This window comes from Pristis pectinata, chromosome 20 (genome assembly GCF_009764475.1).
Source record: "Pristis pectinata isolate sPriPec2 chromosome 20, sPriPec2.1.pri, whole genome shotgun sequence".
Taxonomy (NCBI): domain Eukaryota; kingdom Metazoa; phylum Chordata; class Chondrichthyes; order Rhinopristiformes; family Pristidae; genus Pristis; species Pristis pectinata.
In genome coordinates, this window is record NC_067424.1 from 40443796 (window position 1) to 40515884 (window position 72089).

Here is a 72089-nt window from a genome sequence, read left to right on the forward strand (position 1 = left end):
GCCGTTACGGTATGGGAGGAATAAACCATCACTGCCTGTTGCAGGGTTATATTGGAGGCTGCTGTTACTAGGGAATAAATGGCTGGAAGCACTTGTGAGCATGGTGGAAGTCCCCTTGCAACTGGGTCCAGCCGAGTGGAGTAGTATGCCACCGGTCTTTTCCTATCCCCATGGGTCCTAGGTAATTTCGAGAGGGGGGTGGTGGTGGTGGTGGTGCACAAGGGGGCCCGTACACTGGGGGTCTTAAATCATTGGGGTACAGTGGGTATCCTTTACCGGACCAGTCAACCCCTTCTGGAATGCAAAATCGCCACTCCATTTGATAGCCTGTATTGTCGGAATAGGCAGTTTAGGGCCGAGGGGGTCTCTGCACCATTTCCTGTTTTACCTTTGTGGCTTTCGTATCGCTCCCGTTACTCCAGAAGTGGACTAGCGCCCTCCTCATGGCTTGTTGTGTGTGGTCAGGCCAGTTCATGTCATTAGTGCAGATAGCTGAGGCCACTCCCACAGGGATGCATTGTAGTAGGAGGGCGTTAAACTGGGGAGAGGCATTGCCTCTGTTGTAGGCATCGTCCCCCGCATAGGTACCGTAAAGTGAACAGAAACGGTCCCAGAAGTCTGGGATCTGTAGGGTCACCATAATCAGTGGTAGAATCAGAGTCGGTGTCCGTCTGAGAATCTATTGAAGGACCGTCCCTTGCCAAAAAGCTTCGTTGTTTGTCTGTGGCCTTAGAGCCACCTGTCTATGGGCTTTCGCTTCTACTAAGCCGCATCCTGGTTCAGAACGCAATAGGGCCATGGACTTGTCCTGTGGGTGGGACTTGGCTAGCAGTCGCTGGTGGTAAGGGCAGGACGGCTGGCGGGCTAGCCGCATTATATGGGGGCGGCAATGAAACCAGGGGGTAGGTAGGGGCTGTGGGTCGGACCATCCAATCCTCCTCCTCTTCGTCCGTATCATTACTTTGGAACAACAGGGTCACACCAGACATGTCGGGAGGTACCTCCACTTTATCCTTACTACTTTTATTTTCATTTCTGCTCTTCTCCTTATACACCTCATTTACCTCTTCTCTCTCTCTTCTGCTCTTTTCAGCATCGTGGTCTCTGCACTGAGACTTCAGGACTTCCCAACTCTTAGGATTTCCCTGTTCATCACACACGCTAATTCCCCTTCTGCACGTATTATGTTCCCAGCTAGCCTGCTTAGATTTATTTGTTAGGTCTTCGGCCGTTTTTCTCCAAGTGGACATTAATAATTTCCATTTTTCCCCTGTATTCCGCTCCCAAATTGCCTTTTCTGCCTTTAGGCATTTATCTATGTCCCAAGTTCCCCCCAATGGCCATATTTCATTTCCCAATTTCTTATTGAGGCATGCTGATAATTTACGGAAGTTACTCTCGTTCTTCGGATCGTCTTTACATAACTTAGATAGTGGGGTATCGGACCCAGACTTATCGAGAGTTTGTCCCATTTTTGTATTCTACCCAATCGGACGGTACGAATCGCTGCGATTACCTATAAAATCGGTCTCTTTCCTTCACCCACTTCAGGTTCCTGACCTTCCCGTGGAGGATTTCCCCTCTTAAGAACCGGTCTAAGGCAGGGTGGTAGTACCGGAGAACCGATCTCAGAACTTAGAGCTCAAAACCTTGAAATTCACAACTTAAAATCCCAAACCCAAAACTGGGGACTCGAACCCCGAACAGAACTTAACTTAACTGGGGACTCGAACTCCAAACAGAAATTAACTTAACTGGGGACTCAAACCCCGAACCGAAATTAATTTAACTGGGGACTCGAACCCTGAACAGAAATTAACTTAACTGGGGACTCGAACCCCTCCTTACCTGTGCCACTCAGACAGGTTTGCGAGGAGTCCGTCAGAGGATTGTCGGTAAACAAAGGGATCGATCAGGTGTCCGACTGCCTGAGAGGGATCAAGGTGAATCGTACCTTGAGGTCCCCTCCGTCTCAGGTGGCCGTTATCCCCGTCGGTCGCTCACGCCGCTTCCTAAACCTCGTCTTGGACTCCTGGCTGGCTCGCCAAATTGTCGTCCCGAAATCAATTTTCCCTTTCCGTCCACTGTAAATAACACAGTGCCACGAGGTCGATTCGAACAAATACCTTTATTAGCAGTGCACCGCTAGGAGAATTCTCTTCAGCACACATTAAGAGTTGCTTCCCGAGTTCTGTCCGAACAAAAGGCAGACAGACATTTATACAGGAATTGTCACGCACATCCCATGCAAACGGCGCCACAAGTTTCGGTCAATCTATAGAGATCCCGAGACAGCTATCACACCTTTTGTCTTAGTATAATTGAGTAATAATCAAGGCTTTCAAAGGCAGGTATCACCCTTCATTGTTCAGACCAAGTCTTCACCTCGATGTTAATTACACTCAGTATCGCCACCGTCTGACATATCAGAATGGTTCGTTACCCGAAACAAAGGCAACATTCCAACCTAACTAGTGGATCAGCAGCTTGCTAGTCCTTGCTAAAGAAATATAAATGCATATATATATATATTTCGTTTGCCAGTTATAGGTATGGTTGCAATCCTTAACCCTTCACTTCCTCACCATCCCCGTTGACAACGAGGAATTAAAGATCCTAACCAACGGTTCAGCAATCTCCTCCCTCGCCTCATGAAGCAGCCTGGGGAATATTCTGTCAGGGCCCGGGGACTTATCTGTCCTAATATTTTCTAACAACTCCAACACATCCTCTCTCTTAATATCTACATACTCTAGAACATTCCCCTCAACTACACTGTTCTCAGCATCATCAAGACCCCTCTCCTTGGTGAATACTGAAGAGAAGTATTCATTGAGAACCCCACCCACTGCCACAGCTTCCAGGCACATCCTCCCACCTTTGTCTTTAATCGGACCTACATTTACCCTAGCCATCCTTCTGCTCTTTACGTACAAGAAAAATGTCTTGGGATTCTCCTTAACCCTATTTGCCAAAACCTTTTCATGTCCCCTTCTCACTTTCCTCAGCCCTTAAGCTCCTTCCTTGCTACTCTATATTCCTCACAAACCCTGGCCGATCCTTGCTGCTTACACCTTATGTATGCTGCCCTCTTCTTCCTAATTAGTTGTTCCACCTCCCTCATCACCCACGGTTCCTTCAGCCTACCATTCCTTCTCTGCCTCACCGGGACAAATTTATTTCTAACATCCTGCAAAAGATCCCTGAACATCGACCACATCTCCATGGTACATTTCCCTTCAAAAATGTCACCCCAATTTACACTCCCAAGTTCTCGCCTTATAGTCTCATGCTAGTTCTAACAACTCCAACACATCCTCTCTCTTTGTTTAAGGAGATTCTGATTAAGTAGGGCAGCAAAAAGGCCCTTCACGAAGAATCCCATCCCCAATCACATCTCTATGTGGAACTACATCTAAACTATCTATTGTCTCTAACTGGCTTGCTACAAAATTTTAGCAGTGATGGTAATAAAACAACGTTCCAGACCTTTGACCACAGGTTCCCCTTGGATACATTTATCCTCTCAATGATTTCAACCAGTCTTTAAAATGATGTCTTTGTCATTCATGACACTTTGCTTGCTGCCTCCTTCCCTGCTGGCCCATTGCGGTACACATTTACCCATTCAGTCTCTGATAACTGAAACTATCGGACATAACTGTCAATGGTTACGGTGTGGGCAAGGGGCAGCAGCTGGACAACTTAAGTTGTCTCAGGATCACAGGCAACAGTTCACGTTCTATGCCATGACAGAAGATTGTCAGAATAGTCACATGTCTCTCAGTCCCGTAGATCTGTCTACAGGAGGGTTTAGGTGGTCCAAGAACCTTAGCCCAATGGCTCCCCCTCCTGCTGTGTCCCTTCGCTGGCCCCACCACTGAAACCGGCTCATCTGTGTGCACTCCCACCCAAGCTGGAGTGACTGCCACCAGATGCTCTGTGCAGATTTCTTCTGTCTCTCTCGACTTGCCTCTGCCTGGCCTTTGAGCTCATAGAACTTGTTGTCTTTGCCTTTAACTCGGATCCCTTTCTGTCGCTTTTCCCAACACCTTTCAACTCTGATCTATAGAACTAATTATCTACCTCTCAGAACCAGCCTTCATGACAAAGTACAATTACCGTTGTTCTTCAACGCTTTAATCCGAGTTTGCTGACACGTGCTCTCTGTCTTCTGCATTAACGTTCCCGTTCCCTTTCATCCATGGGTCTGCTTCCACCAGGAGCAGTCAGATGCGAAGAGGCAGGCTGGCGTTCATCGTTTAAATTCTCTGTAACGACATTGTTAACGGGTGCACTTGGTCCCTTGGTCTGCTTGTGCAGAGGAGAAGGTGGGCAGTCACAATAGCGTAGCAGTTAGTGTAACGTAATTACAGTGCCATCGACCCGGGTTCAACTCCCGCCGCTGTCTGTAAGGAGTTTGTACGTTCTCCCCGTGTCGGCGTGGGTTTCCTCCGGGTGCTCCGGTTTCCTCCCACATTCCAAAGACATACAAGTTAGGAAGTTGTGGGCATGCTATGTTGGCGCCAGAAGCATGGCAACACTTGCGGGCTGCCCCAGAATGCTCTATGCAAAAGATACCTTTCACTGTGTGTTTCCATGTACATGTGACTAATAAAGATATCTTAAAAAAATACTGTTTGACTTGAGTCCAGTGTTTCCACTGGCTGCCTCGCCAGGTCGGCACACAGACACCGTTGTCATTTGTCAGTAGCACCACCCGTGGCCCTATCCACCTGGGAGCGAACCCTGCCTTTACTGGCAGCTCCCTCACCATCACTTGGTCACCCGGCTGTGGGAGGGGACCCTCTGGCTCTCTGATCAGCAATGTGTTTTGCTCTGTTCTTCAGCACTTTAACCTGGTCACAACGGCCGTTCACATCTCCATATAATTTTACTAAATTGGCTTCAGTTCTTTCTTTCTCAACATTTGCAATGTCTCTGGTCCATTCTGCTGCTCTTTTTGCCATGAGATCTGCCCACTCATTCCCTTTCTGCTCCTTACCTTCCCCTTTCTGGTGAGCCTCTACTTTCATTGCTGCTGCCTCTTCAGGCAGCTCCAGTGCCAATCCTTCTTGTCTGTGTTTGGGTCCTTCCCCGGCACCTCCTGATATGATCCACACAAGTTGTCTCGACTCCTGTCCCTGCCTGGGGCTGCTGTCTCTCTTTAGCTTATGTTGTCAGTTCTGTGGATCATATATGATTGCTGACCATGTCATCCCTTCCTTCCCTGAGTCTATGACAGCACCTGCCTTACTTGGTGTGTCTGTCCCCAGGACAGTACCCTCATTGCTTGGGCATATCCAGATATTGACTGGAAGCTCTATTCCTTCCACCTCAAGCACCCGAGGTTTGCTTTTATCTGCCCTTGTTTCCTCCCCTCCTGCATCGTAAACAGAAATAACCTCTATAGTTATGGGCAAGGGTAGGTCAGTTATCGATACTGATGATGATCGGGAATAAGGTTGATGAACTAAAAGCTTGGATAAGTACTTGGAACTATGATATTGTGGCTCATGCAGAGACTTGGCTGTGATCAGGGCAGGAATGGATACTGAATATTCCTGGATTTCAGTGTTTTAAAAGGGATGGGGTGTGGGCTGAAGAGGAGGAGGGGTGACGATACTGGTCAGAGACATTGTTACAGCTGCAGAAAGGGTGGATAATGCAGAAGGATCCTCTATAGAGTCAGTATGGGTGGAAGTTAGGAACAAGAAAGGAGCAGTTACTCTACTGGGAGTATTCTATAGGCCCCCGGTAGCAGCAGGGATACTGAGGAGCAAGTTGGAAGACAGATTTTGGAAAGATGCAAAAATAACATGGTTGTTATCATGGGAGACTTCAGCTTCCCAAATATAGATTGGTGCCTGCTTAGTACCAAAGGTTTAGACAGGGTAGATTTTGTCAAGTGTGTTCAGGGCGGATTCCTGTCACACTATGTTGATAGGCCGACTGGAGGGTTTGCCATATTAGAACTTGTATTGAGTGATGAACCGGGCCAGGTGACGGATCTCTCAGTGGGTGAGCATTTGGCAAAAAGTGACTAACGCTCCCTAACCTTTAGTATTGTCATGGACAAGGACAGGAGCAAAGAGGACAGGAAGGCATTTAATTGGGGAAGGGCAAATTATGAGGCTATAAGGTTAGAACATGCAAGTGTGAATTGGGATGACGTTTTTGAAGGGAAATGTACTATGAAGATGTGGTCGATGTTCAGGGATCTCTTGCAGGACATTAGGAATAAATTTGTCCTGGTGAGGCAGAGAAGGAATGGTAGGGTGAAGGAACCAGGGATGATGAGAGAGGTGGAACAACTAGTTAGGAAGAAGAAGGCAGCATATATAAGGTTTAGGAAGCAAGGATCAGATAAGGGCTCTTGAGGAATATAGGGTAGCAAGGAAGGAACAAGAAGGGGCTGAGGAGAGCAAGAAGGGGACATGAAAAGGCTTTGCCGAGTACGGTTAAGGAAAATCCCAAGGCTTGAAGAGCAGAAGGATGATGAGAGTAAAGATAGGTCCGATTAGGGATAAAGGTGGGAAGATGTGCCTGGAAGCTGTGGAAGTTGGTGAGGTTCTAAATGAATACTTCTCTTCAGTATTCACCAAGGAGAGAGGCCTTGATGACGTTGAGGACAGCATTGGTAAGGTTCATGTCCTGGTGCATGTAGATATAAAGAGGGACGATGTGTTGGAGCTGTTGGAAAATATTAGAACAGATAAGTCCTCTGGGCTTAACGAATATTCCCAAGGCTGCTCCGTGAGGCGAGGGAGGAAACTGCTGAACGTTTGGCGAGGATCTTTGAGTCCTCGTTGTCCACGGGAATGTTACCAGAGGATTGGAGGGTGGCAAATGTTGTCCCCTTATTCAAAAAGGGATAGTCCAGGGAATTATAGACCAGCGAGCCTTACCTCTGTGGTGGGTAAGCTGTTGGAAAAGATTCTTAGAGATAGGATCTATGGGCATTTAGAGAATCATGGTCCGATCAGGGACAGCCAGCATGGCGTTGTGAAGGACAGATCATGTCTCACGAGGCTGATAGGGTTCTTTGAGGAGGTGATGAGGAAGATTGATCGAGCGAGAGAGAGAGAGAGAGCGAGAGAGAGAGAGAGGGAGGGAGGGAGGGAGGGAACCAAATGGACAATAAGAAACAAAAAGAGAACCGTGGAGACAAACACAGGCGAGTACCGGAGAGGCGCAGACACGGGACAGCGATTGTTCAAAATCGGGAGAGCGCATTTCTCTGGCAAGCAGAGCCCGCAGGCTGTGAATCGTGTAAGGGGATAACGTTGATTCCTGAGATGGTTTCAGCGTGTGAGTGTGAATCTCCACGATGAGCCCTTGGCGGAGCGGGTACCACTGACTCTGGGGCAGCGACAGTGAGAATACGAGACGTGGATGAGTTCTGTTGCTGCGGTTTATTCCGGTCCCGTTACCTTCCGATTCATTTTACAAAGAGAATGCGGGGAACTCTCAGCACAAGCTTCAGCTGCTGCCGGAACTTAGTCTGGGCACGGCATAAATCAGAGTGTTCGTGCAACAACTCAGGAGCTGGAACCAGAATCCCATTTGTTGTATCCAATAAGGAGGATACACAGAGAACCAAAGCCAATATAATTGCCACCACAGATTGTACACGATGTGCATCAACCATAAGAGGATGAAATTAGCGGAGATAAGCAGCAGTAAAATCATGGATTTCCTGCGGTTCTGCACCTCCGGGTCTCTGACACCCTCCTCACTGCAGAGACCCCGGAATCTCCTGCGGGCTCTGCTGGCCAGTGAAATGTGTCTGATGGTTAAACCACTGAGCAGCAAAACCAGGACATATGGGACCACAGGGGTGAGGATATAGTGGAGGAGCTCAATCGTTTGCCAGATCTCTGAATATAAGTTGTTTTCCGAGACATAACAGATCCTTCGGTCGTCAACTAAATTATATTCATCCGGGAGCAGAAAATACCAGGTGATGTCCATGAAACAGCTCAGCATAGTTACTGTCCCCAGAACCACAGCCGCCGTCAATATTTTGTTTTCAGTTTCTGGCAACAAATGGCCACAAACCGATCAAAGGTGAACTCGATGGTGAACCAGACAGAACAGTCCGTGGATACATTCAGCAGGAAGGCGTGGGTCTGACACCCCGGGATGTAAAGCAGGAATAAAAACTGTTCCGAAAAAGCAGTTGGGATGTGCCACAGTATCACGTCGAAGACAATGTCTAGCAGGTCCGTCACTGCCATGCCCACCAGGTAGCGAGTGACACACTTGGAGAAACTGCACTTCTCACGCGACAGGATCACAATGGTCACGGTATTGACCGAGAAGAGAAATACAAATTGGCTATGTACAACAACATGAATCACAGTTACTATTTTCCATTTGTTCTAGGATATGAAATGGTCGTCTAGAGGCGGGACTTTCAATGGCAGAAGATTTTTCAATTGCGTTATCATTTTCCAATGTAAAACACAATCGAACTCGTATCATCGGAGACATCCCAACGGTATCGCTGCAACAGCCAGAGCTATTGTAACATTACCGTCACACAGGGTCTGTCAGAACCCAGGGACGGGGAACTCTGCAAACCCCCTGGATACCTCACACACACTCTCCAGTCACACGGTCAAATTCACAGTGGAGAGACAAAGGGCATATGAATAATTTTAGGCTGATGGAGATTATTTCTGGCAAGGGTCGGAAAAGAACAGACAGAAAGAACAACGCAGCGATATTCTATCTGACAGACAACATCAGTGTTTGTAATGTGAGAACATCGGGAGAAATATTAATCCAAACTCTAGGTGGAGGAACGTGATCCGTGCGGTCGGACCAGGAGACTGAGTGAAATATTTTGATATTTCTCTGAACTCTACATAACCAAACGAGTGCCTCACTGTCGGATGTCTCCCAGCGTCGAGCCGAAACGGAATTGTGGGCTCGCTTTTACTTTGGAAGAGTAACCTATTCCCTTCAAATACAAAAAAATAGAACGGCGTGTGAAGGAAGGGGCGAGATTTTGGGGTTGGAATTCATTCAGTTCAGAGCAGAATGAGGAATCCATATTATTCACATCAAGGTAAGTGAAAGCATCGTCCCGCAAAAAGCAGGAGGTGATTGTGTCAGGCGGATGCACGGACTCTGAATTAAATGAACAAAAACAGTGCGTGACTGCGTCTGATTACATTTGAGAATGTTTGTTTGTTTGTGTGTGAGTGAGGGGGGGGGGAGACAGAGCGAGAGCAAGAGAGAGAGAGAGAGAGAGAGAGAGAGAGAGGATGTGAGGGTGAGTGCCAGTGTGTTTTGAATCTGCCGATTCTCCGGGTTCCAGAGAGACCCTCTCACTGATGTCCGATGATGCAACCGCCACACTGGGGCATTTCCCCCGTTTTGAGCGGAATTTTCGTTACCCAGTTACTTCAATGAAGCGATCGCTTATCTTCACCTCAGTGGAAATTAAGTGAGGTGCAGGAAACCCAGTGCCTGAAATTTACTGAACTTAGAACTATTTGAAACATCTGCAATAATAAAACAGTAAGTTAAAAGTACGCCATGCCGAGTGTGGGATGTGGGTCTGATATCCACATCCACTGAGAGCGAATTCAATGAACGGTGATAAAACAAGTCATGTTCTGCAGATTTAGTACTCCAATTGGAAGTGCATACCTGGAACAGCGATTAAAGCGAGCACGGTGAAGTATATTCTCTCAAAATAATCAAGGTAAAAATAGACATGAAGCCACATCGTTTCATCGATAACAATTCCCCGTGTTTGGAGCTCGATGATTCTCCTGGTTCAAGTGGGGACGCTCCCGCTGACGCGCTGTGAGGACACTTTGGACGGACGCCGATATTAATAACAGAGCAAACATCTCCGGATAGAATTTGTGTCACTGATTAGTCACACACACTGAACAGATGTATTCACGCCTTTCTGTCCAGCTCTATTTGAGTATCTGTTACGTGTCGTGAAACAGAAGAGAAGCAAAGCCCTCGGAATGCGAATGGAAAGTCTCGATCTCCGGAGAAACGGGAGCTGAGAGTGGGAGACGGCCTCAGCATTTACCGCTCGACACACAGAGGCTTTTCGGAGCTTCAGACTGACTGAACTGGGGATAAATATTGCAGCTAAACTTGTACATGGGAACGTACCGTTCGTAATGTGTGTTGGTGATGTTTTCTGCCGTTCTGTGCAATGTGTGGATCAGTGAAGAGAACTACAAATTGAAATGAATGAGATTAAGTCCAACAACCGAGCGTTTGTTGGGGGATGAGAAGCTGTGTAGACAGCGCTGGATAAGGTTAGAGATTGAGGCCAGGTCACCGCTCCCGACGTGGCTTTCACTGTTCTTGATTTGATTGTTATATTTTCAATCTATCCCTGGTTCAGGAATTTATCTCCGTGCAAGCAAATTTCATGAGGCGGTTTCCCATTGAGAGTAACGTTGATATTCAGTGCGGAGCAGCTTTGAGCGGCCGTGTGGCTCACTGAGGCTCCCATGTTCTTACGTTCTCATGTTTCTCATGTTCCCTCAACAAGTGATAAGGGGGGAGTGGGGGGTCTGTGGGTGTGCAGTAAGCAAGGGAAGAGACTTTCGGGAGTGAGGGAGGGGGGAATTTATCTCAGTTGCCATTTTCTTTTCTTCTTCAATCTTTTTATTAAATTTCAAATTAAATTTCAAATTAGTATACATAGCAATAGTGATTACACACGGTGCGAAGAGATCGGGATTACAGTAATAACAGTTGACACATACACACACAGGGAGTAAAATATATAATCTGAACCTTCCAATCTCTTACTTAGTGAACATGATACAAAAGAATTTGAAAAGAAATTTAATTATATGAAGAGAGAAACCCAAAATTAAACAAAAATAATAATAAACAAAAGCAAACCGAAAACTTCAAAAAAAGCTGGACTGTTATTGCTTCTGTTAAAAAAAAACATTATTATGTCGTTAGCTCCGCTCCTCTATATTCAAATAAGAGGCTATTGAAAGGGATTGAAAAAAGGTCTGCTTACATCATATGGAAATATTGAATAAATGGACTCCAAACTCCCTCAAATTTAAGCGAAGGATCAACAGCGCTACTCTGAATTTCTTCTGTTTAAACATGAGAAAACCATTGAAATGTGGTAGGAGGTATAGGGTTCTTCCATTTAAATAGAATGGATCTCTTGACCATTAATGTAACAAATGCAATCATACGACAAGCTGAAGCGGATAAATGTCCAGAATCCTTCATTGGTAACCCAAAAATTGCAGTGATAAGATGAGGTTGTAAATCAATATTCAATACAACCGAAATAATATTAAAAATGTCACAGTTGCGAATATGACTTCCTTGTAGAAAGATAACAGAGGCTTTCAGTTTTTTTTTAAAGGTAGGCAAAAATCTTACTTCGCTTCAAAGGACGATTTAAGCCTTTCACATTGAAACTAAGCAAGTTAGTAACTCGATCCATTATAATATTATTTAAATGTCTCTGCTGGCCGTTGATGGAGTAACAGCTATTTGCTGCTGCTGCTCTCACTATATCTAACCTTTTCAACCCGACTTGATATCCTTCCTTTTCACCCTTGGTAGTAAATTTAAACGTGATTTTATCTCCTTGTGAATACAAGAGGGGCTAAGGCTATGAAAACTACTAAGGAAGATGTTCCTCCTGCAACTCTGGAAGCTACTTTCAAGCAGCTTCAACAACTTAATGCCAAATTCAATTCTTTTCAAAGAAGACTGGAAGATCATGAAGGACAAATTGAAGTGAAAGAATCCTCTCTTTTGGTTTTGGAGGGGAAAATTGAAGACTTACAGAACTTTTGTATAAAGCAAGCCAAAGACAACGAAAAATTAAAGCTGAAGATTATTGATTAGAAAACAGGAGCAGAAGATCCAATCTTCGTATTCTAGGATTACCATAAAAGACTGACGGTAATCAACCTACGGAATTCTTTGCAAAGTTTTTGGCTCAATTATTCCCTGGTATTCTGGAATCTTTGCCTAAGATTGATCGAGCACGCAGAATACCTTTTTCAAACCTCCTACGCAAGTTAAACCCAGATCAATCAACTAAGGAGCTTCTAATTCGGGAGGCACGTCTGAGAGGTATGATTAATTACCAAGATTGTCAAATTAGAACTGTTGAAGATTACTCACCAGAGGTTATGAAGGAACAGGTTAAATTCAAAAAGGTTGTGTCAGATCTGTATCAGAAAGTGTATAAGCCGTCACTTCGATTCCCAGCAAGACTCAGGATCATATTTAAAAACGGCTTGTAAAAGTATTTTCGATCCTCGGAAGAAGCCCAGATTTTCTGGAAACTCCTTCTGAATGATTTCATATTCCTCGTTATGAACACTTCCTGTTTTCTATTTTTTTTCTTTAGTTTTTTTTCCTAGTAATCACTTACTAATACTTAGGATGACTATGTTTTTTGATTCTTTTTTTGTTTTATTCTTTATTTTAATCGTTTTTTTTCAATATAGCTTGAAATAAGAAAAAAAAACATTTAAAGTTGTGTAGAACTAAGAACACTTGTTTTTTTTTTCCATTTGTAACTGTGGTTTCTTTTTCTATCTCATTCTTATGTCTGGGTTGGAATTTTACTAACCTTGAAGTTATTGAGGAGAGATAACTGGGGTTATGCTGTCTTTAGCTAGGCGCCAGCCACTTCTTAGCTGGTTTATTTTCTTTGGGTGTTGAGAGGGGTGTGGGGGGGGGGGGGGGGTTCCCTGCAAGCTGTTCTGGGCTGTAAGCCAAATCTGCTGCTTGGTTACCTTATCTGTAATTCTACTGTAGTACTTTTCACTGGTACTTTTCAATGGTTTACTCATTTTTATTTTTTTAACCTACACTTAAATAATATTATAATGGATCGAGTTATTAATTTGCTTAGTTTCAATGTGAAAGGCTTAAATCATCCTTTGAAGCAAAATAAGATTTTTGCCTATATTAAAAAAGTTAAAGCCTCTATTATCTTTCTACAAGAAGTTCATATTCGCAAGTATATTTTACGTTTATTTAATCTATGGAATGGGTTCCAATTTCATTCTTCTTTTCAAGCTAAATAGAGGGGTTTCAATTCTTAAAGATAAGACAGTTTCATTTAATCAACATATGATGAGCATTTGTTGGCTCTTGGACTGTACTCACTGGAGCACAGAAGAATGAGAGGGGACCTCATAGAGGTATTTAAAATGTTGAAAGGACTGGACAGAGTAGATGTGGCTAGGCTGTTTCCCTTGGTCGGTGAGTCCAGGAAAAGAGGGCACAATCTTAGTATTAGAGGGTACAGGTTTAAAACAGAGATGAGGAGAAATTTCTTTAGCCAGAGGGTGGTGAATTTGTGGAATTCCTTGCCACGTACAACAGTGGAGGCCAGATCATTGGAGGCGTTTAAGGAAGAGATAGACATATATCTAAGTAGTCGGGGTATCAAGGAATATGGGGATAAGGCCGGAAATTGGGGTGAGAATAGTGTGTTTTTTTCACCTGCCCGCCCCCCCCCCCCCCAATTTCTCATTTCTTTTTCTTTTTTCCCTTTTCCTTGGAGCAGACTCGATGGGCCTAATGGCCTACTTCTGTTCCCTTGTCTTGTGACGTGATAAGGTCATAACTGATAATAATTGTCGTTTTGTTATAGTATCAGGAAAAACAAATGATAGACCAATGCTATTGGTTAATATTTATGCTCCAAATACATATGACCCAGGCTTTTTTGAACGATTTTTGTCATTCCTACCAGATTTGAACTTTTACTCTTTGGTGTTGGGAGAAGATTTTAATCTCTGGTTAGATCCCAAATTAGGTAGGTCATCCACTAAATTAGCTGCTCGTAATAAATCAGCTTTATTTCTTCAATAGTTTTTAATGAAAACTGGTGTTATTGACGCCTGGCTTTTTTTGCATCCAGAGGATAAGGAATATTCTTTTTTTCTCTCATGTTCACCATACATATTCCAGGATTGATTAGTTTTTGTTGATAATCAAATGATTTCATCAGTTCGATCCTGTGACTATAAAGTGATTGCTCTTTAAGATCATGCTCCTGTGCTTCTACCTTTAAATTACCCTGGGCCCCCTCTGAGAAATAGAGTTTGACATTTTAACCTAACCTTGTCATCTGATAATTTTAAAAAAATTATGCAGAAACAAATTACTTTTTTTAAAGAGAATTCATTGGAAGAGATTTCTAGTCTTACTGTTCGGAATACTTTCAAAGCCTTTATTAGAGGTCAAATTATTTCTTCTACGGCAAACATTAGGGAAAAAGCTAACAGAGAAAGAGCCAATCTGGTTGATCAGCTGAAACTATGAGATCAAAAATATGCTTTGGATCCAGATCTGGCTTTATATAAAAGGCGAGTTGAAATTAAAACTAAATATGATCTTCTTTTAACATATCCAATTGAAAGTCAACTTTTAAAAGATAAAGGTCAATTTTGTATTCATGGAGATAAAACAGGTAAATTATTGGATAACCAATTAAAAAGCTCCAGAGCTAGACGGCAAATTAAAGAAATTTCGAAAGCCAATGGCGAGAGGACAACTGATCTTTTAGAAATAAACGATACTTTTAGAGAATTCTATTCTAAACTTTACAGTTCTAATCCTCCTAAAGATAATACTGTAATGGATAATTTATTTTACCAATTAAGCGTTCCTTTACTTTCCACGGAAAACCAAAAACAGTTGGATCAATCTATTACATCCGAGGAAATCACCGAGGTTGTGCAATCTTTGCAGTCTGGAAAGAATCCGGGTCCTGATGGATTTCCTGGAGAACTCTATAAGGCCTTTTCCTCTTTGTTTATACCTCATTTATGTGATGTTTTTTTCGGATTCTTTTAAATTGGGTAGACTACCACAATCTTTTTATGAAGCCTCGATTTCACTTATTCTTAAGAAAAATAACAACCCAACAAAATGTGCTTCGTACAGACTAATTTCGCCACTTAGTGGATGTTAAAATTTTATCTAAAGTTCTAGCTCGTAGATTGGAAAATATTTTAACTTTAATTATATCCAATGATCAGACTGGTTTTATTAAAAATAGATATTCTTATTTTAATATTGGTGGTTTACTGAATATTATCTATTTTCCATCTAAGGAAATATTGTAATGCGTGATAGCTCTAGATACTGAGAAGGCCTTTGATCGGATTGAATGGAATTACTTATTTTAAAACCTTAGAGAAATTTAATTTGGGCCCGATTTTATCCAATGGATTAAAGTACTTTATTTATCCCCTTCTGCTCGAGTTCTTACTAATTTTCAAAATTCAAAATCTTTTAAATTTCAATGTGGAACCAGACAGGGATGTCCTTTGAGCCCTTTGCTCTTTGATTTAGCCTCAGAACCTTTGGCTATTTCTCTGCAAGAATCTAGATATATCTTTGGTATCTCCATAAAAAGTATTAACCACGAAGTTTCTTTATATGCTGATGATTTATTACCTTTTATAACTAATGTTGAAGCCTCATTACCTCCTGTTCTTTCTTTGCTTTCTCGCTTTAGTCATTTTTCGGGCTACAAATTGAACTTATACAAGAGTGAACTTTTTCCTCTGAATAACCTGGTACCATTTGATATTAACATTCCTTTTAAAATTGTAAGAAATCATTTTACCTATCTGGGTGTGTCAATTACTAAAAATTATAAGCATCTATTGAAAGAAATTTTTTTCACCTTACTGCACTATGTGAAGAGTTTTATCTCGTTCGTCTCCCCTTTCTATATCATTGACTGGCCGAACTAATGTTATTAAAATGAATATTTTACCTAAATTTATATATCTATTTCAGACTTTACCTGTTTTTATTCCTAAGACTTTCTTTGACCCTCTTGAGTCAATTATATCTTCCTACATATGGAATAATAAACATCCTAGGTTAAATAAAGTTCACCTTCAGAAGGTTAAAAAGAACGGCGGTTTAGCTTTACCTAATTTTAGATTTTATTACTGGGCAGTCAATATAAGAAATCTTACGTTTTGGTTACATTACATTAATCAAGAGGCTTGTCCAGTATGGGTTTCTTCGGAAATTAACTCTGTTAAGAAGATTTCTGTTATCTCTCTGCTTGGTCCTTCACTTCCAATATCATTAAATAAACTAACAGATAATTTAGTAGTTAAACATGCTCTGAGGATTTGGTTACAATTTAGAAAATATTTTGGTTTATTGAGTTTTTCTTTGTCCATTCCCATTTTCTCTAATTACTTCTTTAAACTTCTATGACTGATGCAGTTTTTAAAGAGTGGGACAAATTAGGTATTACTTGTTTTCAAGCTATGCTTGTTGGAGGAAACCTTTCTTCATTTGAACAATTGTCTCATGAGTATAGTTTACTAAAAAATCATTTTTCCAATATTTACAAATTAGAGATTTCCTTCGATCTCAATTACGTTGTTTTCCTTTGAGTCCTGTTAAGAATTTATTGGATGTAATTTTTAATTTGGAACCCTTTCGGGATGGCTCAATATCTAATATTTATTATAGATTACTAGGAATGAGTAAGGTGCCACGAGATAAAATTAAAAACGCTTGGGAACAAGATTTGCAGATGTCAATTTCTGAGGAAACTTGGAATGATATTTTCAAGGTGGGTAATACTTCGTCATTACGTGGCCATCATTCTCTCCTTCAATTTAAACTGGTCCATAGAGCTCACTTGTCTAAAGATAAATTATCCCGTTTTTATTCTGATATATCTGCTTACTGTGACAAATGTGATCACATGTTTTAAACGTGTCAGAGTCTAAAAAAATTGGACAGAGTTCATCCATACTTTTTCTGTACTTTTCAAAATAAATTTTAAAAATAATCCTTTGACTGCACTATTTGGGATCGTTGGAGAAAAAGATATACCTTTGAAGGCTTCTGATGTACATATTCTGGTCTTTATCTCTCTTATAGCCAGGAGAGTTGTATTGCTTAAATGGAAGGAAGTTACTCCGCCTATGCATGTTCAATGGTTACGGGATGTTATGACATACCTGAATCTAGAGAAGATTCGCTGTTCAGTTTTCGAATCTAACCTCGACTTTCAAACCCTGTGGGGACCTTTTTTGAACTATTTTCAAAATCTCTGATTTGGGGACTAAGACGCAGATATTGGTTGACACTGTTACGTTTTTAAACGTCTTTCCTTGTTGTTTTTTTCCATCAAACAGCTTCGGGTTTTGGTAGTGGGAGTAGATTTTTTCATAATAAAATATTTCACTTTTTTTCTTCTTTTATTAACTAATTATTGTATGTGATTATTAATTTAGAATATTGTAATCTCAAGTATGATTTAATACGTATTCAGTTGTACTTTAATCTCTTTTTTTGATGCATGTACTCTGTTTTTTTTCATGGATTCAATATAAATATTGTAAAGAGAAAAATGTCTTTCTAATATTTTTCCAAAAGAGGGCAGTATCAAAGCATATGTGTCAGGTAAGCCACCTCCGAATTACATCTGTCACATATAGGATTTATAAGGTGATGAAAATGGGCTAGCTTATCTTTAGACATATGGGTCCTGTGAACCACCTTAAACTATATCAAAGGATGTCTAGCACACATTGAAGATGTATTAACTAATTGGAGAATTTTCTTCTATGTCTCTATAGGTAAAAGTATCTGGCGTTCTCTTTCTCTTCATTATTAATTTTATCAAGTGTCTCTAGACTATTTTCACAATTAGACCATAAATTATTGCTGTCATGCCCTTCTGATAAGGATTAAAGCCTATTTTTTTTCTGTAAATTTCAATTTTATGCAGTATCAGAAAAGTAGGTAAAATAACTTTTGAAAAATTTTTGATCTGTAAATACCGAAAAAAATGTGATCTAGGCAAATTGTGTTTATAAGAGGACTGTTCAAAAGACAAAAGATAATTATCAATGAATAGATCACGAAAGCATGTCCTTCCCTTCACTTTCCATAAAGAAAAAGCTAAATCAACTCTGGAAGGGTGAAAGAAAAAATTGGTTTGGATAGGACTTGATAAAGTGAATTTATTCAATCCAAAAAATTTATGAAATTGAAACCATATTCGTATTGTTTGTTTATTTATTGGGTTAATCATTTGCTTACTCAATTTAGTAAGTGCAAAAGTGAGTGAGTCTCCTAACATAGAAACTAATGAAAACCCTTGCAAAGACTCATACTCAAGATACACTCATCGGGGACATTGAATTATATCTAAATCTTGTGTCCAAATAATTAAATATCTGATATTAATTGCCCAATAGTAAAATCTAAAATTAGGCAAAGCCATACCTCCATCCTTTTTTAATTTCTGTGAATATTTCTTACTTCATCTTGGGTTTTTATTTTGCCATATATATGAAAGAATTTTAGAGCCAATAGTATCGAAAAAGGATTTCGAGATGAAGGTTGGAACCGCCTGGAATAAATACAAAAAATTTGGTAAAATATTCATCTTAACCGCATTAATTTGACCAATCAATTGTAGAGAAAATGCGGACCGTTTAGTAAACAATTGCTTAACATGACTAATTAAAGGTAAAAAGTTAACTTTGAATAAGTGCTTATGCTTCTTGGTAATTTTAACACACAAAATCAGTCACTAATCTAAATGGTAATTGTCTATAAATTGGGACTTGCATATTTAATGAGAAGACCTCACTCTTATTAATCTATAACCAGAGAAAACACTAAACTGAGCAAGCAGTGTTAATGTTGCAGGGATAGATTTCTCCGGGTTAGAGATATAAAGTAACAGGTCATCTGCATATAGTGATATCTTTTGTGTCCCCTTTCCACGAATGATATTAACTATGTTAAAATAGTCCCAAAAGGCAATTGCCAAGGGTTCCAAGACAATAGCAAATAATAAAGGACTCAAAGGGCAGTCCTGCCTAGTGCCTCGAAAAAACCTGTAAAAGTGGGATCTCTGATTATTAATAAGTATTGACACCATAGGTGTATGGTAAATCAATTTAATCGTGGATATAAAATGTGGGCTAAAATTAAATTTCTCAAGTGTGTTAAATAAATATTCCCATTCGACTCTATTAAACGCCTTCTTGGCATCTAGCAAGATAACACATTCTGGAATTATAGATGAAGGGGTATATACAATATTCATTAACCTCCTAATATTAAAATGCAAATACCGATTTTAAATAAATCCTGTCTGGTCATCAGAAATAATTTGTGGAAGTACCTTTTCCAGTCTAGAGACCAACATTTTGGAAAAAAAATGGAGTCCACATTCAATAAAGATATAGGTTTGTAAGATGCACATTTAGTAGGATCTTTATCCTTTTTAAGAATTAAGGAGATAGTTGCTCAATAAAAAGGATTGTGGTAATTTACCTGCTGATAGTGCTTCTTTAAAATTTTTACCTAACCAGCGAGAGAGAAGATCAGAAAAGGATTTTAAAAATTCAACTCTACACCCATCAGGACCAGGTGTTTTACCCGAATTCATTAAAGAAATTGCTTTCTTTATTTCTTCCTCCGAATTGGGTGCATCTAATATTAAATGTTCATTATGTGATAATTTTGGAGCCTCCAAATTCCTTAAAAGTTCATGCATTGATGTAGGATCCTCAGGAAATTCTGATTGATAAAAAGTATAAAATTCTTGAAAAGATTTATTAATTTGATCATAGTCCACTGTCTAATTACCATCTCATTTACGAAATTTAATAATCTGTCGTTCAGTCGAAGCAACTTTCAGTTGGTTGGCCAATAACTTATCAAATTTATCACCATGTATATAAAACTGACTCCTTGTTTTGAGAAGTTGATTTTCAATGGGAGATGTTAATAATAAACTGTGTTGCCATTGAAGTTCAATTCTCTTTTTGAGAAAGCTCCAAATTGGGAGAATCAGAGTACTTGTTATCAATTTCTTTAATCTTATCAGCCAATATACGTAAATCATTTTTTGTTCATTTTTTCAATCCAGCAGAGTATGAAATAATTTGACCACGGATATAAGCTTCAAAGGTATCCCATAATAACCCACTGGCAACTTCTTCCGTAGAATTAGTTGAGAAGAAAAAGGAAATCTGTTCTTTAATAAAATGAACAAAGTCTAAATCCTGAAGTGAAGGAGAATTGAATCGCCATTGTCTGGCACCAGAGGCCACGTCCACTAATTTGATTGATAGTTTCAATGGCGCATGATCAGAAACGGAAATTGCATCGTATTTACAGTCAATAACAGATAGAGATAATCGAGAGTCGATAAAGAAGTAATCAATTCTAGAGTAGTTGTGATAGACATGAGAAAGGAATGAAAACTCTTTATCGTATGGGTTTAGAAATCTCTAAACTTCTAAAATTCCAGAATCAACTAAAAAGGAATTAATAAAGACAGCAGATTTGTCCAGAAGTACTTGATTCGACGCAGCCCTATCCATCCAAGGGTTTAAACAACAATTGTTTACAACAATCTCCACCCATAATCAACGTTTAAATCAGGAAAAAATGCAAATAAACGTTTAAAATACTCCGGATGATCAACGTTAGGTGCATAAACATTAACCATAACAACTGTTTTGTTATGAAGTAAGCCAGTAATTAATAAATATCTACCATTCGGGTCTGAGATTGTTTCATGATGAACAAATGCAATTGGGGAGTCTATAAAAATAGAGACTCCTTTCACCTTTGCTTTTGAATTAGAATGAAACTGTTGACCCCTCCAAAATCGAAAGAAGCACTGATTATCCTCTCTCCTAATATGAGTCTCTTGCCCAAAAATAATCTGAGCATTCAGTCTATCAAAAATTTTAAAGATCTTCTTCTGCTTAATTGGATTATTTAAATTGTTGGTATTCCATGAAACAAAATTAATCATATTATCCATTTTAACAGACTAAAAACATATGGTGTGTAATGGTTAACATTGCTGCACAGGAGACTCATTAATAGGAAGAGGAAAAATAGTTCAAAGAGGAGCCGGATATAACGACAATTCAGACATATTTGTAGTTTTAATTCAGTCCAGAAGAAGAAAAACTAAACTAAAAACAGCGCACCCCCCCCACTCAAAAAAGCCCGAAAACTGGCCAATAGACAGCCAAAATCACTAAATCCCTTAACCCCACCCTTTTTGGTGGCAAATCTCCAAGTTAAAAGGGATGAAAAACACCACCATTAGTCAAAACATGAAGATACAAGTACCCAAACAACATTTCAGAATTATAAACATTGAAAGAAAATGGCTGGCTGAGAAAATTATACGCAGTCAAAAATACTGACAGTCGACATTTAAAAAATACAACCTTACTATTATTTCAAAAGAAAAAAAACAATCACCCAGTCAGATTCTTAATTACAAAAATAAACCATTAAAAATATTAAAGTAGAGTAATACAAGGGAAAAAGAAGAATTGTAAAATAGAAACATGATAAGTATCCATGTTCCAGAACCAAACACGAAAGTGTTATGAAAGGGCAGAAAATATCTCCAGACTTAAAACGTTCAAATCTGTGAGTTAGTTATTACCTTGTAGACCAAATAGGTATAAAAATCAAACAATAGCACATTTATTAACAATATGAAGTCAAAAGTTAACCTTTGAGAAATTCTTGAAATGATATGAAACCATTTGCGTGATTTGTCAGGGAGTACAATCCTCAGGTGAGCTGGGAACAGCAATGCAGGTTGATACTTCCCTTGATAAAATCATGACATAATCGGTTTTTTATGCAGTCTCTCTTTCATAACTTCTGGGCTGTGGTCTTCAAGCAGACAAAACTTCCAATCTTTATATTGGATCATTCCTCGACGATGAACGATTCAAATCAAATGCTCTTTAGTACTCACATAGTGAAATCTCAATATTACTGACCGTGTTTTTTTGCTCTGCCGGAGTTTTAGTCTTAACGCTCGGTGAGCAGGATCAAGTATGGGACGTTCAGGGAAAACTTCAGAACCAAACACATCCATCAGAAGTTTGGAAAATAATTCAATAGGATTACAAGATTCAGCATCTTCGCAAAGGCCAATAATCCACAAATTGTTCCTCCGACTTCGACTTTCTAAATCAGTAATCTTCTTTCTTTGCTTTTCCGGTATTTGGGTGGTCGCAGTTAAATCCTTTTCCAGTGAGCTCCGTCTACGATCTCATCTCTTTGCCAGCTTCATTCAGTTCAACAATTAATTTCTGTTGTTTAACATTTTCCTGTTAAGTGTTGTTAGTCTGGCTTCAATCTCCTTTAACAGCGTTTCCAAAATGGAAAATTTCTCATCAAGATTTTTATCCAGGAGTTTAGAAATAGCTTCCAAAGTAGTTGAGGATCTCCATTCCCCTTGCTTTCAGCTGCACCTTTAGCTCTGGTGTTCATTTCTAGCAGTTAAAAATAAAAATCCAATCTTATAAAAGTATTACAAAAGTCTTATTAGTGGGTAGTGTACAAAAAATTAAAAAGTGAGTGGAGCAGTGCCAAGGTGCGACTTACTCCATCTCGCGCCACCAAAAGAGTCCTCAGTTGCCATTTTCCATCGAGACAAGGGCGCACCGTTAACTCCACGCCTGCCTCAATGTTTATAAATCAGAAGTCCGCCTGTCGACTGCCGTCCCCTGTCTACTTTCGCTTCAGTGTGGTGTGCTTGAATGTTCGGCGGTTGTGCCCAGGTCGGTCACTGGATTAAATAAACGGGAACAATTCCTCATCGTCTGGGGATTTGCCTTTTTTTTTTGTGGTTGAGACGTTACAGGGGCCTGAATGGTTCTGAGGTAAGGACACGGAGGATACCAATCGAAGCTGAACATTCGATGCCGCGGTTTATTTGGATCACAACGCCTTTGAACGCATAATAAGGGAAGAGTGGTGAGATACCTCAGCCCGTGTTTCAGGATCTGGAACACAAATCCCACTAGTTGTATCCAGGATTATATTGATTCTCACAACAGATTCCAAGACATCTGTCACCATTAATTACATCCGATATGCATCAGGTATCAGAGAATGAAATCAGCAGAGATAAGAAACAGTAAAATGATAGCAACTTTCCATCATTCCCCAGACCTGTGACCCAAGAGCACTTGTTCAGTCAAAACATCGTCGGTCGTGTCCTGTACTCTGTGAAACCAGTGATAAAAATAGCAGGTGATGACCTTGCAACAGTTCACCACAATCATTGATTTGCATCAATGATTTGGTTTCCGTTTCTGGTGACAAAGTGTCAACAAGTCGATGACATCTCAAGATTACGGAGAAGCCAACAAATCTGTCCGTGGTTGCATTCAACGGGAAGGCATGGGGCTGAGATGCCGGGAGGCAATGGAGGAATAAGCGGTCCGAAAGTGCCTCGGGATCACGTCGAGGACAGTCATCAGCACGTCCGTCGCCGCCACGGATACGATATGTCACATTCGAAAGAGCCATCAGTGCAAACCTGGCTCATGGCGCTGTCGCGCGGTCTGATTCATAACTAATTTAATGAAACTTAAGTATGCATAAAAAGTGCAGAGCATCAAAGCCAGGGTTATTTTCAGAATTAAATGGTGATTCGGTATCCCTGAATTCGGTATCCGATTTCTTGATGTTAAACTTCATTGAAAACAAACCTCTGTAAATACTGCTCTAATTCTATTTCCCTTATTATTGCAATTTAATTATTATTTTATTGTGTTCATTAGATTTTAAATGCTTATTATGGCGCTGTTTGTACTACACCAAATTATCTTTTTTTTATTTATGCCAGACTCGCCCTCTGTTTATGTTGCAACAACAACTCCCTCCTGTTACCTCTTCCCTTGGCCGATCATCTTATGTTAGTGCCTGTCTGCACATGTAACTGAGAAACAGAGAGCGCACCAGGTTAACATTTCATCTGCAAGACACGGACCCTATCGGGACATAGACCTGCAGTACCGGCGCTGAGGCATCAGCAATGGATTCTGTGGTCCCAACGCTGGAATTGGAACCCAAGGTAACCCACCGAGCTGTGACTGACTCCATCCATCTCCACCTGGCATTTCTTGCACATGCCAGAGTCAGTTCAATAATGACTTCCTATTTCTATTGCAGCGGGTCCTAATTGTGTTATTTGACATCAGTCGTTAGACAAACCATCAATATTGACCTGTCTTCAACCCACCTGTCCTCTCTAACCTATTATAGGTTCAGTCCTTGTTGATATTAAAACAAGCGCTTTCTCGATTTACAGGCCTCCTGCTTGTTTATATTACATCAGGACCTGCACATTTTGGGACAAAGCTGACGGAATGGATATTTCAGCTGATATATCTCAACTTCCAAATGTGCTCTTGGAACATATGGGTGAAACCGTTCCCCTTCTCTAATCCTAAATATTTATAACATTCCAGTGGGAGTGAGGGTGAGGAGCCAGATACTGAAATTTTTCGTAGTTTGATCAGCTTCATCACGGAACGCTCATTCAGAAAGTCAGGAGGCATGACATCCAGGGAAGCTTGCCAGTGTGGATTTAGAATTGGCTCGCCCATAGAAGACAGAGGGTGGTGATAGATGGAACGTATTCTCCCTGGAGGTCAGTGACCAGTGGTGATCCACAGGGATCTGTACTGGGACCCTTGGTCTTTGTGATTTTTATAAATGACTTGGATGAGGATGTGGAAGGGTGGGTTAGTAAGTTTGCAGATGACACGAAGGTTGGTGGTGTTCTGGATAGTGTAGAAGGTTGCTGTAGATTACAGCAGGACATTGATAGGATGCAGAGCTGGGCTGAAAGTGGCAGATGGAGTTCAACTCAGAAAAGTGTGAAGTGATGCACTTTGGAAGATCAAATTTGAAGGCAGAACACAATGTTAATGGCAGGACTGTTTGCAGTATGGACGAACAGAGGGATATTGGGGTCCACGTCCATAGATCCCTTAAGGTTGCCGCACAAGTTGATCAGCTTTTCCAGAACGCTTATGGTGTGTTGGCCATCATTAGTCGAGGGATTGAGTTCAAGAGCCGCCAGGTGATGTTGCAGGTCTAGAAAAATCTGGTTAGACCACACTTGTAGTTTGGTGTTCAGTTCTGGTCACCTCATTATAGGAAGAAAGTGGGTGCTTTGGAGAGGGTGTAAAGGAGACTTACCAGGATGCTGCCTGGATTGGAGAACATGTCTTATGAGGACTGGTTGAGTGAGCTGGGGCTTTTCTCTTTGGCGAGAAGGAAGATGAGAGGTGACTTGATAGAGGTGAACAAGACGATAAGAGGCATAGATCGAGTGGACAGTGAGAGACTTTCTCCCAGGGTGAAAATGGCGAAGACGTGGGGGGTAATTTTAAAGTGATTGGTAGAAGGTATAGGGGGGATGTCAGAGGTATTTTTTTACACCGAGGGTTGTGGATCTATGGAACGTACTGCCGGCAGAGGTTGTGGAGGCAGATATATTATGGACAGTTAAGAAACTCTAAGGTAGCCATATAAATGACAGAGAAATGGAGGGCTATGTGGGAGGGAAAGTTTTAATGATTGGCCGAAAGCAAATTCTAAATCTAACGTCTGTTGGCTTTTCCCTGGGAGTATTTGGTGAGACGGTGGAGATGAGCGTTTTCCTGATCCACGGTTTTCCTGCCCTGGCGATGTTTTTACAGGGCATGGGGTGGGGGTGGGCGTGAAGTTGATGGAGGGTGGGCTTTGTTCTGCAGGCGATACATGTGATTGATTAATGAGATAATGTGTAAGAAATGGTCTTTGGATCTATCCAAAGCCACATTTTCTGGATGTTTTATCGGACATCTCTGGGATTTGCGGAATGGAATTGTATGGCTCCGTTCAACGCACGAGGGCAGGGTCTGGTGCTGGCGAACGGCGCATTCCCGTCAATCACAGTAGACAGGAGAGGCTGAGAGACGAATGGTTCAGGAGATCACATCGGAGACACTCTGAATTCAGCACTGCTTTGTTAGTAAAATCCACGTGCTCTCTGGCTGAGGAAGATGCACCCCAGACGTAACGTTTCTTCCAGCCATGTTCCATATTTTCACAGATAACTGTTTGCATTCACCCAGTAACCATCAGACCATCAGAGGGCATCACGGCATTGTCTCAGGGTCAATGTACGGGTGAGCAGCGATTGTGGACACCTCTGTCCGTCATGAATCGGGAAGCGACACTGACTGTGGTGAGGACGCTCACCCATTCCAATGATCTGAGCTGCCTGTCAGATAATCACCAAATTTCAATGTAGAATCTAAGAGTCTATGATACCCATTGTAGCCGTGAAAGCGAAACCCAATCGGTCCCAGCGGCTCACTGAACTCTCGCTCAGAGTTCATATCATCAACAATTCAAAAGTACCATGCACCAGGTAACCAAATGGAACGGTTGCTGGTGGCGTAAGAGCTCTGTTGCCAGGCAGATTTTTAACTTGTTGGTTCCTATTCAACGACGGCGACTTCCTCTCCCCGTGCAGCGCGCTGGAAACATCTCGTTAATTTCTGTGCAAAGAATCGGCAGATATTTCCCTTCCGTTGCATTGAGAGCTGACAGTGAAATCTTGGACTCCGGCCACAGAATGCGAAGAACGAATGTCGGCTGAGTGTGGACGGGTATCAAACTAAATGTAACAATTCCATTAATGATCTCTCCGTTTTGCAATTCAGCTTTCGCGGGATCACATCAAAAAGTAGGAACATCAGGGAATGGAACATAAGAAACATTCCGGGTTAGCGTTGGTAAAATATTTTCATAAACTAATGTATGTGCATTTTCTGAACATATTTGATGATCTGGCATTTAGCTTTCTTCCAATTCCATCTCAGCCCACCTCTCTCCCCACTGTTCTGGCCTCTGTCAAACATTTCACAGCGCGGCACGGGCCGGAGCTCGCAAGGTAACTGGACGGAAACACCTGTGGATCCTGTGCAGAGAAATTACTGACATACTTTCAGCCCGAGAAAGTCAGCGATGGTGATTGAGACCCAACTGCTCCAAAATCTGCCCAGCAACACATTCCGACAGGATGGACACAATTATGGACAGGATGGTGTCAGCTGGAATGGGAATAAACCAAACAACAAAACATTGACTGCATACACAAGGCTATTAGATGTAGCTCTTGCGGTCAGAGGGATCCAGGTCTACTTGGAGGAGGCAGTAACAGGGACAGACTTTGAGCTACATGGAACCAAGTGCTTTGGGAGAGAGTTTTGGACGAACAAAAACGAAAGATAATTTTCTCTGATTTAATGTTAAATCCTTTCACAGTTTATCAGAAGGCATTGGGATCTTGACTGGTTTCATACCTACAAAGACTTGTGGAAAACGGAACAAAGCCGCAGAAACATCACAGGAAGAGGTCAGTCCAGCCTTCGGGCCCGCTCCGCTCTTCAATGTGATCACGGCCGATGCTGCCTTGGCCTCAGCACCGCTTTTCATCGCAGTCCATGTGCTCCTTGCCTCACTTGTGACGTCAAAGTCCAGCAGTCTCCACCTTGAATTTATTCAGTGTTTCACCTCCATAGATCTCAGGAGTAGAGAAGTGCAAGGTGTCACAACACTCTGAAGGAAATCCCTTCTCATCTGCGTTTTCACTAGGCGACGTGTTATATTGGAACTACGCCCTCCGGTTCTGGAAACTCACTGGAGGATACTTTCTCTCAGCATCAACCTCATCGCTCCCTCTCAGAAGCTTCATTATTTGAATCACATTTTACTCTCAGTCTCCCAAAATCTAGTAAGTTTTATCCCAAAATGTTCAACCTTCTTTATACGTCAACCCCTTTGTATAGGAATCATCATGGTGAACCTCTGCACTTTTCCAGCACAAAACAAAACACGCCTCATATATGGGGATCTAAGCTATCCAGCTGCGGTCTTGTAAGGACCTTGTGAAACTTCCCAAACTGTTGTCTCCACTCCACTTGCAATATAACTGACATCCCATTAATCGGCCTAATTACCTTTTGCACCTCCCGCTAACTTCGTATGTTTCATATTCTGGGATTCTGGATTATTTGTATCACTACATCTGAAAATCTCACTCCTTTCAAATAATAGTTTTACTATATTCATTGTACAGGAAATGGGAGGTGAGCTGATTCCCGACACTGAGCCATGGTCATTTCGCAATGATCAGGACAGGGATTCCCAAACTAACTTTCCCTTCAATGCAGGTTTACCTCGAGCGGTGAGGCAACACCTTGTCTGAGTTCTTCCTGTACCGATGATCACGGATAAGAACCGAGAGCCTGTGGGAATCCCTCACGAGCCACTTCCGCACAACGAACGTGGTGTCACTGAGAAATGAACGGAGAAGAGTCCTGAATAATTAGCATCCCAAATAATCCAGGCTCACCGGGTAATGCTGAGAAGTGAGCTTGCGTGAATCACCAACATCATTCAGGGATACCGAATCACCATTTAATTCTGAAAATAACGTTTGGCTTTGATGTTCTGCATTTATATGCATGTTTAAGTTTCATATAATTAGTTATGAATTAGACCGCGTCTCAGAGCCATGAGCCAGGTTTTGCATTGATGGCTGTTTCCAGTGTGAAATATGGTATCCGTGGCGGTGGCAGACGTGCTGATGACTGTCCTCGACGTGATCACGACGCACTTTCGGACGGCTTATTCCTCCTTTGCCTCCCGGAATCTCAGCCCCATGCCTTCCCGTTGAATGCAGCCACGGACAGATTTGTTGGTTTCTCCGTAATCTTCAGATGTCATTGACTTGTTGACACCTGTCAGCAGAAATGGAAACCAAGTCATTGATGTAAATGGGGGCAATGATTGTGCTGAACTGTTGCAAGGATATCACCTGTTATGCTCATCACTAGTTTCGTAGAGTACAGGATATGACCGACGATATTTTGACTGAACAAGTGCTCTTGGATCACAGGTCTGGGGAATGATGGAACGTTGCTTTCATTTTACTGTTTCTTATCTCTGCTGATTTCACCCTCTTATACCTGATGCATAGCGGATGCAATTAATGCTGGCAGGTCTCTTGGAAACGGTTGTGGGAATCAATGAATCTACGTCCTGGATACAACAAGGAGGATTTGTGCTCCAGATCTCGAACTTGGCAGGAACAGTCTGATGATGACGTCACGCAGACCAAGTTGAGAGATCTCCTGAAACACTGGCAGAGATAGCCCATCACTCTTCCCTTAAAAGGCGTTAAAGGTGTTGTGAACCAAATAAACGGCGGCATCCAAAGTTCAGCTTCGATTGGTATCCTCCGTGTCCTTGCCTCAGAACGATTCAGGCTCCTGTAACGTCTCAACCAACAAAAAGACAAATCTGCAGAGGATGAGGAATTGTTCCCGTTTATTTAATCCTGTGACCGACCTGTGAACAACCGCCGAACATTCAAGCAAACTACACTGAAACAATGCAGGACAGAGGGAGAAACCAGTCCCCCGGGAATGGGCCGGCAGTCGACGGCGGACTTCTGACCTCGAAACATTGCGGCAGGCCTGGAGTCAAGGATGAGCCCTTGTCTCGATGGAAGATGGCAACTGAGATAACCCTCCCCCCCCCCCCTCCACTCCCAAACGTCTCTTCCCCTGTTTACTGAAACCACCCCCACCCCACCCCCGTATCACTTGCTGAGGGAATATGAGAAACATGAGAATATACGAACGTGGGAGCAGCAGTGGGCCACACGGCCGCTCAAGGCTGCTCCGCACTGAATATCATCGTTACCCTCAATGGGAACATACCTCATGAAATGTCCTTGCACGGAAATAAATCCCTGAACCAGGGATAGATTGAAAACTATAACAATCAAATCAAGAACAGTGAAAGACAAGTCGGGAGCGGTGACCTGCCCTCAATCTCTAACCTTATCCAGCGCTGTATACACAACTTCTCATCCCCCAACAAACGTTCGGTTGTTGGGCTTTGTATCATTCATTTGAACGAGTAGTTCTCCTCACTGATCCACACATTGCACAGAACGGCAGTAAACATCAGCAACACACATGATCAACGACACGTTCCCATGTACAAGCTCACCTGCAATATTTATGCCCAGTTCAGTCAGTCTGAAACTCCGAAAAGCCCCTATGTGTCGAGAGGTAAATGCCGAGGCCGTCTCCCACTCTCAGTTCCATTTCTGCTGAGATCGAGAAATTCCATTCGCATTCCGAGGGCTTTGTTTTTCTTCTGTTTCACGACATGTAACAGATACTCAAACAGAGCTGGACAGAAAGGACAGTCAGTGTGTGTGACTAATCAGTGACACAAATTCTATCCAGAGGATTGCTCTGCTATTAATAGTGGTGTCAGTCCAACGTGTCCTCACAGCGCATCAGCGACAGCGTCCCAACTTGAACCATGAGAATCATCTAGCTACAAACACGGGGAACTGTTATCGATGTGGCTTGATATCTATATTTACCTTGATTATATTGGCAGAATATACTTCCCCGTGCTCGCTTCCATCGCTGTTCCAGGTATGCAAACCTAATTGGAGTATTAAATCTGCAGAACATGACTAGTTCTATCACCGTTCATTGAATTCGCTTTCAGTGGATGTGGATATCAGACCCACATACCACACGCGGCTTGGCGCATTTTTAACTTGTGATTTTATTATTGCAGACGTTTCAATTTGTTCAGAAAATTTCAGGCCCTCGGTTTCCTGCACCTCACTCAATTTCCGTTAAGGTGAAGATAAGCGATCGCTTCATTAAAGTAACTGGGCAAGAAAATTCCGCTCAAAGTGGGGAAATGCTCCAGTGTGGCGGCTGCTCATCGAACGTCAGTGAGAGGGTCTCGCTGGAACCTGGAGAATCGGCAGATTCAAAACACACTGTCACTCACACTCACATCTCTCTCTCTCTCTCTCTCCCTCGCTCTCGCTCTCTCTATCTCTTCCTTTGTCTCTCCCTATCTTTCTGTCTCTCTCTCTCTCACACACACAAAAACAAACAAGCATTCTCAAGTGTAAACAAACGCAGTCACCGAGTGGTTTTGTTCATTTCATTCAGGGTCCATGCATCCGCCCGTCACAATCACCTCCTGATTTTTGCGGGACGTTGCTTTCACTTACCTTGGTTTGAATATTGTGGATTCGTCAGTTTGCTCTGAACTGAATAAATTCCAACCCCAAAATCTCGTCCCTTCCCTCACACCACCGTTCTACTTTTTTTTTATTTGAAGGGAATGGGTTAATTTTCCAAAGTAAAAGCGAGCCCACAATTCCGATTGCACTCGACGCAGGGAGACATCCGACAGTGAGGCACTCGTTTGGTAATGTGGCGCTCAGTGAAATGTCAAAATATTTCACTTAGTCTCCTGGTCCTACCGCACGGATCACGTTCCTCACCCGGAATGTGGATGAACATTTCTCCCGATGCTCTAACATTACAAACACGGATGTTGTTGTCTGTCAGATGGTATGTCACTGCGTTGTTCTTTCTGTCTGTTCTTTTCCGATCCTTGCCATAAATAATCTCCATCAGCCTAAAATTATCCATGTGCCCTTTGTCTCTCCACTGTGAATTTGACCGTATGACTGGAGAGTGTGTGTGAGGAATCCCGGGGGTTTCCAGAGTCCAACGTCCCTCGGTTCTGACAGACCCAGTGTGACGGTAATGTTACAACAGTTCTGGTTGTTGCAGCGATACTGTTGGGATGTCTCCGATGTTAAGAGCTCGACTGTGTTTTACATTGGAAAACGATAACACAATTCTTCTCAGATCTTCTCCACTTTAAGGTGCAGCCCCTAGAGGACCATTTCACATCCTAGAACATCCGGTAAAGATCAGGGTACCAAAAAATGTAGGAAACACGCATTAGTTCAAGAAGCGTCACCGGAAGTTGTATCCGAGTGAACGTTTCAGGGTGGAAGTGTGAACGCTGTTTCTCTTTCTATTGGCGCGACTTCGACTGCTTAACGTTTCTGGCATTTGTGTTTTAACATCAGATCCGTGGATCGTGCGTTCTTTCGGTGCATATTTTCAGGGAATTTGGAGAGAAATGATACTTTTATGAGGGGTCACTGACAAGAAGCAGAAACGTTCTCTGATTCTCCGGACTAGCCCAAGGTCACCGGGTGATGATCAGAAGCGGTAACCTTATCTGACGTCCCCACACTGACCCAGGGACATGGGCAATGATCAGAAGCGGCGAATCTCCCTCAACACTGACTTTAGCTGGCAACACCCCGCAGTGTACTCTTAACTCTCGATCTCCGTGTTATTTGCTGTAATTTATTGTTCTACGAAGTGAATAATGAACAAGCGGCAACAGCAACATCAGTCGGTCACACTGTAGCGGCTCTTTCTCTTGTGCACTTTTATCTCCAACGTTAATTCCCATTCTTTGGTTTCCTGTCTGATCAGTGACCCGGTGTCGAATGGATACCCCGCCAATAATTCAACTATTGCTCCGTATCACAGGCAGCAGAACACAGGCGAACATGACGGGTAATACTCAATCAAACCAGTAACTGCGTTTCATGTTGTTGTACAAATCCAATTTGCATTTCTCTTCTCAGTCAATACCGTGACCATTGTGATCCTGTCGCGTGGGAAGTGCGGTCTCTCCAAGTGTGTCACTCGCTACCTGGTGGGCATGGCAGTGACGGACCTGCTGGTCACTGTCTTCGACCTGATACTGCGGCACATCCCAACTGCTTATTGGGAACAGTATTTATTCCTGCTTGACATCCCCGGGTGTCAGAACCACGCCTTCCTGCTGAATGTATCCACGGACTGTTCTGTCTGGTTCACCATCGCTTTCACCTTTGATCGGTTTGTGGCCATTTGTTGCCAGAAGCTGAAAACAACATATTGCACCGAGAGAACGGCGGCTGTGGTTCTGGGGACAGTGACTGTGCTGAGCTGTTTCAAGGACATCACTTGGTATTTTTTGCTCACGGATCATTATAGTTTAGTTTCCGACCAAAAGATGTGTTTTATCTCGTACAATGGCATTACTTCAGTGGTCTGGGGAATGATTGAGTTTCTCCACTATATTATCACCCCTGTGGTCCCATATGTCCTGGTTCTGCTGCTCAATGTTTTAACCATCAGACACATTTCATTGGCCAGCAGAGCCCGCAGGAGACTCCGGGGTCCCTGCAGTGGGGAGGGTGTCAGAGACCCGGAGATTCAGAACCGCCGGAAATCCATGATTTTACTGCTGCTTATCTCCGCTAATTTCATCCTCTTATGGCTGATGCACATCGTGTACAATCTGTGGTGGCAATTGCATTGGCTTTGGTTCTCTGTGTATCCTCCTTACTGGTTACAACAAATGGGATTCTGGTTCCAGCTCCTGAGTTGTTGCACGAACACTCTGATTTATGCCGTGACCCAGACTAAGTTCCGGCAGCAGCTGAAGCTTGTGCTGAGATTTCCCCGCACTCTCGTTGTAAAATGCATCAGAAGGTAACGGGACCGGAATAAACCGCAGCAGCAGAACTCACCCACGTCTCGTATTCTCCCTGTCACTGCCCCACAGTTGGCGCCAGCTGCACCACCCCGAGCTCATCATGTAGATTCACACTCACACGCTGCCAACCACCTCAAGAATCAACATTATCTCCTGACACGGTCCACAGCCTGAGGGCTGTGTTTGCCAGAGAAATGCGCTGTCTGGTTTTGAGCAATCGCTGCCCCATGTCTGCGCCTCTCCGGTACCCGCCTGTGTTTGTCTCCAGTTCTCTCTCTCTCTCTCTCTCTCTCTCTCTCTCTCTCTCTCTCTCTCTCTCTCTCTCTCTCTCTCTCTTTCTTTCTTTCTTTCTCTCTCAATATTTTTATTAGTTTTCAAATTAATACAGATTGTTATATAGCATCAATGTTTATACATGTAATACAAAGATCAGGATAGCAATCATGGCATAGATAATCATAAAGAACAATAAAATATATAAAAATCTGTAGATCCAACGATCTCTTAGTAAATGAATATAATATAAAAGATAGGAAAGAAAAAGAGTTATAATATAAATTAAAACATACCCAAATCAATAAGAAAAATTATGAACAATATAAACTAAACTAAAGAGAAAAATTTCAAAGAAGAACAAACAACAACAAAAAAGAAAAAAGACTGGGCTAAAATTTCTCAGTAGAAACAGAGCAATATTATGTCGTCAAGTCCGTTCTTCTAAGTTGGAAAGTTATTGAAAGGGGATCTACATCATGTGAAAATATTGAATAAATGGACTCCAAATGTCTTCAAATTTAAGCGAAGGATCAACAGTACCACTCCTAATTTTTTCCAAGTTTAAACATGATATAGTTTGAGAAAACCATTGAAAAGTAGTAGGGAGTATTGGATCTATCCATTTAAGCAAAATGGATTGTTTGGCCATTAATGTAACAAAGACAATCATACGGTAAGCGGAAGCAGATAAATGGCCAGACTCTATCCTTGGTAGTACAAAAATTGCAGTGATAGGGTCAGGTTGTAAATCAATCTTCAATACGTTTGAAATAATGTTAAAAATATCTTTCCAATATTTTTCCAAAAGAGGACAGGACCAAAACATATGTGTCAGAGAAGCCACATTCGATTTGCATCTATCACATATAGGATTTATACGGTGATAAAAACGAGCTAGCTTATCTTTGGACATATGAGTCCTGTGAACTACCTTAAACTGTATCAACGAGTGTCTGGCACACATTGAAGATATATTAACTAAACGAAGAACTTTCTTCCAAGTCTCTGCAGGTAAAGATGTCTGGAGTTCACTTTCCCATTCATTCTTAACTTTGTCCAATGATTCTGGATGTATTTTCATAATTAAATCATAGCTTATTGCTATCAAGCCCTTCTGATAAGGATTAAGACCTAAATTTTCTCCATAGTTTCAATTGTGTAAGGTGCCGGAAAATAGGGTATAGTAGCTTTTAAAAAAATCCTAATCTGCAAATATCGAAAAAAAGTGTGATCTAGGCAAATTGTATGTGTTAGACAATTGTTCAAAAGATGAAAAACAGTTATCAATGAATAGATCACGAAAACATATTATTCCCTCCCTTTTCCATTTGGAAAAAGCTGAGTCAACTCTGGATGGATGGAAGAAAAAATTAAATTGAATGGGACTTGACAAGTTAAATTTATTCAATCCAAAAAATTGAAACCATATTCGTATTGTATGTTTAACAATTGAGTTAGTCACATGTTTACTTAATTTGGTAAGTGCAAAAGAGAGTGAAGCTCCTAAATTAAAAACTAATGAAAATTCAAGCACTGATTGGTGCTCAAGGTGTACCCATTTGGGGCATTGAATTACATCTAAATCTTTTATCCAAAAAATTAAATATCTGATGTTAATTGCCCAATAATATAATCTAGAGTTAGGCAAGGCTATACCACCATCCTTTTTTAGTTTTTGTAAATATTTCTTACTTAACCTTGGGTTTTTATTCTGCCAAATATATGGAAGAATTTTAGAATCAATAGTGTCAAAAAAAGATTCGGGACAAAAGTTGGAATCGCTTGAAATATATATAAAACTTGTGGTAAAATATTCATCTTAATTGCATTAATTCGACCTACCAATGATAAAGACAGTGAAGACCACTTAGTAAATAATTGCTTAACATGGTCAATTAGCTTTAAATAAGTCCTTATGTTTCTTGGTAATTTTAACACCTAAATACATTAAATAGTCAGTTACCAATCTAAAAGATAATTGGCTATAAATTGGGGTTTGCATATTCAACGGAAAAAGTTCGCTCTTATTAAGATTCACAGTTCTCTTTTTGTTTCTTGTTGTCCCTTTGGTTTCTTTTTTCTCCCCCGTCTCTCTCTCTCTCTCCCCCTCCCTCTCACACTCTCTCTCACTCTCTCTCTGTCTCTCGTTCTCTCTCTCTCTCACTCTCTCTCTTTGTGTTCTACCGTTTCCGTGCTTTCCCGCTGCCCTCACTCCCCACATCACCTGCCGGTCCTTCCCCCTCACACTCTCATCCTCTCCCCTCTCCTGTAAATATGGTCTTGTAACCGTTGTATATAATTTGTTTGATTTATGTTTTTCTTGTGAATGCTGCCTGTATGATGCCTGTGATGATTTTGATTGCACCTGTGCATTAGTGTACTGTGCACATGACAATAAGGTCCACTCTGACTTTCGCCTTTCACTCTCGCTCTCTCACTTTCTCCTCGTTTTCCAAGCGACCCCCACACTGACTCTGCTCCCATCACACACAAAGCGCAGACATGCACAAGTGCAAACACGTTCAATTGTACGAGTAAAAGAACTCACATAAACACACAGACACCAGAACTCCCTGAAGCTCTCACCTACACAGCCGCGCACACAAACACCCCAGCACCACACGCGGGCGCAGACGGACATCGACACAAACGAAAAGAAACAAAGAAAGCCACAGTTCCACTTTCCACTTGGAAACCCTGATGTTCGCGAGTTTCAGCCTCTCATCTCTTAGCTGTTCTCTCTCTGGGACAGTGTTCTGCCCCCATTCCCTCCCCCCCCCCCCCACCCGCCCCTCTCACCGTGTTGCTCATCGTTCTGTGACTCCCACTCAGCGGCAACACTGTCCGCAGCGGAGCCGAACAACCGGCAGGAGGAAAGATCGGAAGAGGGAGAAAGAGAGAGAGAATTCTGATAGAGAGAAGAGGGAGAGAGCCGGATATAGAGAGGGAGGGAAAAAGAGAGGGGGAAAAAGAAGGAGAGCGAGAGAGACGGGGTGAGGTGGCCTCTGTACGGCCCACCTTTGTATCCTCCAAAGAACACGGAGCCCAGTCGCACGACCTGCGAACGAAAGCCTCAGTTCTAGTGATGTGGGCACTTCAACGTTAGAAGTCTCTGCACATATTCACACAGTCCGGCCAACGAGCGCAGACGTTCAGTCCCGGAGGAAATGTGAACGGAACTTCAGCGAGCGGAACATTTTACACACAGAGGAGGCCATTAGTCTCAAGGTGACCCTGGCGGGAGAGAGGGAGACATTCAGCCCAATCCACATCTCTGGGTCTGAGGTCTTGCATGATGAGAAGCGGGGACGTTGGCCTGTACCCTCACCCTAATCTTGGGTCATTGAGCATTGATCGGAAGGAAAAACGTGCGTTAATATGCCCCTCACAAACACAGCAAAGAGTTACAACAACTGAGGCTGATATTGCACAGTTATCCCTGGTTCCCCCTCATTGACCATCGGTCCTGGGCGATGGTGAGGATCCGGAACCTCAGTTCCTGACCACCGACAAAGGACCCGTTGTCGCCTTCAGGAGCTGTGTTTGCGTGTTGTTTTACATAATCCAGTGATTCCGAGGAAGCATCCGATGGGTCCAAACAACGATTGGTTCTTGGGGTGTGTGGAATTCGTTGTATATTGTGGCTCCGTGAATTGGATTATGAACCTCGCAGTCCGACAGTGACATCTGCTGCTCACATTACTGCACCCCGTTTAACCTTTGCAGGAATGAATGCCTCCCCCTCCCTCTACAAACTCAGTGCCGTGGTCTCCGCTGTTCTCTGTGGTAGAAAGTTCCACAAAGACAGACCCAACTGGGTAAGAACATCATTCATGAACTGGTTTGAAAATGGGAGTCCCGTGTGCTGAGGCGCTGAATGCTGGTTCGGGATACTCCCGATATCGAAATAGCCTCCGTGCATTTGTAAGGGATTAAATTTGGAACTGTTTAGTCCAGTTAACATGTCCCGTTGCCGACGGTGTCCCGACCCTGCGTTACACACCCTCAGGTGAAGCTTGTGCTGACATCTCCCCTCGCTCTTCTTTTAAAATGTATTCAGTGATGTCGCGATCAGAATAAACCGCGGAAGCAGAACTCAGTATCGGTTCATATCACCACAGCCTCTGACACGGAATGTTCCTTGCCGAGCCTGCCTTCATATTAACACCTTCACAGATACCTCGGCGACACAGAGCGGACCTGTGAACAGTCCTGTCCATCCCAGAAATCAGCTCCAACATCTGGGAAAACCACGGCCTGTGAGGTCCGTTTATCGGGGAATGGGTGTGTGCAGTGTCCTGAACATCACTGGGCACATCTGTTCGTTATTGTCTTTCGCTCACTCTGATTTTGTCCGTGTCCCTCCCTCCCTCTCTCTCGTTGTCTCTCCCTCGCTTCTTATCTTTCACTCTATCTCATTTTTATTCTGATTTTTTCTGCTTTCAACTTGCACACACCGTTTCTTTTTTTTACAGTGAAAAACTTTCAATCTTTTTATTAGTTTTCTAATTAATACAGATTAATATATCAATGTTTATACATGTAATACAAAGAGATCAGGAGAACAAGCATGACATGGATAATTATAAAGAACAAAGTATAAAAAAATCTGTAGATCCAACGATCTGTTAATGAATGAATATAATATATAAGACACCGTTTCTTGACTCTACCATTTTGTGACGCAACGCCCCCCCCCCCCCACCCACACCCCCCCCCCCCCCACCGCTGTTTTCACTGCTGGTGTAATTTCTGTCTCCCCGCCCTGTTTCTCCTGATTCGACCTCTGTACACGGGTTCGCGTTTGCCTCAATCCTCTTTATATATCGCAGGCTCCTCCCCTCTTCCCACCCGAATTTCAATTAAATTTTTTCTTCTTCTCTCTCCATTCTCCGTCAATGCATCACTGATCACTTCCCACTCAGTTATGTTACGAACCAGCAACAAAAGCAACACACTGTGCCTTGATTCAGTGTTAAAACTATATTATTATTAATTACTAATGATAATAAGAAAAATAAAAATAAACATGTTAGAACGTTAGAAGTAAAAATGCTAAACCTTAAACTTTAACCCCAAAACTAAACTCATAGTGTGTGTGTGGCAAAGTCCCAAACTCCAAGTCCAGGAATGGTTCTTAAAGTTCACATCCGCAAGCCATAAGGTGAAACATGAGCAAAGGCTTTTTCAACAACCACCGTTGTCTGAAGATAAGACGTAAATGTAGAGAACACAGAGAGAGTAATTACGAAGTCCAAATGTTCCACGGTGGAACCCAAACGACGCCTCAGTGCTTACTCGGTGGTGACTTCCTCATCCCGAAAAGTATCTGTATTGTGGCCGTCCACACAAATACCTGTTTCCCTCTACAGGTCAGCAACAAAGTGAACTCCACCGGATTACTTCCAATTTCCATCCGTGGATTGCAGTAACAGACACGGTTATTGTCTCTCATCCATCGATAGAGAAACTAGCAGGTTGGTGTCTCTCTCTCTTTTCTCTCTCTCTCTCTTCTCTCTCTTTTTGACTGACAGACTGACTTCTTCAACAACGTCATTACGTCTTTTATCCTCTGTTGACGTAAGCACGACACACACACACACACACACACACACACACACACACACACACACACACACACACACACACACACACACACACACACACACACACACACACACACACACACACACACACAACCAGGAATTCACACAAACAGATCAGGAGGTAAGGTGCTGGCTTGCAGTCCCAGCGACTCCGATATAATCCAACCCTCCGGTGCTGTCTGTGTGAAGTTTGCATGTCCTCCTTGTAACCACGACTATTTTCCCAGATGCTCCAGTCCTTTTCACATCCCAATGACGTGCGGACTGTGTGTCATTTAGCCAGAATCTGTTGCCGCATGCGGTTGCACGGGAGACCGAATGTGAGAGGGTTTGATAGGAATGCGATTAGTGCATGATTAGGGCACGTGGCATTCATGGAGATCTAGTAGATTGAATTCGAAATCTATCCATGGAAGGTTTTAAACAACAGTTGAATCTCCACCCATAATCAACGTTTACATTAGGAAAAGATGCAAATAAATGTTTAAAATATCCCCGGATGGTCAACATTCAGTGCGTAAACATTAACCATAACAACTTTTGTTTATGAAGTAAGCCAGTAATTAATAAAAATATACGATTTGGTTCTGAAACTGTTTCATGATGAACAAATGAAATTGAGGAGTCTATAAAAATAGAGACTCCTTTCACCTTTGCTTGTGAATTAGAATGAAACTGTTGACCTCTCCAAAATCTAAAAAAGCGCTGATTATCCTCTCTCCTAATATGAGTCTCCTGTGCAAAAATAATCTTAGTGTTCAGTCTGTGAAAAACTTTAAAGATCTTCTTGCGCTTAATTGGATTATTTAAACCGTTGGTATTCCATGAAACAAAATTAAGCACCTTATCCATGTTAATAGACTAAAAACATATGGTATGTAAAGGGTTAACCTTATTGCACAGGAGACTCATTAACAGGAAGAGGAAAAAGATTTCAAAGAGGAGCCGGACGTGACGACAAGTCAGGCATATTTGTAGTTTATGAGTCCAGAGGTAAAACACAACTAACCTAAAAATAGCCCCAGCCCCTCCCACAAAAGCCCGAAAACTGGCCAATAGACAGCCAGAATGCTACCCGCTAAATTACTTAACCCCAGCTCTTTCTGTGGCAAATCTCCAAGTTAAAAAGAATGCAAGACACCACCAATTGTCAAAACATGAGGGTCCAAATACCCCAAACCAAATTTCGAAATGAACAGTCTTGCTGAAAAAGTTCTACACAGTCAAAAATATTGACAGTTGACATTTAAAAAATACAATCTTAGTATTATTTCAAAAGAAAAAAAAGATCAGTCAGTCAGATTCTTAATTATTACCAGAACAAACCATCAAAAATATTAAAGTAAAATAATAAAAAGAAAGAAAGAATTGTTAAATAGAAACATATTAAGTATCCATGTTCCAGAACCAAGCACGAAAGTGTTAACAAAGGGCAGAAAAATCTCTAGACTTAAAAATCATTCAAATATGTAAGTTAGTTATTACCTAGTAGACTAAATAGGTATAACAATCAAAGAATAGCACATTTCTTAACCATCTGAAGTCAAAAGTTAGTCTTTGAGAAATTCTTCAGCTTCCTTGACAGAATTAAACCATCAACGTGATTTATCGGGAAGTACATTCCTCAGAGGAGCTGGGAACAATAATGCAGGATGATAGTTCCCTTGATAAAGTCGCGACAAAAATAAGTTTAGAACGCAGTCTCTCTTTCATTACTTCTGGGCTGTAATCTTCAACCAGACGAAACTTCCATTCTTTATATTGGATTATACCTCGACGACGAGTGTTTCGAATCAAATGTTCTTTAGTACTGACAGTGAAATCTCAATATTACTGGCTGTGGTTTTTGCTCTGCTGGGGGTTTTGGTCTTAACGTTCGATGAGCATGATCAATATGGGATGTACAGCAAAAATGTCAGAGCTAAACACATCCATCAGAAGTTTAGAAATGAATTCGATAGGATTACCAGCTTCAGCGTCTTCGGGAGCGCCAATGCCCCTCAAATTATTTCTCCAACTGTGGTTTTCCAAATCAGTGATCTTCTGACTTTGCTGTTCCAGACTCTGGATGGTCGCAGTTAAATCTTTTTCCAGGAAGCGCAGTCTACGCTCTCTCGTTTTGCCAGCTTCATCCAGTTCAGCAATTGATTGCTGTTGTTTGGCATTCTACTGTATGAGTGTAGTTTGTCTGTCTTCAGTCTCATTTGACAGCGTTTCCAAAGTAGCAAATCTCTGGTCAAGCTTTTTATCCAATTTTAAAATAGCTTCCAAATTAAGTTGAAGGTCTCCACTACCCTTGGTATCAGCTGCAGCTTTACCTCTAGTGTTCATTTCCGGCAATTAAACATCAAAATTAGTCTTATAAAAGTATTAAAAAACTCTTTTTTAGGGGTGGTGTACAATAAATTAAAAGGTGAGTGGAGGAAGGGAGTTGGGATAAACCTGCGAATTACAGGCCAATGAGCCTGCCATCACTGGTGGGAAAATTACTGGAGAAGTTTCTAAGAGACAGTATTTATGGGCATTTGGAGAAGCACAGACTGCTTACTGACAGTCAGCGTGGCCTTCTGAGGGGCATGTCGTACCTCACGAGCCTGACTGAATTCTTTGAGGATGTGACAAATCGCATTGGTGAAGGTAGAGCAGTGGATGTGGAACATTTTCCGACTGTAGGGCGGTGACCAGTGGTGTTCCACAAGGAGCTGTTCTGGAACCTCTGCTCTTTGTGAAATTTATAAATGACTTGGATGAGGATGTGCAGGGCGGGTTTTTAAGTTTGTAGATGAACGAAGGTTGGTGGTGTTGTGGATAGTGTAGTGGGTTGCTGTAGGTTACAACACGACATTGATAGGATGCAAAGTTGGACTGAGAAGGAGCAGATGGAGTACAACGCAGAAAACTGTGGAGTGATACACTCTGGAAGATCAAATTTGAAGGCAGAACACAATGTTAATGCCAAGACTGTTTGCAGTGTGGACGAACAGAGGGATATTGGGGTCCATGTCCATAGATCCCTCAGGATTGCCGCACAGGTTGATAGGGTTGTTAAGAAGGTGTATGGAGTGTTGGCCTTCATTGGTCAGGGTATTAAGTTCGAGAGCCACCATGTAATTTTGCAGCTCTATAAACATCTTGCTAGACCACACTTGAAGTATTGTGTTCAGTTCTTGTCGCCTCATTATAGGAAGAATCTGGAAACTTTGGGGAGGGTACACTCCATCTAGCGCCACAAAGAGAGTCTACCTTAAATGTCCCGAATATATCTGCTTCCACAACATCTGCAGGCAGTGCGTTCCGTTGACACACCACACTGTGTAAAAACAAATTGCCTCTGACATACCCCTATGCACTCCACCAATCACCTTAAACTTCTGCCCCCTTGCGTTAACCATTTCAGCCTGGAAAAAAAAGTCCCTGACTTTCCACTCGATCTATGCCTCTTTTCCTGTTTGACACCTCTATCAATTCACCTTTCCTCCTTCTCACTCAAAGCCCCAGCTTACTCAAACTGTCCTCATAAGATATGCTCACCAATCCAGGCAGCATCCTGCTATATCTCCTCTGTCCCCAAATCAATAAAAAAATTGTAAATAATATAACAAACTGAACTATAAAGAAAATTTCAAAAAAAAAGAGATTAAAAAAAACTGGACTGAAATTTCTCTATAGAAACAGAGCAATATTATGTCGTCAACTCCGTTCCTTTAAATTGAAAAGTTATTAAAAAGGGACCTATATCATATGAAAGTATTGCAGAAATGGACTCCAAATGTCTTTAAATTTAGGCGAAGGATCAACAGTACCACTCTGATTTTTTTTCAAGTTTAGACATGATATAGTTTGAGAAAATCATTCATAAGTAGTAGGGGGTATTGGATCCTTCCATTTAAGCAAAATCGATCGTTTGGCCATTAATGTGACAAAGGCAATCATACGACAAGCGGAAGCAGATAAATGGCGAGACTCTGTCGTTGGTAGTCCAAAAACTGCAGTGATAGGGTGAGATTGTAAATCAATATTCAATACAGTTGATATAATGTTAAAATGTCTTTCCAATATTTTTCCAAAAGAGGACAGGACCAAAACATATGTGTCAGAGAGGCCACATTCGATTAACGTCTGTCACATATAGGATTTATACGGTGATAAAAACGGGCTAACTTATCCTTAAACACAGCACAGGCACACAGCATCATATCAGCAGCATTCACAAGAAAGACATCGATTAAACATAAATTATACACAATTTTTACAAGGAAAAGCAATTAGAACGAAAAAAAAATCCAAGTCCATTTTTGTGCAAAATCGAAAAGTGATTATAGTGTTACTAAACTGTGGTGATTAGGGTTTTGCCGTTTGGTTCAAGAAACGAATGATTGAAGGGAAATTGCTGAACCTGTTGGTGTCGGACTGTAGGCATCTGTAGCTCCTGCCCGATGGTAGCTGGGAGAAGAGCAGAATGCCCAGAAGGTGGTGATTTCTGATGATGGACGTTGCCTTCTTGAGGCAGCGCTTGCTCTAGATACCAGCGATGGTTGGGAGGGATGTGCCCGTGATGTATTGGGCTGAGTCCGCTGCTCTCTGCAGCTTCTTCCGTTCGACGTGCCGTACCAGACCATGATGCAACCAGTCAGGATACTGTTTGTTGGGCACCATTCAACCAAGTGTCCTATGTCGCTCCTGTAATCTGACTCATCGCACCTGTGATTCTCCCAAATACAGTGGTGTCGTCTGCGAGTTTGAAGATGGCTTTGGGTCTGTACTTTGCCGCACAGTGATGTGTGTGTAGGGAGTGGAACAGGGACTAACCACGCAGCCTTGAGGTGCACTTGTGTTGATGGTCATCGATGAGGAGATGTTGTCATCAATCCTCAGTGGTTGAGGTCTGACGATGAGGAAGTCGGGTATCCAGTTCCACGTTGCCTCCGTTTCTGTGAGTGAGAGCCATACATCTCTTTCTTTCACCTTGGGCTTGTCTGCGCAAACATTACACCACCTTCTGCCCTGCTTATATTACACCAGGCCCTATGCTCATTATCTTCACAGGAGGCCTTGTTTTTGTGAGTCTCGCACTTGACCCTTTCTCTCTACATATTTAAGAATGCTCTGTACTAGTCTGTGTCGCAAAAGGCCTCGCTCCTCCCTGTATTACACCACACATGCGCTCTGATGAAACTACACACGGTCCTGGACCGTTTTATTTCACTTACGATCTTGTCCTTCTGCTTTTGTTGTTTATCGCTTTGCACGTTCTTCTGGTCGCTGTTTTATCCGACGCAGACGAGACCTTGTTCATTTTATGTTACATGAGGCATGGTCAGTGGGCACATCACACTTGACCCGCTGTGTCTTTAAATCACACACAGCGCGGTTTGTGTTTCTACCGCTTTAGTTCCTGTGCCTTTATTCGTTGCCCCGTATGGTATCAGTGTTCAGTTCACAGTAAACGAGCTACCCATTTTTATCAGATTATGGTTTTTCCCTGTGAATGCGCACTCTGAGACAATATCATTCTCTATTCATGTTTTTGCTCTGAATATATCAGATCCAGTGACGTTCATTGTAGTCTATGTCGTGCATCTATTCGCACCTCTGAGGACCAGGTCATCAAACAATATCGGCCCTGTCAGTCTACGGCTGTGGGACACAATGTGTAATTTACTTTATCCAGTCCCTGTCGGAATCACTCACGCCTTGCTCCTGTCTCTGCTGCCTCTGCCTACATCACAGGGGCCCCCTCTCTCTTCCTGTCGTGAAAGCCTCTGCAACTCTCTATATCACTTGTTTTTATTTCACAAAGCACTGGGGACGTTTCCAACAGACCTGTCTTCGCCTCCCCATACCTCACATTGGATTTGGTTGTTGTTTACATTTTACAAAGCCCTGTACATGTTTCGATCACATTAGCCCAGGGCTGACTGGATATTATCTGGTAATTGTATTACTGAACGTCCTCTACTTTTTTGACATCACATTCGGTTTTATTTCCTTCATATCGGAACTAACTCAGCCTTTGCTGATATTGTCCAAGGCCTGGACTTTGGATCTATTTGTCTGGGCTCTCCCTCGGTCTAGATCAGTCAAGTCTCAGCCACATCAGGCCTCTTCCATGTATTCAGCATTCTGCCGCTCTGCTGATCACACCAGCCATTGCCCCAGTTTACCGCACATCCGGTGTTGCACTATGCATACCAATCTGGCCCTTGTCACTGTCTATGCTACTAAAGAGCCCACTGCCTTCCTCTACCACTTGACGCTTGTTGCTGTGTGGGTTTTATTGGTGTAAATCTCTGTTTATTTTACACAGGTCTCTCTACTACTTTCGACTGTATTTGTCACTGCCTCCCATCTTTTGCTCCACTTTTCCTTTTGTTCTACAAAGTAGGCGTTGCAAAATGTAATGCTCCATTTCGTGTTGTCCTTGAATCAAACTTGCCAGTTTCAGTCATTGTCTCTGATATTATTCAATCAGAGTTTCTAGCTGAAACATTCTACCAGACCTTACGTAGTGTGAGTTCGTCAATATCCTGTACCTGTTTAGATCAATGTAGGCTCCAGACTTTAATGTGTATTGTTTGACCCTGTACTTGTTTATATCACACACAGCCCAGTGGACCACCAGGGAACTGGCAGGAGTTCTCGATGCAAGCAGAAGAGTCGCTGCCACATTTTCTGTGAGTCCATACTGAAGTTCGGAGCCCGCTGCCCCCAGCCAAGCTCGACACGTTCAATGACTTTTGTCTCTGATCAGAAATACCAATTGTATTTCAAGCAACTTCGGCGTCAAGTGCGGTGAAATAGCGGTACGTGCTGCTGCTGTTCAGACGCAGCAAAGCAGCTGCCTGAAAATTTGCGAGTCAGAGCAGACTTGCTCCGAGTTAAGTTGACGCTTCAACCCACCACAAGATTCGGCCACTTAGAAGTAGCAGTGCAATGTTCCATTTCACCGTTGTTACTTATCTCAGCCGTGCAATAAGTTACAAGAGACCAGATCCTGCCACACACATTGTTTCGATCGACGTTGTACACTTCTGGTGCTTCAGACTGTGGTCAGCAGAAGTTGTTGTGAGATGACACAATGACTATGTGTCCAGTTGCAACTGACGTCACTGGAAATCAAGTACATGAAAAATGGGAAAGTGAATTGTGGGAGACTCTCTCTCACCCGACTCTCTCTCTCTCTCTCTCTCTCTCTCTCTCTCTCTCTCTCTCTCTCTCTCTCTCTCTCTCTCTCTCTCTCTCTCTCCCTCTCTCTCTCTCTCTCTCCCTCTCTCTCTCCACCCACATCGCTTTCCTCTGTCTCTCCATGGTCTCTGCAATTATTACAATGAGGTTACGGAGAAATGTGGGACCAAATGTGAGGAGTGAACATACGACAGGACTTGGAGAACGAGCGTAAGAGAGCAAGAGACAGAAGGAATAGAGCTGTCTGCAATAATTTGACTGGCGTCCTGCTGACCAGCGCAACAGAGATCACACAGGAAATGACCTGGGAACTGAAGTGCATGAATTACAAGTAAACTGATGCAAAATTGTTCAGATTCATGACCAGTGCATAATTCTGCACTGACTGAGATCGAAATGTTCGTTAAGGTTAGAACCATAACATGAACGGTTACTTTATTTGGGTGCTTTGTTTCACAAGATGAATAGCTCATGCATATGCGGTCGCCCTAATCATGAACACGACTTGGAAACGAACGACTATTTGTTCAACAGCTCCGAAGTAACGCCCGTGGGGAGACAACCCAATTATTCCTCGGTCTTTTAATTTTGTTATAAACATGGCATACGCATTCCACTGTGCTTATCAACGGTGCCGTTTTGATCGTTAGAGCGCAGAAAGACAAAGGTGGTATTTTTTTTTAAATTTCGGAGATAGAGTCTGTTTATTCCAAATTTCTGGCAGCAGTTAGACAACCCGATAGGTAACTCACATTTTGTAAGGCGGGTTGATGAAGCCATAAGGGATATTGTCATTTGAGTCTGGAAATGAACACGGTTCGACAAAAAGAAGAAAGAAAAATACCTATGATATTCACCAGTTTAAGCAGGGAATACGATGCGATGTCGTTTTTGAAAAGAATATCCGCACGATCCCAGGTTAAATCAGTACACTTTAATACAGCAGAGTTTTACCCTCAACCGGGTCCAATGCGGGATCCTAGTGATCAAGTGAGCTCTGTCCCTCGGTCCCGAAACATCTCTGGGATCTTGTTCCAAGATTCACGCAGGTCCTTGCAAGAGAATTATTCCCTGCGCATTGTCTCTTCAACCAAAAACTGTCACAGCGGTTGACAGCTGTTAAGGATTGTAAACATTTGCTTTCAAAACGTTATACTTCTTGATCCTTGCACATACACCAATAAGCCTGCACAGAGAAACAGACCACATCTTTCTGCAGCCCTCGCTGTCAGTCTATTTGGTTGGCCGTTCAACAGAGCAGTCGCAGAGTGGTCCATTTAATATCCAGGGGCCTAAGGTCTGGAGACCTGAACTGGTACCACAGCACGGAGGTTGCAGTGTAATTATATACATCTGGAATAGAAGTTAGTGTTAGTGATGATACAAACCTCGGGGACCATTTGAAACCCTCGTGCTTCATTAATGCCCTCAGGGAACTAAACCCCCCATCTGCTCTGGCCTGTATGTGACTCCAGACGCATCGCTGTGGAAGTTTTTCGTTGCTTGTTCAACTGAACGGGAGACAGTAAATCTCAGCGTTGTCAACGATGGCACACTTAGCAAAGAATTTTTAAACAAAGGAACAGAAACAAAGTGAAGTGGTAACTCAGGCCGGGCCTAATAGGTTTCTACCAGAGTCTGCAGTGCTGTTATAATTCTGGTCTGGGCCTGAGGTAATCAGACCTGAGCCGGACGGTTGTCATCTGATCTAAATAGGGGCATAATCTGCTGTTACATTAATCAGAGCATGATCAGGTGCATTGATAGCTGAGAGAGTCCAGTCACTCAGTGGAGGGCCCAGAGCAGTCCCCACACTCGCTGTTCATAATCTCGTGAATGCCCAATATACCAAGGGGTCTGCTTGAATTAAACTGTCAAAACCACGCGAAACCCAATAACACTCGGTTCGAAACTACAATCTGCTCCATCAGTCTCTGTCACTGTCCATCATGCATTAATCCCAATTAAACACAGTGAAATGATTGCTCTCCTGAAAGTCCATGAACTGGTGCATTTAATCACTATTTGTCTAGACAGTTGCCACCTGACCTCCGAACATTTCCAGCATTTTCTTTGTTATTTTAGTCTTCCATAGTCTGTAGTCTTTAGCTTTTTCATCACAACTTCACTTGAAACAAACCCTTCCTCACCATACCCTGTCACTGAGCCACAGTTTCCCATTTCCATACTGAGGAAGTCAGTTCTCTTCTCGAATAGCACTATACTGGACAAGGGGCAAGTGCAATTAATATATACATGCCCAGTGTTTCTTCACGTGGCACTCTCTAGGAAGGAAGACCTGGTCCATGTTTCACTGTTCAATATAAAACGATGTGATGTCTCCGTCTATCTAAAAACTCCGCCAACCTGCCTGCTTCCACTAGAACCCCAGTACCCCACTTCAGGTACCCAGCACTCTCTGCGTCAAGAACTTGCCCCTCACATCGCCTTTAACTTTCCCTCCTCTAACCTTAAAAGCATGTCCTCTGCTCTTTGAAATTTCTTTCCTAAAGGAAAGATGCTTACTGTCTACTCTATCTATGACTCATAATTTTGAAAGCCTCTATCAAGTCTCTGCTCAGCCGCTGGTGCTCTGGAGAGAACAACACAGATTTGACCAACCTGTCCTTATTGCTCACACCCTCAAATCCAGGCATCATACTGGTAAACATCTTCTGAACCTTTCCCATAGACTTCCTGTAATGGGGCGACCAATCCTGCACTCAGTACTACAAGTGCTGTCTCACTGAAGTTTTATGTCGCCTCAGCATGACTTCCTTACTGTCCTACTGAACATCCCTCCCAATGAGGGATAGCATGCGATACGTATTCTTTACCACCTCATCCACTTTAGTAGCTACTTTCAGTGAACTAAGGACCTGGACACAAAGATCTCTCTGCACCTCCATGCCATTAAGGGGTTAACCATTAACTGTATACTTCATTTCATTTCACCTCCCAACGTGCGACACTACACACTTGCTCCGATTAAACTCCATCTGCCGCTTCTCTGACCATATTTGTAACTGATCTATACCCCGTTGTATTCTTTGATCGTCCTTTACACTGCCCACAACGCCAACAATCTTGCTGTTATCCGCAAACTTGCTAATCCATCCATCGACATTTCCATCCATTTCATTGATATATATCACAGAGAGCACAGATCATTGCTAAACACCACTGGTCACGGACCTCCAGCCAGATTAACAGCCCCCCACCCCTACTCTCGGTCTTCTATGGGAAAGCTAGTTCCGAATCCAAACTTACGATTCACCTTGGATCCCATGCACCTTTATCTTCTTGATCAACCTACCAATGGGGGACTTTATCAAAAGTCTTACTAAAGTTTATGGAGATAACGTCCACTGCCTTACCCTCATCAAACTCCTTTGTCATGTCCTCAAACAATCGATCAACTTTGTAAGGTATGACCTGCCCCGGGGGAAGCCATGCTGACTGTCCTTAAGCAGGCAATGTCTTTCCAAATGTTCATAACTCCTGTCCCTCCGTACCCTCTCCAATAACTTCCCTACAACTGACGTGAGGCTCACTGGCCAATAATTATCTGGATTATCCCTATTTGATTTATTGAACAAAGGAACAATATTTGCTCCTCTGCAGTCATCTGGGACACAGCCTGTTAACAATGAAGACACAAAGATTTTTGTCAAAGTCCCAGAAATCTCCTCACTTGCTTTTTTCAATAGTCTGGGATGCATGCCATCAGGCCCTGGGAACTTAACCACCTTAATGTTTTTCAAAAGACCCAGAAGTAGCTCTCCTAAAACTCAAAGTGTCCCAGCATATGAGCACGCCCCACTCTCTCTTCACTATCCTCCAAATCCATCTGTTAGGTAAATACCAAAACAAAATACTCATTTAGTACATCAGCCACTTGCTGTGACTCCAAGCACAAATTCCCTCCTTTATCTTTGAGTGGACATACCCTCTCCTTAGTTACCTCTTTATCTCAATATGTTTAAAATGCTTTGGGATTCCCTTGATCCTGCTCGCCAAGGACATTTCATGGCCCTTTTATCATTCCTCATCTCATGCTTGAGCACTTTCTTGCTATCTTCATATTCGACAAGGGCCCAGTCTGATTTTAGCTTCCTCATGATTCCTTCTTTTTCGCTGACTAAATTTATGACCTCTCGGGTTATCCAAGGTTCCCTTACATTCCCATGTTTATCCTTACTCCTGAACGGCACATGCCAATCCTGAACCCTGATCAGATGGTCTCTAAAGAACTCCATCATGTGGACGTGGAGCTGTCCGACAGCAGCTGCTCCTCATGAACGCCCTTCGCTCCTTCCTTACCCTGTTGTAATTTGCCTGCCCCCCACCCCCCACGCACATTTAGTACCTTCCCGCAAGATCTGATTTTGTTCTTACTCATAACTATCAACAAACGTAATGAGTTGTGGTCACTATTCCCAAGATGTTCACCCATTATCTGTCAGCTGGCCTGGTTCATTTCCACAACTAGGTTTAATATGTTTTCGCCTCCAGTTGTACTCGCCACAGACTGTTTCAAGAACGTCCCTTGGATGCACTGAAGAAATACTGTCCTATCTATACCTCCTGTTCTAAGGAAGTTCCAGTCAATAGCGGGGAAGTTAGTCCCCCACTATGACAACCATGTGGTTCCTGCACCTTTCCACTACCTGTCTACATAGCTGTTCCTCCACCCCTCGGTGGCCATTGGGAGGCCTCTAGCTTTATCCCATCAGCGTAATTTCACGTTTCTTATTTTTGAGCTTCACCCAAATTTCTTCTGTGGACGAGACCCCTAGTTTATCCACTCTGAGTACAGCTGTGTCATTCTCCCTTATCAGTAGTGCAGCCCCTGCACCTATCTTACCCCATCTCTATCACGTCTAAAACAAAGAAACTCAGGAACGTTGAGCTGACAGTCCTGCCTCTCTTGCAACCAAGTCTCTGTAATATACTGTGCTGCTGCTGCATGAAGCTAATTTTCATGGCCTTTATACCATCCATGGTATGTCCATGAACTTGCACTTGATTTCCTGTTCAAATGAGACCAATTACACTGGACCCCATCACAATTTGCACTCTACTGATCTCTTGAAGATAAGGCACAAGCCTATAAACAGACCCCTTGCTATATTAGGCATTCACGAAAGTATAAACAGCAAGTGTGGCCACTGCTAAAGAACCGGTAATGAGGGACTGGTCCATCTCAGCTCTCACTGCATCAGTTCACGTGTTGATTAAAGTCCATCCAGTCTCGCTTGATAATTCAAGCCGTACAATACAGTTGACATGCCTGTGAATCGTATCTGCACCGTCTGGTAACCACGTCCTTCCCACCGTGTGGTGACGAGAACTGCACTCAATATTCCAAGTGCGGCCTCACCGGTTTTGTACAGCTGTAACATGACATCACAACTCGTACATAGTGTCTCAGCCGATGAAGGCACGCAGGCCACATGCCTTCCGCGCCACCCTTCCGACTCGAGCTCCTATTTTCATGTTATTACTGGCCCAAGGTTTCACTATTCAACAACAGCTGCCGGGCTATGCTATTCACCATGGAAGTCCTGCCCTCGTTTCAGTTCCCAAAGTGCAGCAGTTCACACATGTTCGAGTTAAATTCTATCTGCTATTCCTTTGATTACTTTCTCAGCTTTTCTACATCCTGTTGTCGCCTTGGACATCTTTCCTCTCTGTTATCTGTACGACCAACTGTGGTGCTATCTGCAGACTTACTCATCCTGCCACCCACATTGTCATCCAAATTATTAATGTATGTGACAAACAACGGAGAAGTCAGCACCCACTCCTGCAACACATCGCTGGGCAAAGGCCTCTCATCGAAACAATCAATCCTCCAATGCCACCCGCTGCCTCTATACTAACCAAGAAAATGTTGTACCCAACTTGCAAACTCAGGCTGGATCCCATCTGTTCTGACCTGCCCACCAGCCTGCCACGCGGGAACTCATCAAAAACCATGACAACATCGGTATGCACAACACCTGTTTCCATTGCCTCGTCAATCCTCTTGGTTAAATTTTCCAAACAAAAATTATGTAAATTCGTGAGACGGGAGTTCCCACATAAAAAGCAATGCTGACTATCACTAATCGCACTTGTCTTTCCCAGTGCAAGTTTATTCTCTGCCTCTGAATCTCGTCCGATAACTTCCCGATCACTGTTATTAGGCTCACCCGCTTGTAGATTTTTGGATTATCCCTGTTGCCCTTTTGAAATATTGGCACAAAATTAGCTCTCCTCCAGTCTTCCAGTTCTCATATGTGGCTAACGAGGGCCGCAAAAGCTATGAGAGCCAATGTACAGCTTTCAGGCCCTGGAGATTTATCCACCTTCATGCTTTTCAAGAGCTACCGCATCCGTTTCTTTGCCATGGTGACTTGCTCCAAGAAATCATTGTTCCCTTCCCTGAACTCACCAGCCTCCATGTCCTTCTCCATGGGGAATACAGACGGTAAGTATTCATTTAAGACCTCGGACTTTTCCTGTGGTTCTACAAAGAGATCACAATACTGATCCTTAAGGCAGACCCAGTCAATATCAGGAAAGTGAAAATCACCTAATGCTACCACACTTGTTCCCTCACCTGTCTATGATTTTTCTGCACATTTTCTTCTCTAATTTCCGCTGACCATTGAGCAATGGGTATCGTATAATCGCATCAGTGATTGCCCCCTCCATATTTCTATATTCGCCCGATGGCCTTGATGGACTTCAACTCCTCCTTCCTCACCCCACACCCACATCCCGAAATAGCCGTCACGTACTCCGCGGCTGAATTCGTGGTGGTTGCGTTCAATACAAGACGGAATTGGTTAAAGACAGACCCGATGTTTATTTAGACCCGATGCACTGGCGAGTGGGGGTCCAAGAGTCGTCATTTCCGATATCGAGACCCCTTCCCCGACGGAACAACATTAGTTCTCACATTCTGGAGGAAACTGACTTGAAATAAATGGTATCCCAAATCCAAGGACGCAATGGGTGGGGTGGGGCGGGGCCAAACATTGATCGTCAGTGGTGTGTATTCCAATCAGGTAGGGGCAGTGCGTCATCCGACCCGGTGTGGAAGAGCTGTCACCTGACAGCCACGATTCTCCACAGTGGACCCTCCCCAAAGCCTCCACATCCTTCCTGCAATCGGAGAGCATAACTTCGCACAGTATTCCAATTGTGGCCCAACCACAGTTATTTACACCTGCCACATGACTTCCAAACGTTTATATGCCCATACTTCCAAATGCTTTACATCCTGATGCATCCTTTGACAACCTTCCTCCTGTACACGTCTCTGCCAATTGTCGTATTGCCTGCCAATTTACCAATCAGCCTACTTATACTTCTGTCCCAATTATTTAGAAATCACCGAGAGACGTTCCAGCACTGATCCCTCTGGAACACCGCTAGTCACAGACCAATCAGAATAGCACCCCTCCACCACTACTCTTGGTCTCCCACAGTCAAGCCGATTTCGAAACCAATCGACGAGGTCTCCATGGATGCCACGGACCTTAACCGTGCACGAATCGCATTCCTATCAAGCCCTCTCATATTTTACCTCCCGTGCAACCACATGCGGCAACTGATTCTGGCTAAATGACACACAGTCCGCATGTCACTGGGATGTGGAAGGGACTGGAGCATTTGGGAAAATAGTCGAGGTTACAGGGAGGACGAGCAAACTTCACACAGACAGCACTGGAGGGTTGGATCGTAGCGGACTCGCTGCGACTGCAAGCCAGCACCTTACCTCGTGACCTGTTGGTTTGAATTGGTCATCCTGTTTATGTGTTTGTTGGTGTGTGTGTGTGTGTGTGTGTGTGTGTGTGTGTGTGTGTGTGTGTGTGTGTGTGTGTGTCTGTGCGCGGACGGAGATGTGGTTGAGACGATTACACTCTAAAAGTGGGGAGAGAAAGTTACACAGGTGAGACATTGATCGCGGTGGAGGAGAGACAGACTGATGGTTCCAATTTCTCTCCCTATCCGTGCACTTTAAGGTCCCACAGCAACGGACTGGTGTCTGTTGTTGAAGTAAACATCCAGCTGGTGGGACAGAAAGTGAACCGAGTGGGAAGTGACCAGTGATGCATTGAGGGAGACTGGAAAGAGAACAAGAAAAGAAAATTAAATTAAAATTCAGGTGGAGAGTGGAGAAGAGCCTGCGATATATAAGAAGGATTGAGACAAACGTGGACGCATGTGCAGACGTGGGAACAAGGGAGACAGGGCGGGGAGAGAGAAATCACACCGGTCGGTGAAGATAGCAGTGGGGGGGGGGGGCGGGGGCGTTGCGTGACAAAATGTAAGAGACAAGAAGCTGTGTCTGCAAGTTGGAACAAGAACTGTGAGAATAAAAGTGAGATAGTGAAAGATAAGACGCGAGGGAGAGACAACGAGAGAGAGGGAGGGACACGGAGAAAAAGACAGAGTGAGCCAAAGACAATAAGGAACAGATGTGCCCAGTGATGTTCAGGACACTGCATACACTTATTCCCCGATACACGGAGCTCAAAGACCCTGGTTTTTCCCAGAAGTTTGGGGCGGATTTCTAGGATAGACAGGACTGTTCACAGGTCCGCTCTGTCCATGGTCGGTTGTGTCACCACGGTATCTGCGAATATGTTAATATGTAGGCAAGCTGGGCAACGAAGATTCCGTGTCAGAGGCTGTGGTGATATGAACCGATACTGAGGTCTGCTTCCGCGGTTTATTCTAAAGGAAGAGCGAGGGGAGATATCAGCACAAGTTTCACTTGAGGGTGTGTAACACAGGGTCGGGACACCGTCGCCAGCGGGAACATGTTAACGGGACTAAACAATCCCTTACAAATGCACGGAGGATTTTCCGATGTCGGGAGTATCCCGAACCAGTGTTCAGCGCCTCAACACGAGGGCTGACATTTAGAACCGAGTTCACGAATGATGTTCTCACCTAGTTAGGTCTGTCTTTGTGGAATTTTCCGCCAGACAGAACAGCGGAGACCACATCACTGAGTTTGTAGAGGGAAGGGGAGGCATTTATTCCTGCAAAGGTTAAACAGGGACACTACTGTGTGAGCAGCAGATGTCCCTGTCGGACAGTGAGGTTCATAACCCAATTCACAGAGCCACAAGGTATAACAAATACCACACACCCCAAGAACCAATCTTCGTTTGGACCCATCGGATGCTCCCTCGGAATCAGGGGATCATGTGAAACAACAGGCAAGCTCACAGGTCCTGATGGCGACACCCGGATACAATGTCAGTGGTTCTGACCATCGCCCAGTAACGATGGGTCAATCCGGGCAAATCTGCGACCAGTGAAAAGTGTGTAATATCAGCCTCAGTTGTTGTAACCCTGATGCCGTGTTGGCGAGGGGTATATTAACGCACGTTTCTTCCTCCGATCGCTGCGCAATTACCTGAGATTAGTGTGAGGGTACAGGCCAACATCCCCGCTTCTCATCATACAAGGCCTCGGACCCAGAGAGTGGATCGGGCTGAATGTCTCCATCTCTCACGTGTTGGTCACCCTGAGACTAATGGCCTCCGCTGTGTGTAAAATGTTCCACACGCAGAAGTTCCTTTTACATTTCCTCCGGGACTAAACGTCTGTGCTCGTTGGACGATCGTCCCAGTCAGCTGGACGCTGCCGCGCTACCTGTCCTTCGTGGAAAAGTTCTTCCAGACCAACACCTTTGAGCACAAGTCCATCAGGCAGTGGTCAGCACGGAACATCCTGCAGACACTGCAGGAGAAGGACTCGATGGAAACTGTGGGGTGGTTCCCTGAGCAGACTGTCCAGACCACCCGGCAGAATGCCTCATAGCCAGAACTCACCAACAAGCACCAGAACCTCGATTGGCTGGTGGTGAGAGGGGCTCTCCCGGTCAGATCCTTCCTGTATGGTCGGAACCTCACTCCCAGCGCGCACTGATCCCGGGAGGACTGCCCTGGGGACGAGACGGTCGCCCACCTTTTTGGGGACTGTGGGTTTGCGAAGAGGGTGTGGCGAAAGATGAAAGGGTCCGTTTCATCCCCAGCAGCTGCGTAACAGAGGATTCTCTGATCTACGGGCTGTTCCCGGGCACACACACACAGAAATCAACTGCTGCTGGAAGGTCATCAACTCTGTGAAGGACGCCCTTTGGTCCGCCCGAAACTTGTTGGTCTTTCAGCACTGCGAGATGTCCGTAGGGGAATGCTGCCGACTGGCAAATTCTGGGCTGCAGGAGTACGTGTTGAAAGACTCACTGAAGCTGAGTGCTGCCAAAGCAAAGGCTCGGTGGGGAAGGACTACAGTTTAGGGTTCTTCTGCCACTGGAGAGGGAGGGGTGGGGTCGGGCGAAAAAGCCCCTTAAATATTGTAAGTACGGAACTGAGTAGCCCCAGGGAGCCACACGTGTCACATCTGTGGTATTTTTAACAGTAATAAATGAACTGTACAAGAATGTAAACGCTTGCACTGTTTTATAATTGTATATAGTTTCTCTTTCATTTTGAATAAAGCTTATTTTGGAATAAAAAAAGGACTGTGTGAATAGGTGCAGAGACTTCAAACGTTGAAGTGCCCACATCAGTAGAAGTGCGGCATTCGTTCGCAGGTCGTGCAACTGGGCTCCGTGTTCTTTGGAGGATCCAAAGGTTGGCCGTTCAGAGGCCAGCTCACCCCGTCTCTCTCGCTCTCCTTCTCTTTTGCCCCTCTCTCTTTCTCTCCCTCTCTATCTCCGGCTCTGTCCCTCTTCATCTTCAGAATTCTCTCTATTTCGCTCTCTCGCTCTCTCTCACACCACCCACCCCTCTCTTCTGATCTTTCCTACTACCGGTTGTTCGGACCCGCTGCGGACAGCATTGTTGCTGAGTGGGAGACAGAGAACCATTAACAACACGGTGAGTGGGGCGTGGGGCAGAATTTTCTCCCAGAGAGGGATCCGCTGAGAGATGAGAGGCTGAAACTCGCGAACATCAGGGTTTCCCCGCTGGCTGTGGACCGTGTGAGGAGATTATGTTGATTCCTGAGATGGATCGCAACGTGTGAGTGTGTATCTACTGTGTAGAACTGACTGTGGGGCAGCGACGGGGAGAACAGGAGACGTGGATGAGTTCTGTTGCTGCGGTTTATTCCGGTCCGGTTACCTTCCAATGCATTTTACAACGAGACAGCGGGGAAACGTCAGCACAAGCTTCAGCTGCTGTCGGAACTTAGTCTGGGTCACGGCATAAATCAGTGTGTTCGTGCAACAACTCAGGAGCTGGAACCAGAATCCCATTTCTTGTAACCAGTGAGGCGGATACACAGAGAACCGAAACAAATACAATTGCCACCACAGATTGTACACGATGTGCATCAGCCATAAGAGGATGAAATTCGCGGAAATAAGCAACAGTAAAATCATGGATTTCCTGCGGTTCTGCATCTCCGGGTCTCTGACACCCTCCCCACTGCAGGGACCCCGGAGTCTCCTGCGGGCTCTGCTGGCCAATGAAATGTGTCTGATGGTTAAACCATTGAGCAGCAGAACCAGGACATATGGGACCACAGGGGTGAGGATATAGTGGAGAAATTCAATTATTCCCCGGATCTCTGAACCAACGCCATTATCCGAAACATAGCAGATCCTTGGATCGTTAACTAAACTATATTCATCCGCGAGCAAAAAATACCAGGTGATGTCCTTGAAACAGCTCAGCACAGTCACTGTCCCCAGAACCACAGCCGCCGTTCTCTCGGTGCAATATTTTGTTTTCAGCTTCTGGCAACAAATGGCCACAAACCGATCAAAGGTGAAAGAGACGGTGAACCAGACAGAACAGTCCGTGGATACATTCAGCAGGAAGGCGTGCGTCTGACATCCGGGGATGTCAAGCAGGAATAAAAACTGTTCCGGAAAAGCAGTTGGGATGTGCCGCAGTATCAGATCGAAGACAATGACCAACAGGTCCGTCACTGCCATGGCCACCAGGTAGCGAGTGACACACTTGGAGAGACCGCACTTCCCACGCGACAGGATCACAATGGTCACGGTATTGACTGAGAAGAGAAATACAAATTGGATTTGTACAACAACATGAAACACAGTTACTGATTTGACGGAGTATAACCTGTCATTTTCGCCTGTGTTCTGTGCCGTGTGATACGGAGCAATAGCTGAATTATTGGCGGGGAGTCCATTGCACACCGGGATCACTGATCAGACAGGAAATCAGTAAATGAGAATTAACGTTGTAGATAAAAGTGCCAAAGAGAAAGAGCCGCTACAGTGTGACCGACTGATGCTGCTGTTGCCGCTTGTTCATTATTCACTTCGTAGAACAATAAATTACAGCAAATAACACGGAGATCGAGAGTCAAGAGTACACTGCGGGGAACAGAAGACTCCTCGGTGTTCCCAGCTAATGTCAGTGATTGAGGGAGAATCGCCGCTTCTGATCATTGCCCATGTCCCTGGGTCAGTGTGGGGACGTCAGATAAGGTTACTGCTTCTGATCATCACCCGGTGACCTGCGGCTAGTCCGGAGAATCAGAGAACGTTTCTTCTTCTTGTCAGTGACCCCTCATAAAAGGTTGATTTCTCTCTAAATTCCCCCAAGATATGGACCTAAACAACGCACAATCCACGGATTTGATGTTAAAACACAAATGCCAGAAACGTTGAGCAGTCGAAGTTTCGTCAATAAAAACTGAAACATCGTTCACACTTTCACCCTGAAACGTTAACTCGGATTCAACTTCCAGTGACGCTTCTTGACCTAATGCGTGTTTCCAACATTTTTTTGTACCCTGATATTACCGGTTATTCTAGGATATGAAATGTTCGTCTCGAGGCGAGACCTTAAATGGCCGAAGATCTTTCAATTTTGTTATCATTTTCTAATGTAAAACATAGTCGAGCTCGTAACATCGGAGACATCCCAACAGCATCGGTGCAACAACCAGTGCTGTTGAAACATTACCGTCACACAGCGTCTGTCAGAACCGAGGAAAGGTGAACTCCGGAAACCCCCGGGATTCCCCACAAACACTCTCCAGTCACACGGTCAAATAAACAGAGGAGAGACAAAGTGCACATGGATAATTTCAGGCTGATGGAGATTATTTCTGTCAAGGATCGGAAAAGAAAAGACAGAACGATCAACGCAGCGATATGCTATCTGACAGACAACATCGGTGTTTGTAATGTGAGAGCATCGGAAGAAATATTCATCGAAAATCCGGGTGAGGAACGTGATCTGTGGGTCCCACCAGGAGACTGAGTGAAATATTTGGACATTTCTCTGAGCTCTACATAACCAAACGAGTGCCTCTCTGTCGGATGTCTCCCTGCCTCGAGCGGAATCAGAATTGTGGGTTCCCGTTTACTCCGGAAAAGTAACCTATTCCCTTCAAATAACAAAAATGGAACGGTGGTGTGATGGAAGGGCGAGATGTTTGGTTTGGAATTCATTCAGTTAAGAGCAGACTGACGAATCCACATTATCCACATCAAGGTAAGTTGAAGAAACGTCCCGCAAAAAGCAGGAGGTGATTGTGACAGGCGCATGCACTGACCCTGAATGAAATGAACAAAAAAATTCGGTGACTGCGTCTATTTACATTTGAGAATATTTGTTTGTGCGTGAGTGTGCAAGAGAGAGATAGAGAGAGAGCGAAAGAAAGAAAGAGAGAGCGAAAGAGAGGGGGAGAGAAAAGAGAGAGAGCGCGAGGGTGAGAGAGAGAGAGGGAGAGAGAGAGGATATGAGTGCGAGTGCCAGTGTGCTTTGAACTTGCCGATTCTCCAGGTTCCAGCGAGACGCTCTCACTGATGTCCGATGATGCAGGCGCCACACTGGCACATTTCCCCTTTTTGAGCGGAATTTTCGTTACCCAGTTACTTTAATGAAGCGATCGAAGTAGGGCCTGAATTTTTTGAACTTAGAACTAATTAAAACGTCTGCAATAAATTTAAAAATACGCCAAGCCAAATGTGGGATGTGGGTCTGATATCGATATCCACGGAGAGCGAATTCAATGAACGCTGATAGCACAAGTCATGTTCTGCTGATTTAATACTCCAGTTAGAGGTACATACCTGGAACAATGATTGAAGCGAGCACGGGGAAGTATATTCTGCCAAAATAAGCAAGGTAAATATAGATGTCAAGCCACATTGATAACAATTGTCCGTGTTTGGAACTAGATGATTCTCATGGTTCAAGTTGGGACGCTCTCGCTGACGCGCTGTGAGGACACGTTGGACTGACGCCGCTATTAATAGCTGAGCAACTGATTAGTCACACACACTGAACAAACAAATGCCCTTAACTCCATTCTGTCCAGCTCTATTTGAGTATGTGTTCCGTGTCGTGAAACAGAAGAGATGCAAAGCCCTCGGAATGCAAATGGGGATTTGTCTTTTTTGTGGTTGAGACGTTACAGGAGACTGAATGGTTCTGAGGCAAGGGCACTGAGTATACCAATCTAAGCTGAACTTTCGATGCCGTGCTTTATTTGGTTCACAACACCTTTGAACGCGTTTTGAGGGATATCTCAGCACTTGTTGCAGGATCTGGAGCACAAATCCCACTTGCTGTATCCTGGACGTGGATTCTATTGATTCCCACAACGGATTCCAAGAGTTCTGTCACCATTAATTACATCCGATATGCATCACGTATAAGAGAATGAAATCAGCAGAGATAAGAAGCAGTAAAATGAAAGCAGCGTTCCATCATTCTCCAGACCTGTGATCCAAGAGCACTTGTTCAGTTAAAACATCGTCGGTGTCATCCTCTACTCTATGAAACCCGTGATGAGCATAACAGGTGATAACCGTGCAACATTTCAGCACAATCATTGTCCCCATGATCTGAAATGCATCAATGATTTGGTTTCCGTTTCTGGTGACGTGTCAACAAGTCGATGGCATCTCCAGATTACGGACAAGCCAACAAATCTGTCCGTGGCTGCATTCAACGGGAAGGCTTGTGGCTGAGATGCCGGGATGCAAAGGAGGAATCAGCCGTTCCGAAAGTACCTCGGGATCACGTCGAGGACAGTCATCAGCACGTCCGTCACCGCCACGGATACGATATGTCACATTGGAAAGAGCCATCATTGCAAATCTGGCTCATGGCGCTGTCGCGCAGTCTGATTCATAATTAATTTAATGAAACTTAAATATGCATAAAAAGTGGCATCAAAGCCAAGCGTTATTTTCAGAATAAAATGCACCTTCTGCCCTTATCCACCTGGGGAGCTGATTTGCGAGTTGGCGCCTCGAGATCCTGTCAAAATCCTATTGGATCCCATCTCTGAATCAGTCTCTGTCACCGTCCATCATGCATTAATCCCAATTAAACACAGTGAAGTGATTGCTCCTGAAACTCCATGAACTGGTGCATTAAATCACTATTTCTCTCGACAGTTGCCGCCTGACCTCTGAACAATACCAGCATTTTCTGTGTTATTTTAGTCTTCCATCGTCTGTAGTCTTAGCTTTTGCATCACAACTTCAATTGAAACAAACCCTTCCTCACCTCAAACAAACCGGTCACCGATCACAATTTCCCATTTCCATGCTGGGGAAGTCAGTATTTTCCTGAACAGCACTATATTGAACAAGGGGCAATTGCAATTAATATATACATGCCCAGTGTTTCTTCACATGGCACACTTTAGGACGGAAGGCCTCGTCCATATTTCACTTGTCAATACAAAACCCAGTGAGGTCTCCTTCTATCTAAAACCGCCGCCAACCTGCCAGCTTCCACTACTACAACGACAACACTCACCAGGTACCTAGAACGCTCTGCTTAAAGAACTTGCCCTTCACATCGCCTTTAACTTTCCCTCCTCTAACCTTACAAGCACGTCCTCTGGTGTTTGAAATATATATCCTGGATGAAAGATTCTGACAGTCTACTCCATTTATGCCTCCTATCATTTTCAACTGCTCAATCAGGTATCCGTTCAGCCGCTGGTACTCTGGAGAGAACAACACAGATTTGACCAACTTGTCCTTATTGCTCACACCCTCTAAGGCAGGCACCATACTGGTAAACATCTTCTGAACCTTTTGAATAGACTTCCTGTAATGGGGCGACCAATCCTACACTCAGTACTACAAGTGCTGTCTGACTTAAGTTTTATATAGCCGAAACATGTCCTCCTTTCTGTCATACCGAAAACCCCACCCAATCAAGGCAAGTATGCGATACGCATTCTTTACCACCTTATCCACTTTATTAGCTACTTTCAGTGAACTAAGGACCTGGACACCAAGAACCCTCTGCACCTCCATGTTATTAAGGGGTTGACCATTAACTGTATACTCCATTTCAACATTTCATTTCGCCTCTCAACGTGCGACACTTCAAACTTGCTCCGAATAAACACCATCTGCAGCTTCTCTGACCAGATTTGTAAGTGATCTATACCCCGTTGTATTCTTTGATCGTCCTTTACACTGTCCACAACGCCAACAGTCTTGCTGTCATCCGTAAACTTGCGAATCCACCCATCGACATTTTCCTCCGAAGCACTGATATATATCACAGAGAGCACAGATCCTTGCTTAACAACACTGGTCACGGACCTCCAGCCAGAATAACAGCCCTCCACCACGACGCTCTGTCATATGGGCCAGCAAGTTCCGAATCCAAACTTGGAATTCACTTTCGATCCCATGACACTTTATCTTCTCGTTCAACCCACCGTGAGGGAGCTTATCAAATGCCTTACTAAAGTTCATGTAGATAACGTCCACTGCCTTACCCTCATCAAACTCTTTTGTCACCTCCTCAAACAGTCCATCAACTTTGTAAAGCATGACCTGACCCACACAAAGCCATGCTGACTGTCCCTAAGTAGGCATTGTCTTTGCAAATGCGCATTAAGTCCTGTCCCTCCGCATCCTCTCCAATAGCTTCCCAATCACTGACGTGAGGCTCATTGGCCAATATTCATCTGGATTATTCCAATTTCCTTTCTTGAGAAAACGCACAATATTTCCAACTTCTGCAGGCCTCTGGGACTTGCCCTGTTACCTGTGAGGACACAAAGTTTTTGTCAAAGCCCCAGCAATTTCCTCACTTGTTTCTTTCAAAATTATGGGATGCATGCCATCAGGCCCTCGGGACTTAACCACCTTAATGGTTTTAAAACGTCCAGCATTAGCTTCTCCTTAATCTCAAAATGTCCCAGCACATGAGCATGCCACAGTCTCCCTTCACTATCCTCCAAATCCATGTCCTTGGTAAATACCGACAAAAATACACATTTACTACCTCAGCCACTTACTGTGACTCCAAGCACAAATTCCCTCCTTTACCTTTGAGTGGACATCCCCTCTCCTTAGTTATCCCCTTTTTCAAAATGTGAGTCTGAAATGCTTTGGAAATCCCCTTGATCCTGCTCGCCAAGGACATTTAATGGCTCCTTTTGGACTTCCGAATCGACTGCTTGGTCACTTTCTTGCTATCTTCATATTCTGCAAGGGTCCAGTCTCATTCTAGCCTCCTAAACCTTCCGTTTGATTCCTTCCTATTTGCTGACTAAATTTAGCACCTTTCGGATCATCCCAGGTTTCCTCACCTTCCCATCTTTATCCTTACTCCTCAACTGAACATACCAATCCTGAACCCTGATCAAATGGTCTCTCAAGAACTCCATCATGTGGTCGTACAATGGTCAGGCAGCAGCTGTTTCCAATGAACGCCTCTTAGCTTCTTCCTTATCCTGTCGTAAATCACAGCACCTCCAGCGCCACCGCCACCACCTCGCCGCCCATTTAGTACCATCCCGCAAAATCTGATTTTGTCCTTACTCATAAGTATCTTCAATCATGATGAGTTGTGGTCATTAGTCTCAATTTGTTCACCCATTATCTGTCAGCTGGCCTGGCTCATTTCCAAAACCAGCTTTAATATGCTTTCGCTTCCATTTGGACTCTCCACAGTCTGTTTCAAGAACCTCCCTTCGATGCACTGAAGAAATACGGTCCGATCTATGCCTTCTGTTCGAAGCAAGTTCCCGTCAATACCGGGGAAGTTAGTCCCCCACTGTGAAAACCCTGTTGTTCCTGCACCTTTCCACTACCTGTCTACATACCTGTTCCTCCACGTCTTGGTGGCGATTGGGAGGTCTGTAGCTTTATACCATCAGCGTAATTGCACCTTTCTTATTTCTGAGCTCCACCCAGATTCCCCATGTGGACGAGAAGCCCAGTACGTCCTCTCTGAGTACTACTGTGTCATTCTCCCTTATCAGTAGTGCAAGCCCTCCACCTCTCTATCAGTTCCTCTTGCAACAAGGTACCTGTAATGTACTCTGCTGCTGCGCCATAAAGCTAAATGCCATGGCGTTTGTAACCTTGGTGGTATGTCCATCAACTTGAACTTGAACTTGATTTCCTATTCAAATGACACCTATTACACTGAGCCCCATTTCTATCTGCCCGTCTGTTTGCGATAAGGCACAACCCTCTGACTATTTCACCTGTGGCCATTACAGTAGATGAAGATGTTTACATCCAACTGCCTCCCAGAACTTCACACTCAGTCAACGTTCATACTCCAGTGCAGCAGTTTATACTCATGGCCGCCGCGGTTCATATCAATGTGATGAATTAAATCTGAGTAAAAAGTTAGCATCAGTGACGAAAGAATCCATGGATTGTTTTAAAAAGACATTAATTAATGCCTTCAGGGAAAGATGCCCTATTTAATTTAACCAGACCCCTTGGTATATTAGGCATTCACGAAAGTATAAACAGCAAGTGTGGCCGCTGCTGAAGAACCTGTACTGAGGGACTGGTCTATCTCAGTTCCAACTGCATCACTTCACGTGTTGAGTAAAGTCCATCCATTCTCGCTTGATAATTCAAGCCCTACAATCCAGTCGACAGACTAGTAAATCCTATCTGCACCTTCTACATGGTAACCATGTCCTTCCCACCATGTGGTGACGAGAACTGCACACAATATTCCAAGTGCGGCCTCACCGCTTTTGTACAGCTGTAACATGACATTAAAATTCGGACATCGTGTCTCAGCCAATAAGGCACGCATGCCACATGACTTCCGAATCACCCTTCCTAATCGACGTCCCAATTTCGTGTTACTGTTGGCCCAAGGTTTCTCTATTAAACAGCACCTGCCGGGCTACGCTATTCCCTGAGGAAGTCCTGCCCTTGTTTAAGTTCCAAAAATGCAGCAGTTCACACATGTTCGAGGTAGGTTCTATCTGCTCTTCCATTGATTATTTTCTCAGTTTTTCTGCATCCTATTGTCGCCTTGAACGTCTCTACTCTCTGTCATCTGTACGACCAACTGTGGTGTCATCTGCAGACCTACTCATCCTGCCACCCACATGACCATCCTAATTATTAATGTATGTGACAAACAACGGAGAAGCCAGCGCCGATTCCTGCAGCACCTCGCAGGACAAAGGCCTCTAATCTAGCAGTCAATCCTCCACTACCAACCGCTTCCCCTCTACCACCAAGCAAATGTTGTACCCAACTTGCAAACTCAGCCTGGCTCCCATACGTTCTGACCTTCCGACCAGTCTCCCACGCGGTAACTCGTCAAAACCCATGATAACATCGGTTTGCACAACACATATGTCCCTTTCCTCGTCCATCCTCTTGATTAACTTTTCCAAAATAAATCATGTGAATTTTTGAGACGTGATTTCCCATTCATAAAGCAATGCCGACTATCTCTAATCGCACTTGTCTTTCCCAGTGCACATAATTTCTATCCCTCAGACTCTCATCGGATAAAATTCCAATCACTGATGTAAGGTTCACCGGCTTGTGGATATCTGGATTATTCCTGCTACCCTTTTTAAAATAATGGCACAAAATTAGCTCTCCTCCAGTCTTCCAGTTCTCGTATGTGGAGAACGAAGGCCGCAAAATCTATGAAAAGACCCCAACAATCTTCTCTTTAGCTTCCCTTCGTATCCTAATGGACGCTTTCAGGCCCTGCAGATTTATCCACCTTCATGCTTTTCAAGAGCTACGGCACCTGTTTCTTTGACATGTTGACTTGCTCCAAGAAATCATTGTTCCCTCCCATGAACTCACCAGTGTGTACGTCCTACTCCATGGTGTATACAGACCGTAAGTATTCATTTCAGTTTTCGCCCTTTTCCTGTGGTTCTAAGAAGAGATCACGATACGGATCCTTAAGTCAGACCCAGTCAGTACCAGGAGAGTGAAAATCACCTGATGATACCACACTTGTTCCCTCACCTGTCTTTGATATTCCTGCACATTTGCTTCTCTCCGTTCCGCTGACAATTGAGGGATGGATATTGAGGAATGGCAAAAGTACGAAACCTTTTTAGTTTGGCGGTGGCTGAAGTTGCCGAGTTTAAATGTGTTCACGGATTCTGTCAAAGGACATCCAGTGGAACAGTAGCCAGTTTCGAAGAGTCGCACTGATTTCAACTGGGGAACGCGCAGAACCGACCCTTTGACGATGCCCGTTATCCCAATGGGGGTAAATCACAGCTTCTTCTGTTGCACGAAGCAAAGCCTGATGTTACTGTCGGAGAAATCTCGGGTCATCTTGCACCAACTGTTCATAATCTTAAAACAACCGCTCTGGTCATTCGGGGAAAATCAATAGCAATTTTCATGATGTGTTTACTTCTGCCGTGGGCACAGCGGGATAGACGGGGGCATTGATAGAAATTATTTTGAAATAGAAAAGTGAGAGAGCGAAAGGGAATATAAACCGCAGGTTTAGAAAGCAGGGATCAGACAGTGCTCTGGAGAGTTACAAGATAGCCAGAGTTGTTGTCATGGGTGATTTCAACTTCCCTAATATTGATTGGCTCCTCCTTGGTGTAAAGGGGATAGATGGGGCAGAGTTCGTCAGGTATGTACAGGTAGGATTCCTGGCACAGTATGTGGACAAGCCGGCTAGAGGAATGAGAATTGAGCCTGATCAGGTTTCAGCTCTCTCGGAGGGAGAGCATTTTGGAGAGAGATGTCATAACTCCTTGACGTTTACCATAGACTTGGAAAGCAGTAAGTGCAGACAATATGGCAAAGAATTTAATTGGGGGAGGAGGAATAATGATGCTTTTAGGCAGGAACGGGAGCGTTTATTGGGAGCAGATGTCCTCGGGGATGTGCAAAACGGAATTGTGGAGGTTGTTAAGGGAGTACTAGCATGGGGCATTGGATAGGTTTCTACCATCGAGTCAGGGTAAGGCTGTTAGAGTGAAGGAACTATGGCTGAGAAGGGACATGGAATATCTTGTCAAGAGGAAGAAAGGAGCTTACCTAAGGTTTAGAAAGCATGGATCGCACAGGGCTCTGGAGAGTTACAAGATCGCCAGAGGGGTGCGAGTACGATTAAGGAAAACCCCAAGGCGTTCTACACGTGTGAAGAATGCGAGTATGAATAGAGTGATGGGAGGACCGATCAGGGATAAAAGAGGACACATGTGCTTGCAGTCGGAAGAGGTAGGGGTTTTCCTTTATGCTTCTGTATTCATCAGTGAGAGAAACCTTGACGTTTGGGACGATGGCGTACAACAGGGCATGACCAACGCTACGGCAGGTCGACGTGTGGGAAAAGGGTGCGCTGGAACCTTTGAAAAACTTCAGGACAGATAAGTCACCGGACCGGACGGGATATATCCAAGGTTTTTACGGGAAGCGAGGGAAGAGACTGCTGCGCATTTGGCGATGATCTTTGGGTTATTACTGGTCACGGGAGTAATACCAGGTAATTGGAGTGTGGCAAGTGTTGTTCCTTTGTTCAGGGAAGGGAGCAGGGTTGACCCTGGGAATTACAGGCCAGTGAGTCTTACATCATGGGTGGGCAAATTACCAGAGAAGATTGTTAGAGACACTATTTGCGGGCTTTGGGAGAAGCATAAGCTGATCCAGGACATTCAACATCCCTACGAGCCTGATAGAATTGTTTGAGGATGTGACAAATCGCATTGGTGAAGATACAGCAGTGGTTATGGAGCATTTTCCAATTGGAGGGTGGTAACCAGTGGTGTTCTGCAGAGATCTGTCTGGTAACCCTACTTTTGGTGATTTTTATAAATGACTTAGATGAGGATGTGAAGGGCCGGTTAGTAAGTTTGGAGATGACACGAAAGTTGGTGGTGTTGTGGATAGTTTAATAGGTTGTTGTAGGTTACCACAGGACGTTGATGGGATGCAGAGCTGGGCTGAGAAGTGAGAGATGGAGTACAACCCAAAAAACTGTGAAGTGATACACTTTGGAAGATTGAATTTATAGGCAGAATACAAGGTTAATGGCAGGACTCCAAGCAGCGTGGATCTTCGAATCCGCGTCCATATATCCCTCATGAATGCCGCACAGGTTGATAGCGTTGTTAAGAAGGCGTATGGAGTTTTGGCCTTCATTAGTCGGGGTATTTTCAATGTTGCAGCTCTATAAACATCTTGCTGGACCACACTTGGAGTATTGTGTTCAATTCTTGTCGCCTCATTATAGGAAGAATGTGGAAACGTTGGAGATGGTACAGAGGAGATATGGCATGATGCTGCCCGGATTGGGGAATGTGTCTCATGAGGACAGTTTGAGTGAGCTGGGGCTTTTTTTTGGTGAGAAGAAGGAGGAGAGGTGAATTGATAGAGGTGTCAAACATGGTAAAAGGCATAGATCCAATGCGAAGTGAGAGACTTTTTTCTCAGGCTGTAAAAGCTCACACAAGGGGGCAGAACGTTAAGGTGACTGGTGGAATGCATAGGGGTGAAATCAGAGGTAATTTTTACACAGAGTTGTGTGTCAACGGAACGCTCTGCCGGCAGATGTTGTGGAGGCAGATATATTCGGGACATTTAAGAGACTCTTTGATAGCCATATCAATGACAGGGAAATTGAGGTTATGTGGGAGGGAAGTGCTGGATAGAGCTTAGAGCAGGATGAAACGTCGACACAACAGGAAGCAGAGCCCAACCACCTCTTGCGTTGCTCGAGGAAGCCTTACGTATTCTCTGGTGAATTAAGAAACCCTCGGGTTTTATGGCTCAGTCAGGTGAAGCAGGTGTAATTCACATTTCAGTGAGACACACCACACAGCAGTCCCTCAGTTACTTGGCAGGCCGGTCTCGCTCTAACACTGAACGTTCACAGTGGTTTGAACGATAGGTGGCTGAACGTTGGTGAGGAGAGACTTGAATCCACGCTGTTTCAGTCTCACCTGCAGCTTGGCCTTCTACGAAGTTTCCAACATATGTGGATGCGAGTGGTCCGTCCATCTGGAGAAGACTCCGCTGGACTGGAAGGTGAGTGATTGCTGAAAGACAGATCTGGAGGTCCTTCACTGGATTCACCTGGCCTGTAAGTTGAGCAGCTGTTCCCATGAAGGTCCCGAAGTCCTGAACAGGAGTGGGCTACTCCTACAGGCGGGAGCGTCGAGAGGAGGGCGTCCCTACTCGGGACCCAGGTAGCCGGGTCCATCTGAAACTTGTTGGTCTTCCAGCACTGCGAGATGTCCGTAGGGGAACGCTGCCGACTGGCGCATTCTAGGCTGCAGGAGTACGTGCTGAAAGACTCACTGAAGCTGGGTACAGCCAAAGCAAAGGCTCGGTGGGGAAGGACTACAGTTTAAGGTTCTTCTGCCACTGGAGAGGGAGGGGCGGGGACAGGCGAGAAAGCCCCATAAATATTGTAAGGACGGAACTGAGTAGCCCCAGGGAGCCACACCTGTCACATCTGTGGTATTTTTAACAGTAGTGAATGAACTGTACAGGAATGTAAAAGCTTGCACTGTTTTATAATTGTATGTAGTTTCTCTTTCATTTTGAATAAAGCTTATTTTGGAATTAAAAAATGGACTGTGTGAATAGGTGCAGAGACTTCCAACGTTGAAGTGCCCACATCAGTAGAAGTGCGGCATTCGTTCGCAGGTCGTGCAACTGGGCTCCGTGTTCTTTGGAGGATCCAAAGGTTGGCCGTTCAGAGGCCAGCTCAACCCGTCTCCCTCGCTCTCCTTCTATTTTGCCCCTCTCTCCTTCTCTCCCTCACTATCTCCGGCTCTGTCCCTCTTCATCTTCAGAATTCTATCTCTTTCTCTCTCTCTCACCAGCCACCCCTCTCTTCTGATCTCTCCTACTGCCGTTTGTTCGGACCCGCTGCGGGCAGTGTTGCTGCTGAGTGGGAGACAGAGAACCATTAACAACACGGTGAGTGGGGCGTGGGGCAGAATTTTCTCCCAGAGAGGGATCCGCTGAGAGATGAGAGACTGAAACTCGCGAACATCAGGGTTTACCCGCAGGCTGTAGAACGTGTGAGGAGATTATGTTGATTCCTGAGATGGTTCGCACCGCATGAGTTTGAATCTACATTATGAGCCCGTGGCAGTGCGGGTAGAACTGACTGTGGGGCAGCGACGGGGAGAACAGGAGACGTGGATGAGTTCTGTTGCTGCGGTTTATTCCGGTCCGGTTACCTTCTGATGCATTTTACAATGAGAGTGCGGGGAAATCTCAGCACAAGCTTCAGCTGCTGCCGGAACTTAGTCTGGGTCACGGCATAAATCAGAGTGTTCGTGCAACAACTCAGGAGCTGGAACCAGAATCCCATTTTTTGTAACCAGTAAGGCGGATACACAGAGAACAAAACAAACAAATACAATTGCCACCACAGATTGTACACGATGTACATCAACCATAAGAGGATGAAATTAGCCGAGATAAGCAGCAGTAAAATCATGGATTTCCTGCGGTTCTGCATCTCCGGGTCTCTGACACCCTCCCCACTGCAGGGACCCCGGAGTCTCCTGCGGGCTCTGCTTGCCAATGAAATGTGTCTGATTGTTAAACCATTGAGCAGCAGAACCAGGACATATGGAACCACAGGGGTGAGGATATAGTGGAGAAACTCAATTATTCCCCGGATCTCTGAAGCAACGCCATTATCCGAAACGTAGCAGATCCTTGGATCGTTAACTAAACTATATTCATCCGCGAGCATAAAATACCAGGTGATGTCCTTGAAACAGCTCAGCACAGTCACTGTCCCCAGAACCACAGCCGCCGTTCTCTCGGTGCAATATTTTGTTTTCAGCTTCCGGCAACAAATAGCCACAAACCGATCAAAGGTGAAAGCGACGGTGAACCAGACAGAACAGTCCGTGGATACATTCAGCAGGAAGGCGTGCGTCTGACACCCGGGGATGTCAAGCAGGAATAAAAACTGTTCCGGAAAAGCAGTTGGGATGTGCCGCAGTATCAGATCGAAGACAATGACCAACAGGTCCGTCACTGCCATGGCCACCAGGTAGCGAGTGACACACTTGGAGAGACCGCACTTCCCACGCGACAGGATCACAATGGTCACGGTATTGACTGAGAAGAGAAATACAAATTGGATTTGTACAACAACATGAAACACAGTTACTGGCTTGACGGAGTATAACCTGTCATTTTCGCCTGTGTTCTGTGCCGTGTGATACGGAGCAATAGCTGAATTATTGGCGGGGAGTCCATTGCACACCGGGATCACTGATCAGACAGGAAATCAGTAAATGAGAATTAACGTTGTAGATAAAAGTGCACAAGAGAAAGAGCCGCTACAGTGTGACCGACTGATGTTGCTGTTGCCACTTGTTCATTATTCACTTCGTAGAACAATAAATTACAGCAAATAACACGGAGATCGAGAGTCAAGAGTACACTGCGGGGAACAGAAGACTCCTCGGTGTTCCCAGCTAATGTCAGTGATTGAG